The 53,072-nt window shown below is 39.4% G+C and overlaps 1 long non-coding RNA gene across 1 annotated transcript; it reads left to right on the top strand.

Moving 5' to 3' along the window:
• The first annotated feature begins 24,276 nt into the window (after positions 1 to 24,276).
• On the top strand, positions 24,277 to 52,498 carry LOC131957002 (uncharacterized). The gene is made up of 4 exons (XR_009389017.1): positions 24,277 to 24,387; positions 27,953 to 28,020; positions 49,933 to 50,393; positions 52,361 to 52,498. It is a non-coding gene; the product is annotated as an uncharacterized LOC131957002 (long non-coding RNA).
• Positions 52,499 to 53,072: the final 574 nt, after the last annotated feature.

Below are 53,072 nucleotides of genomic sequence, written 5' to 3'. Positions count from 1 at the left end.
ACTGAGGGCATCAGCATTACGGCAGAGAAATGGCATATAACCATCAACATTAAAAACCATCTCAAAGACTTACTGAGTTTACACGAACCTTGCTATAACAAGTGGGGTTTACACGAACCTTGTCTAATCTAAACCAGTGGAGGTAACTTATTCAGCAAAGGTAATCAAAATAAATGGCAATTTTTTTTTGGGGGGGGGGGGGGGGGGGGGGGGGGGGGAAACACCAATAAAGGAAACCAAATAAAAAAAAAAATTACACACTATTGCTCTTAAGCCTATAACATCTTCGTTTGCTAGCTAACCCTATAACACAATATGATAACACAATAAATCCCACCGGTGTTATATAAAATGTATGTATAAACCCAATCACACAATCAAACCATCACATAGACAATCATTTCACAGAGAAAGGACAATCAAAAACAACACCCCAACACTCCCATATAATTTTATTAATTCGCCGTCGAAGAAAATAATTTCGGTGACTTTTCGTTTCCTGACGAACGCGGCAGTAAAACAAGGGACAGCACCAGCTGTTTTTATTTACACTCTCGTGTGGAGTTGTTGCCCTTGGGTTCCCTATTTACCGAGCAATACGACAACACGATCAAATGAACGGACTTTCCCGAACCTCTGTTTGTTCGCGACCTTTGCTGTTGATCTAGTAGTCCTATCGCTGTTTGTTGTTTGGTCTAGGTCTGCGAGATTTGGGGTATCAAGTGGATCCAATGTTGCAGGACTAACATAAACAAGAGAGTGATGTTGCTGTACACTTTTGTTGAAAGAAAAGCCACCTAATTATAACTCACCTTTTTTTTAATGGAGTTCGATTTCATTTTCATGCGAAAAAAAAAATGCGACGGTGTCACCCGGTGCGGTCCGCACCCACCGCCCCCCCCCCCTCGCTACGCCCCTGTGTGTAGGATCTATTAAAGAAACAGCATACTGCCAGAGATTACTAGAAGAAAATTGAATTACTTAACAACCTGGTATGACTCCCATAATTGGACGTAGTTTATTCTATAAACAGTCAGATGAGTTACTTAATTTAGTTTAACATCAGCTGTTGTGTTACGGTAAAACTTTCTTTATTGTATTGTTTACATGTTTATGTGGTTACATATACTTAGGCATACACATCACTATATTTCTTCTTTTTCTTCTTCTTCGTTTTTAATTTTAGTGTTGGAAGGGATCCCCCCCCCCCTCAAACACAATTAAGGATATGTGTCAACTGGTTATGCGCCATTGAGACCATTCACTCCGATTTCAGCCTGCTTTTCTTTTTGGATTTGCTTCCATAGTCTTTGTCAAACCAAGAACAAACTAAAAGGCAGCAGTTGTTTGATTTTGGAGCTGTCTCTCCTAGAAGAGTGGCTGTCCCCAGCTAACGAGCCTCATCTACCCGAGGGTTCGAACTCGAGACATTTCGGTTTAGCAACCTTGAGCTTTCCCGACTCGATCACACAGACCCCCTTATCATCATCATAATAATCATTTCCCGTTCGTGCCCAAGACACATGAGGCAGATGAAGTTGAGTTCATCTGCTTCAAAGACATCAGTATATGAAGGGATAGTGTGGTCAGCACTATGTCCAGCCGCCTTTGTTGCCTCTAACTAACTTAGGTACCCATCAGCCCTGGGTGGATTTAGGGATGATCCACTGAAATGAACCCGAATTCGAACTCGAGACTCTCGGGTTAGCAGTCTAGCTCTCTACCGCTAGGCCACGTAAAGAAAGAGAGATAATAACAAAGAGAGAGAGAGAGAGAGAGGCGGGAGAGACAGGGAGATGTAAATTTCAAAGTTCGATTTACACAAAAAAAAAATGTCTACCTCAGCCTTCAATTAGTCAACACTTTCCTGTCCCAGCCTCGTCTAAATTTAAACTTGGGACAAGTGTCGCCAATTAGGTGAGTTATCTCACCTGGTCTCACCTGAAGTAAATACCTTGACCCTGGCGACGCAGACGTAGACGCGTTCTATCCTAGAAATACGTCACTTCCGTTAAGTTGAATTAAATTTTAAAAGTATTCTATTAATTTCTGGATCTCAAAATATAATTTTTGCACATTTAACTAAATTTCGAATTTTTAAAAAAATATATCTAAAGATTAAAAAACAAACAAGCTATACTCTTAAAATACATCTTTGATTACAGAACTAATTATTAAAGAGCAGCATATTTCAACTTTTCAAATACATTTTTAATTATAACATAAATGTTTTTCTTTTAAAACTCGGTAAACAAAATTTGTTTCAATTAACCTTATATTCTTTCAAGAAGACTGTCTTAAAACTTATCATAGCTCTCTCCTAGTCTTTAACTTTGTATTTAGATAGAAAATATATATCTATGTCCGCCCCCCCCCCCAACCCCGAAAAATGTAGTCCCCCCCCCCCCCCCACCACCCAAAGAGAAAAAAATCTGAAAGAAACACTGCTCTTGAATAGTCTGTTTTTCTAACTGTAACTCTGACCATTATCATTAGCCGTATTTTAACCACCTTGACCCTAACTGTAGGTAGGTCTAACTCTCACCTAATCCTTACCCTTAGCTCTGACCCTCCTTTGACCCTACCCTTTTGTTCTAACCAATAACTTGACTTAGCTCCGACCCTCACATTGATACTAACCCCGATACCCACAGAGAAGAAAAATAAACAACCATGACACAACACGATATTGTCCTACCGACCTTTCATTCAGTCTCCAAACTACGCTAACTAGTGCTGTCTCTCTTGATTACATTGTGCCCGACTTCCATATCGCAGTAGCGTCCCTTTGATGTCGGCCTGCATTAATCCATTTGTCTCCATTATGCATTTATACACATTCTTCCCGTGTACAGCTTATACCCAAAAACAACATCAAAGTTTAAGGCATGCAATGTAAGGCAGTGAATAGCCTTAAAAAAATGTCTAATCGTTGAAAGCATCATGCAATATAATTGAGAAGAAATAATAGAAAAAGGTTATATGTGTTATGGTTAGCTTCGAATCAACCGACAGATCACGATAATAAAATACATACATATATATATATATATATATATATATATATATATATATATATATATATATATATATATATTAAATATGTTACGGTCAAGGTGGAAAAGGTTCTTGATTTCGGCAATTGGCCGGCCAGTCCGCGGAATGGCTAGGGGAGAACAGCAAAAGTCCGAATAAGACGATCATGATCATGATCTTGAAATGGGATATTTATTGATATTGATTATAGTACATTACAGAAACATTCAAATTATATTGTTATACTATATATTTTATCTATATTATTACTTTTTACATCAAGGTGAATTTTCATTACACAGTAGCTTGTTGTTTTTACACTTGCATCGATGGTCGTTTTTGTTGAAGTGATACTTTTAAAATTGCAATTTCGTTATATAATAAGAACACATTTTCTACAATGACAGACTTCACAAACAAATACTAGCTCTACTTTTCTTTGATTTTTTATTTCTTGTAATGCACATCATTGCACATTTACTTCTTCCTCCAGGCTGTCCTTACCCACTACTAAACGGTCCACTTTCCTCAAGATCGATAACTCTTACGCATGAGTTACCTGCGCTTGGTTCTGACTTTGTAACGATTTCGTAGTGGGAGCGAAGTGAAGGGGTGGGGTGATGGTGTAGGAGTGTCTAGAGTACTAGGTAATGTACGTTTTAGATTTTCTAGAATATGGGATGGTGTGGTGGGACGGTAGCGCGTCTTGAGTTCGGATCCCGGAATCTGGGTAGAAAATGACTTAAAAAACGAAAGGAGGCTTGGCATAGTTTTGTTTCCTGTTTCCTATACCGAGATATGGGGACAGTCTGACGCGATCTGTGACACAATGCCATCATTGAACAACAGATCTGAACTCACCAAAACTGAGTCTTTTTTTTTAAACCATCAGTCCCTGCTTGTGGGAGGGGTTAGGTACGGGTTAAAAGTCCTACAAGCCTCATTCACTCACACTCCGTCACCCGTCGCGATTAACCCATAATGCACCAGAACAACTCATAGACCCACCCCGTCAACATCAATCCGGATCTGATACTTCATACAACAAACTTCCGCCATTTTCTTCACGAGACTCGCTCTCGCAGGAGCCGGAACTCTTACCATTCACGAATGTACTTCAAGTTTTATTAAATATGTCCTTGTAATTAACATTTTCACAGCAGACGGCATAAATTAGTTAATTAAATGGGTGGTTTTAACAAATATTTCCTTATATGTGATTGTCTCAAATCTAGATCACGAAGGACTCTAATGAAAAACTCTTTTCTGTCTAACCTTCCACAACCACCCCCTTCAGTAACACACTCAACCACAAATCAAAACCATGTCGTAATTAGACCAGTATGTGATACACCACAACCTCACACACATCACAGACGTACACTCTTTCACACACACTCGTACTATCATTCACCCAAAACACACACGCATACTCCCTCAAACACACACGTACAATCTCTCAAACACACACGTACAATCTCTCAAACACACTCGTACAATCTCTCAAACACACACGTACAATCTCTCAAACACACACGTACAATCTCTCAAACACACACGTACAATCTCTCAAACACACACGTACAATCTCTCAAACACACTCGTACAATCTCTCAAACACACACGTACAATCTCTCAAACACACACGTACAATCTCTCAAACACACACGTACAATCTCTCAAACACACACGTACAATCTCTCAAACACACACGAACAATCTCTCAAACACACACGTACAATCTCTCAAACACACACGTACAATCTCTCAAACACACACGAACAATCTCTCAAACACACACGTACAATCTCTCAAACACACACGTACAATCTCTCAAACACACACGTACAATCTCTCAAACACACACGAACAATCTCTCAAACACACACGTACAATCTCTCAAACACACTCGTACAATCTCTCAAACACACACGTACAATCTCTCAAACACACACGTACAATCTCTCACATAAAAAAAAGTACTGTCCCTCACACAAAATACAGTCGCACACCCCCTCACATAAATAACATGAGTACTGTCCCTCACACAAATCACACACATACTATCGCTCACACACAATACACACGTTGTATCCCTCACACAGACGCACTAGCCCTCACACAAAACACACATACTATCCCTCACACAAAACACACATATAATATCCATCGCACAAAATACATTTACTATACCTCACACAAAACACACATATACTATCCCTCACATAAATCACACAAGTCCCATTCCTCACACAAAACACACTATACCTCACACAAAACACACATATACTATCCCTCAAACGTCCCAATCCTCACACAAAACATATTCCTCCCGCATCAAGACATTCCCAGTTCGCTCGCACCTATTTAAATTTAATTGTCCAAAAATTTGGTATGAAAAACAAAAACACGCTGTAAAAACATGATAAAAATATTTTGAAATAATTTCATTTTTCCGGAAAACTAATGATAAAATTTAAAAGATCGATGTATTTCTTGAATGAAAAATGTTATATTTGTGGATTTATTTTTTACTTACCTTGACTGACTCGTCGTGTTCATTATGTGTGACATCATGTTTGTGTAGACGTGTTTGTATGTGTGTGTGTGACGTAATGTTTGGGTTAATGTGTTAATATCTGTGTGTGACGTATTATATGGGTAAACGTATTTTTTTTAATGTGTAACGTCATATACGTGTAGACGTATTTTGTGTGTGTGACGTCATTATGAGTAGACGAATGAATTCCATCATGCACTATTTCTTCCAGTCATTATTTTCCTCTAAAAGACGCCGTTTATATTAATCCCAACTAATTAAATTAGCATGAGTGCTAATTGGATGCATGATGTAATAATACCCCATTTAATAAACCTGTCAAAGATAAAATTAAGCTAACAGTTAAAATACCTCATGTCGCCGAATCTGTTTTAAATGTGTTAAGCAAATTAACAAGTAAGTTTTCAAAAAACATGATTCAAATTCAACTCTGGAGAATCATTGCATTCAAATACAAAATAATTTTTTTTTCAATTTATTGTAGAAAGATCCATCTTAACTTTAAAATATAAAATTTAAATGTAATTATATATTGACGTGTTATCAGACAAAAGACAATATATTATCACTGTATTACCGAATGCCATTTGAATACAAAGCTGAAGGGTGTCTTTTATTTTATTAACCACACTTTTATTATGTCAATACAATTTCTGAACCAACAAGATAATTTGTTAAATAAGTAAAAAAGCTAAACCATTGAATCTCACAACGATGTTATTTCATTTCACCCACGGTCAAAACTGGCATACGACACAGGGACCTAAGATTGTCGTTCTATCTCTCAGCTCAATATGCCAGGCATTAACAGATTAGTTATGTGTAGCCACAACCAATCTAGACCTAATTAAGTACTCCCAACTTATCTAGAAAGTACCCACAACCCATGTAGACCAACCCAAGTACCCACAACCCATCTAGACCAACCCAAGTACCCACAACCCATCTAGACCAACCCAAGTACCCACAACCCATCTAGACCAACCCAAGTACCCACAACCCATCTAGAAAGTTACCACAACGATCGAGACCAACCCAAGTACCCACAACCCATCTAGACCAACCCAAGTACCCACAACCCATCTAGAAAGTTACCACAACGACCGAGACCAACCCAAGTACCCACAACCCGTCTAGACCTAATTAAGTACCCCTAACTTATCTAGAAAGTTCCCACAACCCATCTAGATTAAATGCAAAACCTCAAGCTCAAGGCACGCTAGTATATACTAGAAGCTAATCAGAGAAACACTGGCAAAGTGACATTACCGCATTTAACACGCGACAAATTAGCTAATTAACAACACCATTTATTCAGCTGTATGGCGTATTGATTGGGATACTAATTACCCCTATAAACGATTTGCTGGATATTCAAATGGCTTCAAACGACTGATCTTAAAATACTAGCAAATTTACCCGGCGCTGAGCGGAGCGAATGTATCTACGTGACGTCATAAAATTGGCTCGAAAAATACGATATTTTCCCCACTTTTTAAACATTCAGTTAATTTCCTTATGATGTTTGAAATACTCTCGTATTGATTAAATTATTACATCAGGTGATAATTCTTCTGCTTTTAAAAAAATTGATGAAGCTAAACATCTTATTGAGCCTGTCAAGAAGGTATTAGTTCCATCTACAAAACTCCGCGTTTAGTGCCAGCTTTCACACTTAAACGGAAACTACCGCAGTTTTTTTTTTTTAAATTATTTTTTTAAATGTTATGAAACTATTTATGATTTTACGGCTATGCAAAATCTTGAACTGGAGTTTTAAAAAGAAAAATTTCTTGGTGTTTCTGAATTATTTTTAGAAAAAAAATTCTATGAGATTGTGTGATTTAGTATGCAACAGTTTGTCTTAGGAATTGAGAATAATCGGATAGTTTAAAAGGACATATTTTATAGATTGTCGTATTACCTACAAGGATGGGGTTAAGGTTAGATTTAATGGAAGATAATTTGTTCGAACGATTGTTGGATTCTACTGCAACGCGTAAAATTAGGAATAATTATTATCGAAATAATAATTAATAATTATTAAATGAATGTGTGTTGCGTCACGATTGTGATCAATTTCATGTCGAAAAACTTCATTAGGCACAATGGTTTTAGTTTTAATTAGTGTTTAATTAGTGTAATTAATATTAGGAGTCAGTTTTTAACGGTAAATGTACGTTTTTTTTAATTTGATGGCAACTTTTAGATAGTGTAGTCCGATGCGAATCACACATCTCGCCCAAACCGACCCTCACCCCTCCACCTTGTTACGTGACTGAGCTTTACGTGACTGCGTTTGGGTTAGGATTTGTCTCTACAACAATGTTCCCTCTAAGCTTCGTGGTTGCGTGGTCCCGCAGTAGTTTTGAACCTGCCGCGCAGTCATTTTGTAAAAGACGTGTATAAACTTGTCTAAGACTTTTAGAACAACGCGAACACAAAATACACGTTACACACTAGCTTCTTTACCCTTGGAGGGTACATTAATCCACATATATATTAAGAAACTCAGTATTGCGTGAAGCCTATAACCTAACACAATCAACAAGTTTAACATAAATTGTGTCGCTTTCAACAACACAATAGAAACATAATCTTTCTCGACTCAAGGGGCCTCTATCTCAAACTTGTTAGACGTTAATTATGTTATCTTAATGATTAATTATGATAATACTTTCGATGGCATGTTTGTAATGTTATATTAATATCTAATCATGATGACAATAACTAAGGTGGACTAGCTACAACGTAATCAGCAGGGGAGACAACGAAGTCTTGTCATTTAATAAAGGGACATAACAATGGACTTAAGGAAGAAATACACAATTTGGTAATCTTTTGAAATAATGTCAAAGTAAGAATAATGTAAGCAGAAAAATATAAGCTGATAGTCAATTGTGTATGTTGTTTTACAATTTGATTCAAGAATAATGTCTCTTTCACTGCGACGAAATATAAATAAGCACTGTCTTTGCCAGTCAACGCAGTTTTAGATAGATAATATGGCAGGATCAGGTGGCACTTAGACAAGCCACACCCAGGGACGGTATGTCTGGATTGTGAAAGACGAAAGTAAAGTTGATAGCAAAACAAGGCATGGTGGTATGGCAAAGGGGTGGGAGGGGGTGGTGTGGGTGGGGTGGGTGGGGGTGGGGCTGAGAACGAAGTGAATTCGGCGTAACCACGTGAAGACGCTAGAGTCAAGGAGTGGGGGGGGGGGGGGGGGGTATTTAGAGTCTGTAGGAGTACGAAGCAGTTTTAGCTAGTCATTAGATGAACGAAGGAAAGATTACAGCGGTATTGTGTGCATATTTACCGTATATCAGTCACCCTCTCACTGATCATTTTCAGCTTCACGTAGTGGGAGGGGGAGGAAAGATTGGAGGGGGTGGGAATGGCTAGAGTCTATAGGAGTAGAAACCAGCTTTAACCTTGAGTCAGTAGATTGACGAAGGAAAGATTGCCGCGGCATTGTGAGCATATTTACCGCACATCAGACACTGACCCTCTCACTACAAATACTCACAGAGGCCCAAGTCATTTTCAGCCTGGGGCCCTTAGCAATTCATAACCCACAACTAGAGGCGTAGCGATGGGGGGGGGGGGGGACATATGTCCTCGGGCGCCGCCCTTAGGGGGCGCCAAAATGGGTTGGAAAAACAAATCGAAAGTTTGAGGGGGGGGGGGGGTGCAAATCGAAAGCTTGAAGGGGGGTGCAAATCGAAAGTTTGTCCCCGGGCGCCGGGAAGGGTCGCTACGCCTCTGCCCACAACTATAAGCTGGTGAGATGTTTCAACAAGCTTCAGTTCCATTGTTTATAAGACTTACAAATATCTGTAATATGTGTGTGTACAATACATTCTTATGTAACATACATATGCGTGAACTCGATTTTTCTGTGTGTATCACAATGTGGGTAGTGGTATTTTGTGTAATCGCGTATTAGAAACATTGGCAAGTACAAGCTAAAGACAAGCTGTAGACTATGGATTAACCTAATCTTTCTGCACGGGTTACTCGCAGACGTTATAAAAGATGTGCATGGTCTGAACCTCGGATCAGGATTATCCTAATCTCTCTGTACTGATTAGGTGTCTTGTGCGCGTGGGGGTTATGCCAGAGAAGGAAGTAATAGAGCTAATCATGATGTATTGGGAGGCGATGGCATGAGGGTTGGTTAGGGGGGGGGGAGGGGATGTGTGTGTGTGGGCGGGGTGGGTGGGGGGACTACGGGTTTTTCCAATTGCAATATGACTAAGATATACCTAAAAGCTTAGTCGAAAAATATATTTTGATTTAAATACGTATAAAAAAATATTTTTAAACACTTAATTAGTTCAGAGTTGACATATATTGTATTTATAATGACAAAACAAACTGGATCTTAAACAGCATGTTATCTAGGATTTCGTGTTGTTATGATTCAATAACAAACCTTGACTTATCATATATAATAAAGTATTATTCATTTAGATAAGTAGTGCAGACGTGATTTTTTTAATAGAGGTATCAAAGTTTCCAGTTACACATATTTCGAAACTGTTATAACTGAAGTTGACACACACGAACAGTAGCAAGTATATGTAACGTGACGTTACCCTTTTCGAACCTTGCGGTCCATGGTCAAATGAAGTAGAGTTCACCTGTTTCTGTTACATCGGCATATGAAGAGATAACGCAGTCAGGTTTATGCCCAGTCGCTTTTACTTTCCCTAATATGAGCAAGTTACCGATTAGTGCTGGATGGTCTCGTAGAGGTTGTACCGACTGAATTGCTGAATCCAAGTCGTACCCGTGTGAATGAAAAACGTCAGTCCCCACCCACTCTATCCCTTCCCCTACCCCTCCAACCACGTATCTACAGCGTAACTTCAGCGCATGTACATTCAGAAAAAGAAAAAAACTCTTCCGTCTTTACGCACTCACCAAAATGTAAGAAAGGTCAAACCGCTAAATCTGCTTGGCTTGTCACGTGATTTAGCTTTATTCTCCTATTGGTTGTTTTATTTTTTAACCTTTGAGCTTGGTAAGAAGAAAAAAATTGGACGCGAAATGGAAAGAGACGTGATAAGAACAGAATGATGCAAGAAAAAAATATATTGGGCGGGTCAGTACGAATGTCATGTTAAAAGAAATTATTCTAAAACTGCGCAAAGCTAATCCTAATAACTATTTTTACGCAAAGTTACATCATTACAACATTTTTTTCACAACCCTTTATTTGAAAATGTAAATTATAACACAACTCCTCAAAATCGAACAACATAATTATTTTAATTATTTTTTACTTTTTGCAGTCTTGCAATTTAATTATCATCTTTCTGTTAAAATTCAACACGTTAATTACATCATTGTGTAGACGGGTTAGCGTGTTCGTTGACACCCAGCCGCATCGTTTTGAAAAGGCGTTAAAAAAATGTAACGCATTTAAACCCACTCATTATTTATTTCTTCACAATTTCAATTCCCACGCTTCAAGTTGCATGCATTTTATCCTTTCAATAACCCCCACCCCCCTACCCCGACCCCTGTTCTCCAGCCATACTCTTAAAAAAAATTGTCTCAAATTTTCGTTTTCTACGCCGCAAAGTGTAGTTGTCGTTCGTGTTTTGGTAGATTCCTTTCTTGGAATTTCTCTGTGGAGTCTGTGGCGTAGTTGAAAACTTAGTGCTCAAGGCAGTCTGTTTGGACATCTCTTTTACGTGTATTTAAGCGGCGTCCAATAGAATTTGCCGACCCGCTAGAAGGATCTAGGGTCTGTTGACTGTAGTTTTAGAAGAAAAAGTGTCAAATGTGGTTGATCGCCCCTTCTCTTTCACCCCCCCCCCCCCCCATTCTAGTGACAACACTTTTTATGGGGTTGGACCACACTAATAACATTAATAGACCACGCTAATAACATTAATGGACCACACTAATAACATTAATGGACCACACTAGTAACATTAATAGACCACGCTAATAACTTTAATGGACCACACTAATAACATTAATGGACCACACTAGTAACTTTAATGGACCACGCTAATAACTTTAATGGACCACAATAATAACATTAATGGACCACACTAATAACATTAATGGACCACAACAATAACATTAATGGACCACAATAATAACTTTAATGGACCACACTAATAACTTAAAGGACCACAATAATAACATTAATGGACCACAATAATAACATTAATGGACCACACTAATAACATTAATGGACCACAATAATAACATTAATGGACCACAATAATAACTTTAATGGACCACACTAATAACTTTAATAGACCACATTAATAACATTATCGATAAATAACTTTTGGGCAACACATCCAATAGGGCAGATAGGATTTTTCTTTTTTCTTCTGTAAATCCAGAAACTAATCCAGCAACTATGGTGCCTTGATCAAACAATCGATAGCATGACGCTAAATGTGAATGCATATTTAGAGTTTTATCTTGTTTTAAATTGCAAACTTATGACAACTGTACCAACATCAAAATTATAATTAAGGACACCAACTCATCAAAGTAGCCGAACCGTCATTTGAATTATATTTTAGTTATTGTTAAAAAACAACACCAACTCCTTTTACCATAAAGAGTCCAAACTTATCATAGCCTCGTTTCACTTTGCAAAATACTATTGTGTTGTTAAGCAATACAGGGCATATGTATCAAGTACTACAGTTCAACAATAACTCACAATAGGAATACTTTGTTTTGTGTGGTACAGTTTTATTGCAACCTATATTTCAAGTGTCACTTTCACTGCGATTGTCTGCTCAACTTAATCTGGCCACTCCATAACATTGTTACCCCCATTCCAATCCCAACCTACACCTCTCCGTACTCCAGGGCTATACCCCACCACCTTCCTCACCCCCTTTCCACACCTCAGACTTCACGAACAACTATATCTAGAACAACACTGCCATAAAGTTTACAGTATACGTCCTCCCTAACCCCCTGCCCACCTCCCCCACCCACCTCCCCTCACCCAAACTCCCACAAGCTCCCACCTCACCCTGTACGTGTTGTTGAGCGCCCCGAGGCCACTGAAGGGCGGGGCGAGTAGAGTTACACCACCGCCTGTGCTCACCAAATGCCATGTGGTTGACCTCGTTTAACTACTATAGTTGCGACGCGACCTTCCCGCCAACCCAACCCCAACCCTCCCCAACCCAAACTTTAAGGAAACCGTTTTTTTTTTTCAACCAGCCATTTTTGTTAGTTTGTGAGAAGCGCCGCTCGAACTACTCAGGATTTGTTTTGTCATTGTTTTGAATTTATTCAGTGTTTCTTTTAGACCTTTTTCTCTTTCTCCGGGGGGGGGGGGGGGCAACTTGATATCTTCGGGGGGCGCGGACATTTTCCGGGGTGGGGGGCGGACACTGGTAAAAGTATATGTTTTCTACATAAATTCCATTTCGTTGGAGGGGGGGGGGGGGGGCGGGGCGGTAGACACTATAAAGAAATAACTATAAAGAAAAGCGTGGGTCTCTACCTAAACATTAGTAAAGGCATCCAATAGATACTAAAGTGATCCACGCTTTTCTTTATAGTTATTTAAATAGTATTGTATAATTTATTTTCTACTTTTTAGTGCATTAGTACATAAAAGCTTGTTATTAAAACGTTTTTTATGAAAAAAAGAATTTAAAACATGAAATTATAAAGACAACTTTTACTATCTGATTTGTGTGAACAATTTTGAGTTTACACCAATGTCAATTAATTGTACTAAGGTTTTTTAAATATCAATTTAAGTCACCATAGTAAATTTATCCATTTGTCAAGTATATTGTAGGTAAAATTAGATAAAATTTATTTTACAATATGTTTTGTACAGTGATCAGCTACGAACTAAATGTGTACATTATTACTGTTGCATCTTTGTAGTTTCAACAACTTTTGGGAACATATTAATAGGTTCTCTCCCTTGTTTATCTAGATTAGAAATGGGCAAATTAATATTTATTTCTTCGTGTGTAAGCCACGTTATTTGTCCCCATTTCAATATTTTCGTTTTATTACAATTTTCCTTCTTCTTCGTTCTTAATTGTAATATTGAACATTTTGTCCAACACAATTTAAGTGTTACGTGACAACATACGGGAGGTCTACGCCTTATGGCCCGGTGACTACAATTTCAGCCTGCTTTTCTTTCTGGATTTTCTTCCATAGCCTTTGTCCTCACATAAACAATCGGTGGGCAGCAGTTATTTGTGGAGCATTCTCTCCTAAAAGATATAGGAGTCCCAGCGAACGAAACTCATCTGCCCGAGGTTCGAACTCGGGATCTTTGGAGTTAGCAATCACACTCTCTCCCACTCGACAACGCGGTGCCTTTTACAATTAAACTACTAATCTTTTAAATATAGTTTTTAAAAACCATTGGCGTAGCCAGGATCGTCTCAAGGGGGGAGGGGGTACCAATTTTTACCCGGGGACAAACTTTTGATTTGCACCCCCCCCCCTTCAAACTTTCGAATTGCACCCTCCCCTCAAACTTTCGATCTGCAACCCCCCCCCCCCTTTCAAACTTTTGATTTGCACCCCCCCCCTCAAACTTTCGATTTGCACCCCCCCCCCCTGCCTACACCACTGTTAAAAACATTAATAAAAACTAGTTTGTAATACCAGAAAGAAGGTTCTTTACATGTACGCATTCGTTCTAATTTTAAGCGTGCAGGAGATATTGTACAGATCGAAACGGTCATTAAAGCAAGTGATATTAATCCGTAGATTAACCGCACCTGTCGTATTGAATATTTTATGTTTTTATGTGGTTTATGTGTGTTGCTTTATTCCTGTGACAAGGTAATCACATATAATATATGTATAAGAATATTACTCTAATGCTGTTTAACGTGAGGTGCTGCATATTGACTTTAAACCAAAGATATTTCTAAAAAAAATAAACAATTGAATACGGCCGTGCTGAACAATAAATAGTCCTACCTCCATTGTTGAATACATTATAGTTTTAATGTTAAGCTCACATGTTTATATTATATCTAAATCTCAGGCATGAAATATCTGCAAAAAATGTGAAACTCTAAGAACTAGAGCAGTATATTTTAAATCCTTAAATGTATGCCCCAAAATAATAGTCTAGTTTTCAATGCTTTATTTCAAGACCATTCCTTTCTCTCTAAACACATTAGTCCAAATGTTCGGTACTAAACATAAGATCCTAACATTGCCATCTACGTCATACAACAGGCTTCCCATTATAAACATCAAATCCTAACCTTGCTACTTACCGTCAAACACCATGCTTTCAATAATAAACATCACATTTCCGAATTCAAATCCTCAATCTTTCTTCGCAAACTACTTACCTCATCAGCATTTGTTTTCAGCCGACAGTGGCGTAGGCAGGGGGGGGGGGTTAGGGAGGGGGGGTTATAACCCCCCCCCCCCTATAGACCCCTCGGAATATAGAAAAAGTGTGAGGGGGTGTGCAAATCGAAAGTTTGAGGGGGGGGGGGGTGCAAATCGAAAGTTTGAGGGAGGGGGGTGCAAATCGAAAGTTTGTCCCGGGTAAAAATTGGAACCCCCCTCCCCCCCCCCTTGAGACGATCCTGGCTACGCCACTGTCAGCCGACATTAATATTCATCTACAAATTTACGTCAACATTAATTCAACATGTATTCTACATTTTTTTCAGTCGATAATATCTAATAACTTATGTCAACATAAATTCAACATTAGTTTTCAGCCTACATTAATATTCATCTACAAATTTATGTCAACATAAATTCAACATTTATTCAACACTGTTTTCCAACCAACATACACATTCGTCTAAATTGTGAATAGCGACTAAACTATGTCTTAACAAGATATGGTTTTCTTGTGGCGTCAAGTGTTTACTTTGCTCAATGAAAACATGCGCACTCGAAAACTGCACAACGTAGAATTGCGCACACAAATGTGCGCAAAGGAATTTTTTTCATTCGCTCATTTGAGCATCTATACTATTCTATATCATCGTATACACACTAGCAAAGAATGATCACTTGGACATTCTAGCATAATAAAACATTTTTCCAAGATATCAGGAAATACTTAAGTCCATTACATAATTTGCCTTAGAAAGATCTATATACTACAGGTACACACTTTGACAACATAACTCATAGATCCAGATCTGTTCTTCACCTGCGGGTGTTGTGAATCGTCTGCTCTATAGGAAACACGTGCTCGAACGTCTGTGTCTATTTTTAGATACATTTTCGCCGACCACGTGGGCAAAGAATAATTCAAAACTATCCCCGCCAGCAGTGATTGGTGAGAAACCCAGAATTCTCCAGATTTTCGAAGACTACTTTATGTTTTTTGAAATAACAATAATATCTGTCGAAGTATTGTCGGCTATTTTTTTCACACAAAACATACATGCTTTTGATTTTATTATTGCAGTGATAAACAGACCTAAAATACACAACTAGAAACCATGACAATCTAAAACTGTGACATCCATAAAGTATTACTGTCCAGTGGCGTAGCGAGGTCGGGTGTCACCCGGTGCGGCACTTAATGGTGTCACCCCCCAGAGGCGTAGCGACCCTTCCCGGGGACAAACTTTCAAGTTTTCGATTTACACCCCCCTCCCCTTCAAACTTTCGATTTGCACATCTCCCTCAAACTTTCGATTTGCACCCCCCCCCCCTTAAGTTTTTCTCTATATATTTTGCTATTTTTTGCCTTGGCGTCGCCGCGTCACCCCCCTAAATGGTGTCACCCGGTGCGGTCCGCACCTCCCCCCCCCCCCCCCGTCGCTACGCCCCTGTTACTGTCATAGACCAACTATGACTTTTATAAAGATTGATATTCGGAAGTCAGAAAAAATATATATTACTCGTGAGGACAAAAAAACTTTTACCCTAAGAAATCTTAATCTAATTGAACAAAATACGACGTAAGTATGTATCACATAAAAAAAAAGCCTGACCCAAGACGTAGCAACTCTATCCCTTAAAACTGAGGCGGGTAAATATGTTAACAATTGGAAACTTGACTTTAAAAAAACTCAATTATAGCCAACAGAAAAAAAAAATAATCAAGAAAATAACACCGCCCACAAAAATCTTGTCCAATATAGAATTGACTATTATAATCTTGACCACTGAAAACTACTAAAAACCTTGACCACTGGAAGTATACCCCCCCCCCCTCTACCTTACCCAAGACCACAGACAGCAAATCAAATTCTTCCGCTCTAAAACCGGTCCAGTCTCCGCGACGAACGGCCTTGACCTCCACAGGAAACAGCGTGCCGGGCATGTTTATCTGTGCGGCCGCTGAACAAATTGTACCTAGACATGTCTAGGGCGTCGAGATGGTGGTGTGGGCTATTGTTACACTCAGACATGTCCGTCTAAATATAAATATGTCGGCCGCTTTAGTTATAGCGAGGCATGTCCGTCTAAATATAAATATGTCGGCCGCTTTAGTTATAGCGAGGCATGTCCGTCTAAATATAAATATGTTGGCCGCTTTAGTTATAGCGAGGCATGTCCGTCTAAATATAAATATGTTGGCCGCTTTTGTTATAGTGAGGCATGTCCGTCTAAATATAAATATGTCGGCCGCTTTAGTTATAGCGAGGCATGTCCGTCTAAATATAAATATGTTGGCCGCTTTTGTTATAGCGAGGCATGTCCGTCTAAATATAAATATGTTGGCCGCTTTTGTTATAGTGAGGCATGTCCGTCTAAATATAAATATGTTGGCCGCTTTTGTTATAGCGAGGCATGTCCGTCTAAATATAAATATGTCGGCCGCTTTTGTTATAGCGAGGCATGTCCGTCTAAATATATCTTGACCGCTTCTGTTATAGCGAGGAGCATCCGTCTAAATAATTCTGGGCTGCTGTTGTTATAGCGATGCATGTCCGTCTAAATATATCTTGACCGCTTCTGTTATAGCGAGGAACATCCGTCTAAATAATTCTGGGCTGCTTTTGTTATAGCGATGCATGTCCGTCTAAATATATCTTGACCGCTTCTGATATAGCGAGGCATGTCCGTCTAAATATATCTTGACCGCTTCTGATATAGCGAGGCTTGTCCGTCTAAATATATCTTGGCCGCTTTTGTTTTAGCGAGGCATGTCCGTCTAAATATATATTGACCGCTTCTGTTATTGCGAGGCATGGCCGTCTAAATATATCTTGACCGCTTTTGTTATTGCGAGGCATGTCCGTCTAAAGGAAGTATCATGTCGTGCCTAAGACACATTGGTAGATAAAGTAGAGTTAGTCTATTTCAATGACCTCGGCTTACATTGGGATAATGTGGTCGACACTAAGCCCATCCGTCTTTATTTACCTAACATTAGTCAGGTTAACAGGTACCCATCAAGATGGGTGGGCTCAGACTCGAGGCCAGGATTCGAAGTCGAGAGCTCTAACATCCGACCACGCCGTTCACGTTAAAGTTTAGTACCACTTTATTATAACTTTTTAAAGTCTCCATATTTAAATTTCTAACATTTATTTAATTTTTTTTATTTGTTTTTTTTTTTTTTTGTGAAATGCCACTAGATCTAAAATATTGGCTAAGCAATTAAAATCGTAAAGTATCTGCTTATTACAGTCACAATAATCATATATTTGGTTATCAATGTAACTAAATCGGTCCCAGCTAGAACAGCTATATTTCTGTGATGGATATTCAAATGTCACAAGTTCGGTCAACTTGTATTGTACTGTGACAAGCTAGGGATCAAAGAGTGATGGATTTATGTCCCTTTATGGTAAACTGTTGAATGCAATAATTTCTTCATTCAGCTACAGTAAAAACATGTTTAATAGATTGAATAGAGCGATTAATATAATGCTATACAATAATTTGTGGTAGAAAAAAAAACTGTCAACAAAACAGATCGTTTTAATTTCCCTGACGACCTTATGTAGGCTAAATTATCACTAAAGAGAAATTAATGTTTGCTCTACATTTGAACTGATAAGAATATCACTAATTATATATACTGGAGAGGGGGAGGGAGGGTGATAACGCGTACACAGGTGCTAATTAATTTGAGGTTTTTAAAAGTGCAGGTGTTGATCAGCTGAACCTGTATAATGTACTCGATACCTGCCTGTGAACTTGAAAACCCGAGACACAACCTACCTGTCGCACGCGAGAACTGTGTTTGAGTGCTATAAATAGCCGCGTGTGCGAAATAGAAAAATTTAGAAAACTGGCGAAACCGCTGCGTAATGATTTACGCGAGGAGTTTGTAATTAAGTAGATTTTAATTATATTTAATGAATCACACTACAGGTAAATTACAAACAATTGAAATAGTATAGATTAATTGGTATAGGTAATTGGTGCTAGGGTGGGGTAGAGGGTAGGTGGAATAATGTGATGACTGCGAGATATAATGATTATCCAACCATATAAAGTGTTATACATAGAGAGGTGATGTGTGGTTCACTGTATGTAAGCTGTCTGAAAATAATACAGCTACCATTTATTTTTAACTGGACATTGTGCTGGCCGCACTATCCTTTCATATGCCGAGGTCACAGAAACAGGTGAAATCTACTTCACTTCCTACAGGGGGCGTCAAGTTCAGAAAAGGGAATTTTAAATTTTAGTTTTTCATTTTCTTTTTATGCATTTTTAAAATATTTAACCCTTTAAAAGCAAAGCGATTTTGGCGATTTCTAGTGGGTACTTTCACATTAAAAAACCTTTTTATTCGTAGCACGTGGCTATGAATATTAAAACTACCTTTCCTACCTGTTTGAGTGTTGGTTTACGATTGTTTTACGTGGATATAATTAGCGAAACGTACCTGGCGTCTTTTTAAAAAAATAAGCAAAGCGTGTACCGGTACATGTCAAAAATTTTAAAACTTTGGATTCGCTATTTTGCCGGTGAACGCTTGAACGAAAGTGTTTCCCCCCCCCCCCCCAGCTCAGGGTATGACGCGTGTTCATAGCCTCGGGCTGGACATTAATTTAACGGTCAGTTGTGTGCTGCAGGTCGCCGGTCGACCGGACGTGTGTTGTTGGTGTGTTGCGTTGGGTGAGACTGAGTTGTTCGAAGTGATAGGGATTACATTCTTATACCGTTGGTGAACATAATGTATAACATGCTAGGAAGTAGGTAAGTTAGCGAACACGATTACATGAAGCTTGTTGTTATATAGATCTAGATCTAGCTATAAATATCTGACATTGACTTTGTGTGCATCTAGCATATTTATGCAACTTAGTTCTAAGTTAGTACTCGTAATGCGACAAAAAAGAAACGTTCCTTCATAGACCTAGTGATCCATTGGGCAGGTGAATTAGAATTTATTTAATGTTCCTGGGCCTCGGCATATGAAAAGATGGTGTGTTCAGCACTATACCCTCCTTTACTTTCCTTTAACATACGTCAGTACCCACTGCAGTTGGGTGGACTGGGTGAACACCTAACGGCTTGATGGAGAGGCCACACACTTAATACTTTTATCTGACGGTCTGTAGGGCAAGTTCACTTTTTTCTGTGACCTCGCATATGAAGAGATAGTGTGGTCAGCACTATGCCCAGCCGCCTTTACTTTCCCTAACGTGAGTTAGGTACCCATCAGAGTTGGGTGGGCTCAGGGACGGTCTAGTGACTTGAACCCGGATTCGAACTCGAGACTTACAGGTTAGCAGTCCAGCTCTCCACCGCTAGACCACTTATCTGTAAATACAATGTCCAGGAGAATATAATAATTGTCATGGATAAAATTACAGCACATATCACGCTTTTGATTACTCGTAGTCGTATGGACTTTAAAAAAAACAGTAAACGAAAGGTGTGAGACTGGTGTAATCGGACTTGATTTTAAGTAATAATAGAAACAATAATAATATAACGAATAATTGACTATATTTTTGTTCTCCAAGAAGATGGGGAGAGGGGGAAGGCCGTTGCTGGCTCGACTATAGGCCAAAGTTGGCCAGAAATTTTGTGTTAATTACTGCTATTAGTTTAATTGGACAATCAGCCTGGCATTCGGCAGCCAGCTGAATAAATGGAAATGCCCTTCTCATCAGTCCTGATATTATACCGTCTCATATTTTACACCGTGGGTATTGCCAAACTTAAATTAGCAGCTGAGTGCTTTCTAACGTTGTAGGTAGCACATTATGTTTACTTTGTAACTTTGTATGTAACTCATAATCTGTTTACTTTTTAACAATGTATGTACCCCATAATCTACTTTCTAGCAGTTGTAAATAGCACATAATCAGTTTACTTTCTAACGTTCTATGTACCGCATGAACTGCTTACTTTCTAACGGTTATATTCACTTTTAATCTGTTTAAATTTCAATCGTTGTAGGTACCCCATAACCTACTTTCTAACGTTGTAAGTACCACATAATCTGTTTACCATATTTGTTTATTTATAAAAAGTAAAGTTTCCTTTTCAAACCTGACGGTCTATAGGGCAAGTGAAGTAGAGTTCACTTGTTTCTGTGACCTCGGCATATGAAGAGATAGTGTGGTCAGCACTATGTTTATTTATAAGGGTTTGTATTTTGTAACGTTGACTAAACTTTTGAACAATAAGCAGTATTTGTTTTTTCAAACATTGAATCAGATATTCTAGCATGTCGCGATGTTGCCATTAAAGACTTTCTATCAGCGTACAACGTCCACTATATTTTCAACATCGATCACATTTGCTGTTATCTACTATGATAGCAGGAGCACCTCGTATGCACTCATGTATGCAATTAAGATATTGGATGACTCACTTCATATCATGATCGCATAACCCCTAGTTAAGTAATTTACATTTAGGAATGAATTATCTACTTCTTTTTCGTTTCTAGTGAAACATTTTGTTGAAATTGGGGCAACATTTGATCACCCAAACCGATTCATTTGTCTAATCAATCTTCGATAATTTGAAAAAAAAAGCTGTACATTTCTAATCCTGTAACTTTTAAAATCTGTAACATTTTACTTCTGTAACTTACGCCGCATTCGCCGGGACGTAGTTAAACGTGGGGGACCAGGCGCCCTTCCTGTAACATCGTCCACCCTGATCGCTTGCGTGACAGACGCGCATCAGGCTATACGGGCGTCACGTGACTTTAATTGACAGGGCGTGTTTGAACATATCGGTGACGTTTAACGGCAACACCAACACTTTGGGACAGTGACGTTTAGCGGCCGCAACAAAGTGTCGAGACAGTGACGTTTGGCGGCCGCAACAAAGTGTCGAGACAGTGACGTTTGGCGGCCGCAACAAAGTGTCGAGACAGTGACGTTTAGCGGTCGCAACAAAGTGTCGAGACAGTGACGTTTAGCGGCCGCAACAAAGGAGCGAGACAGTGACGTTTATCGGCCGCAACAAAGTGTCGAGACGTTGACGTTTAGCTGCCGCAACAAAGTAGCGAGACTTTGACGTTTAGCGGCCGCAGCATAGTAGCGAGACATTGGCGTTTAGCGGCTGCAACATAGTAGCGAGACATTGGCGTTTAGCGGCCGCAACAAAGTAGCGAGACATTGAAAATTGCACATTTAACAAACAGACAAACACGTGTATATGTATACACTGTCTTTTTCTCTTACGCACGCATTTGATATCTATTCAATAACTACAAGTGTAACTAGGCCTACTCAATGCAGCATCTTATTATCGTTTTTTTTTAAAATATAACTTATATGTTGCCGTTTATTCTTCCCAAAAAAGATCATATAATACCTGAAAGTTTCACCTTCAATCAACGCCATAACAGGTTTCTCTTTAAGGTTGTGGGTTGTTTACAAATATGAGGCGGCTAGGAATCTGTTTCTGAAATTTTTACCACCTACCCCACATCGCGCGTGCTTCGTTGGTGAGCACCGAAAAAAACAACTCGCGGGAGTTGATTAAAAGTTCACAAGATTATGAACCACCCCGCATCTATCTTAACATCAACTAGGTCATCTTCACAGTTGGTTTGACCTAGTTGGTGAGTACTAGTTCATTTACCGGACAACTACCCCGAAGGCTAGCGGGGTATTTAGGTCAAGTGAGCAGTTGACCTTCGACTTAACTTCCTCTTCACGTGCGTGCACGGTAAACGGGTTCTCAGAAAGAAAAAAATCACTGCGCCTTTGCGTGGAACGCTTTAAATCGGTTTATCGATGGAAAGAAATATTTTGCGCGTCAAAGAAAATACAACGGTGAGCTCACCAAATGTATTGATATGTGCGCGGTCTCAACTCACGTGCAAGTAATTTACATCCAGTCATAATCTAATTATAAAATATTATACTATAATGTAGAGCTTTAGTTTAATGTTAGTGGCTACTGCACGCTAAAGAAACGTAGCTTAGTGTAACGAACTTTCTAGTATTATATCTAGTTTTAAATAGCAGTCAGGTAGTGTTGATGTAATGAAGTGTTTTTAAAGTCCCCATTATTCTTTAATATTCGCTTCTCTCCCCCACCCCCTTACAACTTGTACGAAATTATTTAAGTTTAACTAAACCTACAGTTTTTGTAATTATCACAGTCATTACCACTGGACTAATACTACCTCGCTAACTAAAATCAATTCACCAATACAGCTAGACTAACCACTGACGATCAGTTCAGTGGTTTTTTTTTAAAAACTAACTGCAATTAAATGCACTATATGTGAGTCGAATTGATCTTCTACTCTTTCTTATGATCTTAATTAAGCTTTTACCACCCCCCCCCCCCCTCCCACCGTCCTAGAATGTAAACCCGTCATAAATAAAATGCAGTTTTACACTTTCGAGTAGCGATATAAGTTTTTTTTCTATAAATGTTAATTCAAATTTGGTGATCGTTAGGTGTATTGCTCAATTTATATTCGAACTGGCAAAAAACTACAAATATTATCTTTACAAAAAATATTTTGTTAAAGTGTAAAAGTATAGCGTCGCACTTTCTAAACACCTACCCTGGATCATAAAATCGCAAACGGAATTTTCGCCTGGTACAGTGACTGCATACGGCAACTTCATATCGTCAATAATTTTTTCAGAAACTTCGTAATATTATTTTTAAAGACGAAACAATGTAATTGAATTGTTAACTTCGACACTACGTAGAAAGAGGTAGATTATAGTTTTGATGAGAATCGTAAGCTTAGATGCTACATACTGTGGGACGCTTATGAAAGTGATTGTTATCGATATGCCAACACACTAGATCTATAATCCTTAAGTTTTTTACTAAAAAAATGGTTAATTTTGATTTTAAAAAGTTATCACATTTTTTAAGCACACGTTAAGTAAGGCCGCTTTCCATTGTCTGCACTTCCAGCCGATTATAGATCTAAAACTATTATATTATTTATTCAAGTTAAAACTTAATTAAATAATTAACTTTAATAAAAATGATCTGTGGCGCTAAAACTTCCGTTACTTCTAACGCCGTTTTATGTCTTAAATCAAATATTTTGTCTACAACTCATAAAATATGCACCAATAGTTGCGAAGACAGAACATTTGAGTTTTAATTGGTAGCAAAGAAAACATTTTTGAGCGCTACAGGTAAATTTCACCCAGTAGAAGTTTGTCGAAAGATTTGTCGCTAGCTTTGCTATGACGCCGGTGGAAAAAAAAAAAAACACCACCACCACCAGCTTGCTAGCGACAGCGCGCAAAAATCTTCGCTCGCTGGGAAAACTAGTCTTTGTTCAAAGGGGGACCACTCGCGACACACAGAGTTCGCGTTCATTGAGTTGTAGCGCGGTGCGTGGCGTGGATATTTGCTGCGATAAGTTTTGACTGTAGTTGGACTAGTACTGGATTTACACAGTGGTAGGTTGATGAATGTATTCTTGTGATACTGGTAATTTTTTTATAGCTTTTATGACGCGGTTGTAATGACGTCGTCGTTTTTGTTGACGTGCGAGGTGTGTAGTGTGCGAGCATGCGGACGGGGCTAACACAGCGTGTGTAAACAAAGAAGGTTATTTTAGTTGAACTTCGTGAAAACAAAACGGGGATTACTTTGTTCCGTTAAAATGGTTTGTTTTCTTCTGTTGACATTTTTTTAAGCATTCCTGAAAATCAGTTGGTTTTGTTTTAATTTTTTTAAATTAATGCATTTTTTCTCAATTTAAAAGGCTTTATGTTATTCGTAGGAACTACTTTAACTTCGTCATTTTTATATAATGTTGTCGTGCGCCCTTTGTGGCCAGTTTTTGATGTTGATAGTTCACCGAAACAAAGAAGTCCAATTTTGATTCAACAAAGTTTTCCCATCTTTCGGCTACACACTAGCCTAACACGGCTGTGTTACACCCCTAGGGCCTAGTGTGTTAAGGGCCCAATATCTTACTTAACTTATTTTAAAAACATCGATAGCGTCTTATCTCGCTCATTATGTTACCACTGTTCAAGTAGATAAAGGCCAAATTTGGGTCACCTTTGATGAGAGATGGTGACGTGTGTGTAGTTTTGTTGCCTTCGTGACACTCATCATCAGGCAAGTTCTTTTCATTCTATTATTTTTTGGTATCAGTCACGAAGTCTGAAATAGAATATTTTATGTAAATTTGACTTTTTTTTTCAGCAGTATAAGTTTGTAAACTGCAAAATAAAGTTACTGTTTTAGCTTTTTTCTTTCTTTTTGTTTTCATAACAAATTTGGTGAAAGAACCACTTATTTTAAATGCAATAGGTCCTAATTAATTAGCCTACAGATTAAACTGGCCTATAACTCTAACCCGAATTATAGAAACTTTTGGGTTTAAATAAATCTGTTGATGTAGCTCATCAACTACATTAAGTGCCATATTTTACTGTTTACCAAGGCAACATAGATCTACATGTTATTTTTCTTCAATAGTGCTTTGTTTTAAAATGTATCAATTGGGCTAATTAGACCTGTTCGTTTGTATTGTAGAATTTAGCCCTACTAGAATTGTTTAAAAAAATAGTCCACTCGCTGCTTTCTACGAAGAATGTTGCTTAGCTGGTCTGGTATTCATTATGTGTGTGTTAAAACGGAATCACAATAGGCGTTGCTTTAAGTATTTGAAGACTATTCCTCTTTTTGCTCTATTTATTTCTTAAAAGCGTAAAGTATTCATTGTCCGCTTTTGTTTTGTTCTGTTTTTTATTGCGAATCCAGCACAATTTAATATGAGCCTTTGCGAATTTAAACGGAGTACCGGAAAAACTTGATCGTGATCTGATTGTTGTAATGTCACGCCGTGTAGACATAAGGCCGTAGGTTCCCAGTGACCTAGGCCTGTGTAGCCTTACATCCCTTGCTCTAGGTGAGCCTGACCCAGCGCCTGGTGTACGCTTTGTGTCAGGCTTGACACGGGCGCGCCTAAAACAAATCCCGACCTTCTGCTGTGCTGAGTTGCGTCCCTTGTGCACTTTCCACCCACCCCCACCTCCTCATCTGGTTACATACGTTTGAAAAGTTTAATCCTGCATCCCATACCACCCCCCTCCCCCCATACACCGCCCCATGATAGGAGTAATGTAAGCGCCTTGGGGATATAGTCCGCCCTGTTGATTCGATGAGCGCCTGTTTTAGTACTGTACGCTTAATTTAACTAATCGACGTGGTGGGGGTGGGGGATAACCCGAGGGTCTGATATCATTGTTCATCTGGTAGTTTTCTCACTAAGTTATCTATTATCCGTCTATAAATCTGTTTGTCGTATCTATATAGTTATCATTCTACACATATTTTCTAATATTTTTCTATATTTTCTAATTTTCTCTATGTTCTTGTATTTATACTTCCATCTGCTCATCTTTACATTTATCTATCTATCGGCTATATATATACAGACATATATATATATATATATATATATATATATATATATATATATATATATATATATATATATATATATATTTGTATATATATATATATATTTGTATAACTATAGGCCTGTATATGTATCTTGATATAGACAGCATGTTAATACATACTAGTTATTGCCCGTTCAAGTTTATAGAGCTAGTATATGCCGCAGCTGCAACTGCAGATATAATCTACATGTGTGTGTGTGTTGTCACCACACATCCAGGTCACAGTGAACGGCTACAGGTGTATGCGGTGGCCTTGAGAAAAAGAGATTACAAGTCATTTGATTAGGGTAAAGGGGAGGGTAGCCATACTGAGGCGAGACATGGGAGACAAGCGACGGTTTGCCTGATAAAGGGAGACAATTATGCGGTCATATATTTTCCCCTGCCGTGGTTTGTAGGTGTTAGGTAACTCTGGTGGTGTACACACTACACTGGATATCTCTCTTCAATTGTATCTTTTGTCTCTTAACTAGCTGTAGGAATAGTTAACTTAGAAGTATTCCTGTTATAATAGGGTGGGCGAACACTTGGTTTATATATATATATATATATATATATATATATATATATATATATATATATATATATATATATATATATATACACATGAACGGATCCCCAGTCTGTAGGACGCCACATAGTCCAACCAGCTCTGGTTGCCATAGACTGCCAGGGAAAGGAAAGCCCGCTTGATATCATGTTGACCCACCTAATCTACTCGATGAACTGGTCAGGCAGGCAAACAAAGCAATTTATCTACATTATAAACAGTCTAGTTTGAAAGTCTACTTAAAACTTGTTATACAGATCATCTTCTAAGCATGCCTACCCAACCCTTCCCCCCACCACCAGCAACCCCGGGGTACTCCCAATTTTTAGGGTATTCTTTTTGGTTGAAGGAAAGAAAGGTTGCAACAAAACAATACTAGGTTGTGTAAAAAGTAATAGATACCATTTGATTAGTTGTAAATATCCAGTTAATGATTTATTATGAAATTTCTATTACAATCGCTAATGATTTACAAAAAACTAGTTAGCTATATACATGCACATACAATATAATCGAGAAGGGGAGGGGGTCGGTTCAATATCTTAGTGCACGGATGTTATTAACTTTATTATGCCAATCGATTTTTTATTGATTATGAAGCATAAGTATACAGTATCATCGCAATATCCATGTATTTTACAGTTTTTTTGGATTATCAAATAAAACACGCTTAACATGTACCGTAAAATTCAATGCTACAATTTACCTAACGAGTGTTCGTGTATTTCTATCATTGTATAATCACTACACCCACTTACCGAACCCCCCCCCCCCCCCCCCCACCCATCTTAACCCCGCTCAACAAATCTTGTTTATCTATATCCTTGTCAACCAAAAACCTCTAAGGGTTATTTTGTTATCGCTGGGAACACCCCACACCTCTAGTAACTGTTATTTTGTTATTGGTAAGAACACCCCCACACCCCAGCGCCCCGAGTGTTGTGTGTATTTGGTGTACCATGTAACAGCGTTTATTTTCTCCTCTTATTGCAGCTCCTTCGATGACAGGATTATAAAAACAATGATCTGCTGTGTGGAGTAGTTGTGTCTACTGGTTTGGCGTGAGTACATTTTCTTAATGCACGTGCATGTTTAGCTATGTCCTTTGACTCATTTTGTAATTGTGGACAATTGAGTCATGTGAACCTAGTTTATTTTTAGGCAATTATCAAAGTGTTATTAGAAAAAAAAATACTTAACAAGCATGCAGTTTCCAACTGGTCAAGTTGTAGTGCGCACGACTGCTATTTTGTAAGTCTTGGGGTTGTATCTATAGTTGAAATCAGTTACATGTCACATAGCCGTCCCTAGACCTAGAGTAAATACACAAGGTTAGGCGCTGATAAGTCAAGTATCATCTTATGCCAGTCGCTGAGTTGGTTAAACAGGTTAACTCTACTTCACCTGCTACACACGTCCAACTCATACCCGAGTTGAATTTAATGTCTAGGCCACCACTTCCATACAGCTTGCCTAATCACTGCCATCCACTTTGCCTAGCCCCTACCATACATTTGCCTAGCCCCTAACATACACTGCTTGGCCCCTGCCATACACTTTGCCTAGCCCCTAACATACACTTTGCCTAGCCCCTGCCATACACTTTGCCTAGCCCCTACCATACACTTTGCCTAGCCCCTACCAAACACTTTGCCTAGCCCCTGCCATACACTTTGCCTAGCCCCTGCCATACACTTTGCCTAGCACCTACCATACATTTGCCTATCCCCTGCCATCCACTTTGCCTAGTCCCTACCACACATTTGCCTAGCCCCTACCATACACTTTGCCTAGCCCCTACCGTACTCTTTGCCTAGCCCCTACCATACACTTTGCCTAGCCCCTACCATACGCTTTGCCTAGCCCCTACCATCCACTTTGCCTAGCCACCTTATTCGCCTTACATTTTCCAAATAAACTTTGCCGTGTAACACAAGACAGCCTCAATAGTTGTAAATTGCATGTAAATGGCTGTAACGACACGTAAATGGTTGTAAATGACATGTTTACCCTGCTGGTGTTTGGTTAAAGGTGGGGTTTGTTATTAACATAATGGACACTGAAGTTATTCTACGTTACTATAAGCATGGACTGTAATAGCATACGAAGTAAAACAACATGCTTGCACGTGCATTTTCTCTTATTCGCACGTGCATGTGGCGCTCTGTTGACTGTGAGTAGATTCACTTCCCAGGTCCAAGTTGGTTTTTTTTTTGGTTAACTAAATTTGTGGTTTTTGTTGTCTCGCTTTGGTCTAATTGTCCGGCCTTATGTAAACCTGCTTTTTTATTTATTATGTATATTTGTCCAACCATGAAGTACTTTTGTTCAACCATCAAGAACCAACTTTTGTACAGCCAATTATTTTTAAACAGCCATAAAGTACTTTAGTCCGACTACTATGCATTTGTCTACGCATATTGTACTCTGTCTTCATACCAGTATCACCGTAGGCCTACTTATATTTTCTGTTTAATGCTCTTTCTGCAGATTTCAAAGCCTTCAATCTCCGTAGCTATAGTTACCCCAATTGTTTGGGTAACTAATGCGTTTTAGTCCGAATTAAATATGTGCCATATGTTCATCTACCTATACGTTCTAAACTTACAATCTGACAACATTGTATCGGTATGGATTGACCCCGTGTTTACACGAGCTAAACAACTCATACACGTAGTGTGTATTTACCCCGTGTCAGTTCACAGTTCAGTAACCCAAGTGTAAAGTAAATACTCGCGTTATGCCATTTCTCATCACACACCCTCTCCCACCTGCCACAGGTGAATACAGTTCACACCCCCTCACCTGCTGTGGGTGACCACAACTCACCCCCCCCTCCCACCTGCCACAGGTGAATACAGTTCACACCCCCTCACCTGCTGTGGGTGACCACAACTCACACCCCCTCACCTGCTGTGGGTGACCACAACTCACCCCCCCCCCCCACCTGCCATAGGTGAATACAGTTCACATCCCCTCACCTGCAGTGGGTGATCACAACTCACAACCCTCTCCACCTGCTAAGCCTAATAAACAAATTTAAAAAAAAAATTCAAACCCTAATCAATTCAAGTCTTCTACCTTTGTTAATGATACCACGTGACCCACCCCATCAAGCTGTCGCCATGTTTTATCACGTTTCTCGACCTGGATCGATTCGCCAAAACAATCAAGACAACGGTAGGTACAGTACAGCGGGTCTCAAAACACAGTAGGCCCGCGGGCCGCGTCTTGCTCTCCTGGAACTGTAATTGCCCTCAGTTCCACCCCCCACCCCCACCCCCCCCCCCCCCCCGAGTACTAGTAAGCGTACCGTAGTTATTACATAGAGAAAACTTTGATGATACGTATACGGTAAACCAGTTTTATAATTACACCAGGCGTATAGTAATTATTGTCTGCACTGTTGTTGTGACTTCTGATCGCAGTGCGCGTTTAGGCGAAGTACGCGGGATTAGCACTGTGAGTACTGTTAAAGTGTAGTAGTGACATAAAAAAAACAACCTCACACCACTTATACACATCTTTACATAATTAGTAATTATACTGGAGGTAATACGTGAGTAGTTAATACAAAATGGTGGTTTTGTGTGTTACGGTATATTTTTTTTTGTTCGTTTGGACGAAAAAATCGACGTGTTTCTAAGAGTACCGTTGTTGTCTGAAATTGGCTTGAAGATTTGCTTGTTACAAGACTAGGATTAAGTACTGGGTAAAACCGTGAAATCGGCGGAATTGTTTCAGACTTTTTGAAAATGTGGGACACCAATTATTAGAAAGTATTTTCCTGACTCAAATATTCAGTCTCGCAAGTACGCGAATTTAAAATATTTTTAATCACTCTGGCTGTAAGATATTTATTTCTGACTCAGTGACACGGTCTTCAATAATCAGCTCCCACTTACACAAACTTAAAATTGCTCCAGTTTAATTCTGGCTGCGAGCCTGACCACAAGATAATTCCTGTCTAGATTGCCCCAATAGATTGTATGGTCATCCACATTTCGTATCTTTAAAGAAAGGTTACAAATATATGGTCAAGAGTACTATCTTCACTTTGACAAACACGAATTGACTGGGGTTCGAATCCCGGGTGAAGACCGGCGGAGGTTTGAAGGAGCTTTTATATTTCCTCAGGATGGGAATAGATAAACCAATTTTGAACCCTAGCCTAGACACCTGCCTAATGTTTTTTTTTTTAAAGTTTTTTTTCATATGGCTACACAGACTCATTCTTCTACAGTTGACCTCTTAATATTAAACTCTACTTTATCTACACAATCAACCATCTTTATTTTTAAATTCTTTATCAGAAATTTTTAATTCATCTTTTCAATTGAGCCGTGGACACTGTTAAAAGTATATATTTTCTATATAAATTATATAAATTAGCCCCCGAAGAGATGTCTGGAAGAAACTCTGCCCCCTTCTCACCCCAATATATACATATTATATATGCAATTATTCACACATTGTATACATTGTTTCACACTACTTCCAACGATCTTTATTTACTCTATCTCACAGCTATCCTGCGTACTTTAAAGTGTTTTGTTATTCAAGTCCTTCACAACAGCTATTGTCACATGGTTACTTATCGTGTCACATGACAACAAAGCGTATCACGTGACAATCGGGTCACCCAAAAATACGATCATGTGACTCAACGCTGCACTAGTTCTGCGCGTGATTGGACCTAATTTCTAATTACTACTCACTCATGATTACACATTTTGACTACACGCCCAACATATTGATTTTATTGTCAAACACTGTTAAACGTGACTTTTGTACGTAACGTAATCTTTCCATGTTGCATGTGTAGCATTGCAAATGTAATGTGTAAGCACTGTATGTTATACTTGCAAGGAAGGTACGCCCGTGTTGTTTGTCTAAGCATTGCAAACTGAATAAACATTGCATATTTATTAAGTGTAAGCATTGCACATGTAATATGTGTAAGTGATGCTCAAAATTAAATTCTCAAATCTGCCAAGAGATTATCTTTTAATGAGGAGCAATTAATTGTGCTTATTATATAATTAACAAGATATCATGTGCACATCGGCGAAATAATTAATTAGATTTAATTAATTAGCCTAATTTTATTCCCTCGTGTTTATTAATTCAGCGATAAAGATTCTGTATATTGATTTTGTTGAATATTTGTCATAAGCCTTTTTTATTTTAAAATTTCATGGCAAACATCCATTCAGAATTTATAGCGACGTTCGTTTCCGTCTTCAAATACACTAATAAAATATCTAAGTATTTAAAAACAAAAACAGGGCAATAGAACTGTTTGATGATGTGGAAGCTGTTTGTCACCATTGAAATTTATGTTGCTTTGACCTATATTTGTCACCAAATTGGATTTCCTGGACTGAAGAGTTAGACCAATGGGGGCAAAGGTCACAGTCACGTCGTTCAAGTGGTCGTAATCGGCTCGGTTGTAAGGGTAGATAAATCTGTTATTACAAAACCCTTTAATTAATACATGCGTGTTATGACTAGCCTCCCTTGTTCATGACTTGTTTTATTGCTAACATGTTAGATAATAACAAGGATTTGTGTGTATCTTAATTCTAGACATCGTATAAAACATGTAATACTTTCTCTAACTTACCAGTTATTTGTTTACATAACTACTTTAACCCCACCATGTAGTACTTGACCTTAGGCAACATCGGCAGCACTACTAATATTATTACGTGGGTATGGCTAATCTATACGAACATTCCAGTTTAGTTAGACAAGAAAACGAATGTGACACACATTGCGCTATGGTCGATAATTAAACCACAGATAAGATTTTTTTTTAGAAAATTTGATTCAACTTTGAGTTTTTGATAAACTTGCAGACGGTTATTAATTATGCAGGCACTTAAGACTTAATGAAGCTTTGCTGAATAAGACTGTGTTTACTCTTAATCTTTTGGTTACACTTAAAATGTAATTAATTAGATATTCAGTCAAAAGATTCAGAACGTTTGTCAATTAGATGTACATTTAAATTATTTTTTTATAAAAATGTCCATAGATTTCACTGAACACCAAGATATATATTAAAATCATTTTACATCTATATTTTTTTCCTGTATAAAAGATCAACATGGCCATTGATTTTGGTTAGTGTCAGAGCTATAGGGTCAGATACAACACTAAGTTTAGGTAGGCGATAGCGATACTAGTAGAACTTGACCGGCAATCAGCTGTGTCTATGTAGTAGAAAATCTACAGTCGTTATCTTTTAATCTATAAATAACACGTTGCAAGGACTCCCAGTGGCGGTTGTTGTTGAAGGTGACCCGAATCTTTGTTTTATGATTCCTGTCATACCGCGTTAATCTTGAGCACTAATCCCTTTCGCTCTTCACAGAAATGACGGGAAAAGGTTCGTGGATGTAGGAAATGACAGTTGTATCCTTGTACACACATACACACAGTCACATATTAATACACTCTCACATACATACACACACTCTCACATACATACACACACTCTCACATATATACTCACTCACATATTATATACACACACTCACATACATACACGTATACACACTCACATACATACACATATACATACTCTAGTATACTTACCCCCCCCCCACCCCAGAATTTGGTGGAGCGAATGGTTCATAATGAAAGTCCAATAGTCATATAGCTTTGTATAACCTACAATGTTCATCCATGCTTAATTTGGGAATTTTTGCAAAATGGGAAGGGTTTTAATGTGTATTACTGTTGTGTTTTCATTATTTTTCGTTAGAGGACTATTCTCATCGTTAAACATTAGCGATCTTTCATCTTTACATTTCCGGTAAAAACAACGAAGTTTTTGGTACCTCTAACCTTTGACCGTGCTTTCATAGTGCTACATTAATTTATAGAGTGCCTCGAGTTCAATTCTCGTGCTTCAGTCTGTAGGCCTTCCATGAGTCGACTCAGTTATTGTTGGTACCCAACGTCGTGAAAATAAATTTACGGTTTGTCACTGTGACTTCAACATCCCGTTAAATTTAGAATAAACAAATAAACTCTTTCTTATCTGTCATACCGGGCTGTGTGTGGGTAATGCTAATTTTTTAGCCTCCTAGTAGACAGATTTACATTAACAAACAGAATGGAAGTATGTAACAAATCGCGGGGAGACTTTCATCTCATGATCTTTACACAAGACTACATGCTCTGTCTTCACAAGATTGACCCGATTAATTGCGCGAGGCTTGTGATGCTAATTATAGTGTAAGAAATCTCATCCGGCGTCAGATTAGGATAATTTTTTGTAAGGTCGTGACCTTGAAGGTGTCATGCTGGTCACATGATCTGGTACACTTTCCATTTTTGGTTTTGTTGTATAGTTGTTGTATGTGCATGGTTTTTGTTTTTTGTATGCAGTATATACGATTTGTTTTTGTGTTTACTGGGTTTGTATGCTTTGGAAGCTTGTTGAGTTTTTATGTGGGTATGTTTGTTGTGTTAGCATTTTTTGTTAGTATGTTTATTATTGTATGTTTTTGTTAATGTGTCTGTTTTGTTTGTATGTTTGTATGTTTGAATACTTGTTTGTACCGGTACCTGCCCAGGTGTGTTTTGGACAACAGCCCACAGCCCTAGGTTGGTTTAGGACCTCAGGTTCCTCTCGTTGGAATGGTCCGTGTTGACCTACTTGGCTGGACAAGGTCCGTGTTGACCCACTTTCAGTGTTGACTGTCAACTGTCCACGTTTGTTTACGGCGAGTGTTGACCAAAAGCTCGGGGAGTTTGTCAGCAGGTTCTCATAGGCTAGATGGTCTGTGTTGCTTGTCATTTCGTTTTGCTTCATCGTACTTTTTTCCGTTTCCTACTTTTTTTTATAATAACTATGTACAACTATATTATACATAGTATGTTAGGGAAAGTAAAGGCGGCTGGGCAAAGTACTGATCACACCTTCCCTTCATATGCTTAGGTCAAGAAACATGTGAACTCTACTTCATCTGCCCGATGGATCGCGAGGTCTAAAGAGAATTCTTTACTTCTTCTTATTTTATAAAGTATATGAATGCTAGGTCTAAAGTATCCGAGCTAGAATTCCGGTTTTGAGTCCACTCAGCTTAATTTGGTACCTGGCATAAGAGCAAGTATAGATGGCTGGAAATGTATTTATATAACCAGCCACACTATCCTTTTACATGCCGAGGTCACAGACAAATATGAACTCTACTTTTTGGAACACCAGGTTATGTACATTATGTGTACATAGTACAATGTACTTATCCCATATAAACATCTATGACTTCTTATTTTTCATCAAAGTCTATAACAACCACTTTCATATGTGTAACATGGTATTTTACAGTGCTATTAATCAAAGAAAAATATTTCAAATAAAAAATAAAAACACATTAAGGGAAGCAACTTAAGGCAGATTATAGTTGTCTTGTCATTTATTATATCTAGAGCCTTTAATCTGGTAATATAATGTTAATTATCAAATACTTGTTTACTGAATTCTCAGTATTTCAAAAACACATTCGCTAGATATATGTGCTAGTAGAAAACAATTAAGAATGTTCAAAGCTGCCCGACGCAAGGGGAAGCAATCGAATCTGTACAAGAGGGGAGGTAACAACTTAAACGAGACATTGCGGGAGTTGTCTTCTGCTGAGTGCGGCTCTAAGTTGAGAGGAGATGGTCGTCTGGAATTAATTATTCATATTTCGCGCGCTCTAGTTTCGCACCAGGAGAATAACAACGAGGGCGGGGGATTTTTCATTTGCATGGGGAATGATAGCAAATATTTGATGGCGTGGTGTGGGGAGGGGTGGGGGTGTGGAGGGTGGGCGCGGGGAGGGGGCTGGGGCTGTCTATAATGTAGGCCAAGGATTAAGTTCATCGTCTTAGACTGTTACCTGAGAGCGGTAGGTTTTAACAAAATTGATTTTTACCGATGTCTTTGTTTAACAAATCAATAGATTTTTTTTTTAAAGTTCTATCCTCTACTTCTTTAATAAAAAAAAATATTCCGCTTTCTCTATAACAACAGTTATAACCACTCTAGGATAGAATTCCATTATTTGAAAAATAAAAGATGAAAAATAAATCAGATTAGTTTTAGGTTGCTGCCCCTGGTTAACTCAGCACTGTTAATAATTATTTCCCTTTACTGTTGCAGTAGAAATCCGCGGTCGCAAGTTCAATAACTCCCGATCTGTCTTGTCAATATTGGGGAATGTTCCTGAGGAGTTGTTGTCCTTACCTCTGGTGATGTTTGTGCGCACTGTGTGGAAAACATTGACGGGGTGTAAATAAATATTTTAATGCTCGATTATTAATTTTATCCAATCGGTTATTTTGGGCAATGTTAACAAATGACTCAAGTTTAGTAAACTGAAGCACGGGGTACTGTTTGTAAAGTTTAGTTTAAAAAAAAAAAACTATTGCAGGGGGTACTGTTTATAAAGGTATGGTGGCATTATATAAACTGCAGCGTGGCTAATGTTTATACATGCTAGGGGCTTCTGTGAGCTATGGCAAGGACCACTGTTTTAAAAACATTCAGGGTTTTACTTGACCTGTGTCATGGCTGGTGTGTATAGGGCCTAAAGGCTAGGGGCTTTAGTGAATTATGGCATAGACCGCGGTTTATTTAAAATTGTGGCACAGTGTGAATATAGCAAGGGACGTAATAAACGGTGGCCGAACACAACTATGTGAACACGATGTCCATGGTTTTACTCATGATCTTACTGCCACATGCCAGTTCAATGAAAGGTCCCAGCTACCTGACAATCGGTAATGACTCCATATATCATGACTCCTCCTATCTACTGACTCCGACTCAGTAATTTTCTGTGAATCCACAATTCTAAATCTTGTCTACGTTTAAAGTCTGGGACCCTCCTATTCTCAAAAAATCCTCCTAGTTTTTAGCGTACCCTGTCTCTTGTAAGACTCTGCAATCAGGTAGGGTTTAAATAGATTTACATTTGTTTACCACGCTTAGTTTTGATTCGATCTTTGACACGCTTTTTATCTGAACCTCCTCGCCTTAAAAACTAACCATGACTCCTTTACTCCCTCCCCCTCTTTTTCACCCCCCCCCCCTCCCCTCGCGTCTATTGTGTTTCCACGCAAATAGATTTCTCTTGTTTTTCTCTAGCTTTGTCTCACTCGCCCGCATGTAAATCTATTCCGAACTAGCGTTTAGCTGTGCAAGATCTCGTCTTCTTTGATGGTAAAAGAAAAAAAGATACCAATGGAGTTGTTCGGTGACATCTGCGTGCGAGGCGCCTTTGTTACTTTTGTTACTCAACTCCCCTGATATAGTTGGTTAACTCTTTTGATGTCTTTGGTTAACTCCCCTTTGTTGTTGGTTAGCTCCCTTTGTGTGCGTTTGTCACCTCCCTTGTTGTGTTGTCGGGACTCCCCGGACGCGTTATTTTGACTACCTGTTGTAAACCGTGTGGGGTTGCCAGATAAATTAGTTTTAAACAAGCTTGTTTACCTTTTCTTGTGTGTGGACGGGGGGGGGGGGGGGGGGGGTAAGAGAGGGGGGGGGCGGTTGCTCACCATTACGGTATGCAGTGATTGGGTTCCGCAAGTTTTCCTTTCATGTACAGCCTAGTTAACATGTCTTGCTGTCCTCTAGAGATGTAATACTTGCGGACATCAACCTACGACAAAGACTTATTTCAGATATTTCGTTTATAGTCGTTCCAAAATACGACCTATCCTAAACGTTTTCTATCTCCTGCTGTCATCCAGAAATGGTGTAATATAGACTGACATACACCTACAACAGGGGTCTCCAAAATTTTTAGTCCGAGGGCCGCATTAACTATCAAATTTCAGTTCGGGGGCCAATTGGTTTCTAGGGATGGCGTGATTTTTCTGAGCAAAGTTCCTCAGCCATCACCAACAAACTTTTTTTTCCGTGGACAAAGAGAACTCCGCGGGCCGGATGAGAGGACCACGCGGGCCGCATGTGGCCCGCGGGCCGTAGTTTGGCGACCCCTGACCTACAACGAAGACGTATCTATCTATCTATATATATAATTCTCTTCTGGGAGCCGCTAGAAAACAAGCTGCAAACGCGCTCCCTACCGTCCCCACCCCTACATGGTCTGGTGAGTTGTGGTTCACTCTTTATGTTTACAAACATTACAAACACAGCCGGGTTTAGTGACGACTATTAGGGGCAGATAATTTAGTTTGAAACGATTTTAAACGTAGGGGGGGGGGGGGGTAACTAAGTGGAGTTTACTTTAACGGAGGGGTGGGGGTGAAGGAGGGGGAGGGGGTTATCGTCCTTAACGAGCTACTTATCGTGTTTTAAAGAAATATTTTCAGTGGCAGCGTTGGTAGTGTCGAATTCACAAAGTTCACAAATTATGAATAACTGAAAAGTAGAATAATAATCATTAAAAAAGTTTTAAAAAACCCACGTTTTCTGATTGAACTAAAAAGTAGAAAATAAATGCTATAGGCCCTACATCACAATAATGCAAGCGATCACTCTACTATAAGCGATGAAAAACGTGGGGCGCCGAAGTAAAAGTTATATTACTATTGATTAGATAATACTATTGACTTTTATTAGGGAGCTTGTAGAGAGTCAACAGTATTAGAAACTGTAAGAAAATCACGGCGCCCCACGTTTTTGCTCGCTTATAGTAGAGTGATCGCTTGCATTATTGTGATGTAGGGCCTATAGCATTTATTTTCTACTTTTTAGTTCAATCAGAAAACGTGGGTTTTTTAAAACTTTTTTAATGATTATTATTTTCTACTTTTTAGTCTTTGTCTGTTTGTTTGCATTAAAATCTTGCTATCGATTTTATCTTTTCACTTTTTTTGGGTAAACGAAGACAACTCGTAAAAAGACAACTCGTAAAAAGACAACTCGTAAAAAGACAACTCGTAAAAAGACAACTCGTAAAAAGACAACTCGTAAAAAACACGTTGTTTGAATACGTTACTGACTAGAACACATAGATTTGAACCCGTGTCGAGTGGGATAGCAATCGTGTGCCCAACCACTCGACCATATCGTCTCCCCCAAACTGGCCTACCTCCTGTAAGTTTAAACTCGGTTCAAGCTTAATTCTCTGCCCCTAAGCCTGTGGCGACATGTGATCGTTCGCTTCACTGCGCGCGAGGTACGCGTCGCTGGTTTTTTTTCTAATGGCTAGCAGAGGAGAATTATATATATAGATTATATAGCGGTCTAAAATGCTCAATAAAATGTTTCCATTGATCAATTTAGTAATAATAACAATTGAATATTCAATGGTCATCCAAAAGAAAGCTTCCCTGAAAATTTCAGCGCGCTAGCTAACTGGGAAGTGCCAGAAATTTCGATCGCAAGATTTGATTGGAAAGACAAACAAATAAACACACAGAGAAAGCAAGTTAAAGAAAACGTGGGAAAAAACAACTAAATAGCGGCGTATGATATGCCGCGGGTCGGCTCGTTTACGATATTTTGTTTATAGTAGCTCCAACATACGACCGATCCCAAAATGCCCAACCATCGAAACGTGGGTTTTAGCTGGTCTTAAGTTTGATAATCTTTGAGGCTAGATAAATATTAATATAATTGATGTTTGAAACTTATCGCTGACGACAATTCTTAAATGTAATTAGTCCTGTTGCAAACACTAATTTTAACCCTAACCGTAATTGATAAAATAAAATAATGAATAATGTTTATGTTTTTACCTAAAAAAACACTCGACATCTTTGTCACAACTCCACGTTAATATTATATCCATTCAAATCCATTTTTCAGTTTTTATACATTTTGTTCGAATCCGAGTTTAACTTACTAGAACGTCACTGAGTCCACCCAGCTAAGTTTGGTATTTAACACAAGTTAGGGGTGGTGAAGGAGGCTGAGCATAGTGCTGTCCAAAGGTCCTACATATGCCGAGGTCACAGAAACAGTGGAAATCTACTTTACTTGCCCATTAACCGTCAGGTTTGAAAAGGGAACTTTTCTTTTTTTTTTAACTAATATTCTTTTTAAAATTTGTTATACCCTTGATGTTATCAGACTTCGAACCCGAATACTCCCAACGGTACTGATTTAATCTCCTGATAAAATCTCTTGATCTCAACCTACCACTATACTTTTTTTCCGCTAACGTTTGAATCAGAGGCCTTAAGTCTTATTGAAGGAGGCGGAAAGTTTGCGTCTCTACTCTCAAGCCCGTATGATTCATGGGGATAGCCTGCCACTCGAGTTCTATTTTTAGCCCCACCACTTATGACGTCACTGCTAACTAGACCTATAGAGATATCAGCTCCGCCCACTCAGTGTCACCGAAAAACGACGTGACTTTTAAGAACAAGGAAACTGTTGAGTGTAATTTAGAATCACGAGCATTGTGTATGTTGATGGTGGTATTCGTTTATGTTTTAATGTTTTGTCGTGTGACATAATTCAGCCGTTTGAGAACATTGGTAGCCAGGTAAGTTTTCATGTAATTGACTTTTTTTTTTGTTTTGATAGGATTTCTCTCCCCTTCCAAGATTAAGGGTAAATAACTCTTTGTTAGATCATATAAGACTGCGTGTTGCTAATTACTAATTTACGGCTAAATTTTTATAAAATTCAAAATTTTAAAATAAGGTAACATTTTCTTTAAACTTTTATGTTTTTAAAAAGCCAAATTTTGAAACATAAATTTCATAACAAGACGGGGTTTTTAAAAGACTACTTCATTCTTTAACATCCAGTTTCCGATTTATAAAACACTATAGGTCTATGTTGGTAGTATTTTCCAATTGGCTCCCTCAACTGTCCTAGTGGCTAATTACGATTGATTATTTTAAAAACTTAATTAAATATGATGACGCCAGACTTGGAAGAAGCGTGTTCATGCGTGTGTAGCGAACTGTTCAATTTGAACATCGTATAACCAATTCTCGATAACCATCGAAGGCACTAGAACCTTGAAGTGCTACTCATTGATTTTGTTGATGTTCTTTTTCCCCTCCCTTCCATACTAGGCAACATAATGTTCAAGATACAAATTAATATTGTATTCTTATTGACATCATACTTTTTTTTTCAATACTTTTTTTCCCTTAAACAATTCTGTTTGTTAAAATAATTGAATTTTAAAAACAAGTAAAGCATGAACATTTTAAATTAAAAATTTGTATTTTAAAACTTGTTCTGAACACTATAAAAATTTCCGCTGACGAATTTTAGTGTACATATGTAAAGTGATAACCGTTTGGTTTTAGCTGCTCAAAACAATATTCATAAAATTTTAAGTCTCGGATGAAAATGTTTTTTTTTTAATGTATATTTTATTTTGGTATTCCCCTATACAATTATTCAAACTATTCACATCCGCATAACTGAATGCTAAGCGCCTTACTCAACAGCTCATACATTGGTGACTTTGTGACAACAACGGTGACGCTGTGACACATCGGACATTCACCCCACAGTTAACGTTTTGATTGTATTGGAATTTCACCCCCACAGCCACCCACACCCCCTTTACACATGGGAGACAAAATCGAAGGCTTGACCCAACACCGTCAACAAGCTGTCGACTTGAAATCGTTTATCCTTTATTAGGCGAGGATTAGGGCGCTAATCTCGTTTTCTTTTTCATCCTGGTTACTTGACATGGAATAAATTAGCCCCAACTTTTTTATGGGCCATTTTTTTTTCTCCCCGGTAATGGTCAACTTGACATTGAAAAAAACAATTAGCCTCACAGTTTGTATGGGGCATTTTTTTTTACCCATACTGCCAGTCAACAATGGAGCCTTCAAATAAGTTATTAGTGCTAGTAAATTAATGTTAATTAGATTATTAAGACCGACCAACAGTTAGATTGGGGTTAAGATTACGGATAAGGTTATTCTTGACATTAGTATCCAATAAATAGTCCATACCTTATTGCTTACAATCAGAGTTTCTTCCAGTCATCTCCGAAGGAAGTCCACCGTCCCCCGAACGAAATTGAATTCCTATAGAAAACTTACTTTTACCTGTGTCCGAAGTGCCCGCCTCCAGAGTTTCTTCCAGGCATCTCTTCGGGGGGGGGGGGAGGGGGGGGGGGGGGAGGGGGGGGGGGGCGGGGGCGCGAATAATGCCTACCGCCCCCCCCCCACCCCGAACGAAATTTATATTAAAAAATATATACTTTTACTAGTGTCTGCTCCCCCGGACAATGTTGTCCGCCCCCCTCCCGAAAATATCAAGTGTTCCCCCCCCCCCCCACGAAGAAAGAAGTCTGGAAGAAACACTGCTTACAATCGTATACCCCACGTTTCAAGAACATAAGCGATGTTTGAAATATCAATATAATAAAAAGGACACCCAAAACATTGTCAAAGTTGCGTGCCTATTTCTAGCCTAAGCGCCTATTTTAAGCCTGTGTCAAATATGTTCTACGTTGAGATGGTAATATATGCCCTTTAAGGTAAAAATCTAAAATAAATTACATACGGAAGTGTCTCGCTCCCTGGGCGGGGGGCAGTGAATAAAAAGGTAATTAACGGGAATTGGAATTAAAACTAGCTCTTGTGAGAGCTCGGTTCTATTTAGTGTTGTGAAAGTGGTTGATTGTGTTTGCGGGGATTTCCAACTATTTAGTGTAGGAGAGTGACAATCGTGAGAGTTAGGGGCAATTAAAAGCCTGCCAAGGTAATTGTTTAATGTGGAGTGGTTGGTGAAGGGGTTGCAGCGGGTTGGAACACTTGCAGGTTGTGTGTTGTTGTGACGTAACAGGTAGTAAGTAGTAGGTGCTGTAGTGAGGTTGCTGATGTTAGATGACGATGGTTTTTGTAGTGAATTTGGGTTTGGGGTTACTATTGGCGAGGGTTTTTGTTGAGAATGTTGTTGTGTGCCTGGTGTTGTTAGTAAAGTTGCTTTAGACGTGGGTTCGAATCGTACTTATTTGACTAAAGACACCTTTGTTTTCCAACCAACCAGTTCTATGGCTCATGCAGGTTTTATTGAGCCGTAGAACTGGTTGGTGACCTACTTACCAGCCCTATTGTCACTATTTGTAGCGACCTCTACTAACTTCGTAATCAGCAACAATCATTTATTTAAAAAAAAAACTACCTGTACCTACAGATTAACATGTTGTACAACCCTACAACATGCTGAGGCGTTTTGTAGTAATGTTCGGGATATTGATATTAAGGTTGAAAGTATTGATTCTAATATTAAAGTTGATGTTGTATTTATTGAGAAGTATGTTGAAAAAAGTCTGTTTCACACGATGTTGTATTTATTGAGAAGTATGTTGAAAAAAGTCTGTTTCACACCAGTGTGTAAGTTTTTTAGCAATTTTTTCAAAGCGTTTATTTATTTTTAGAAAAAAAAATGTTTTCCGTTTGTTTTTCTTTAAAAACGTTAAGGAAAATGTATCCATTTAAGAGCAGTCACTTATGTATTACTAGCCAATGATGTGCTAGCTTGTCAACAAAGACAAGGATGCGGATGTAATAGAAGTTAGTTTAGGTCCGAGTTGGGTTTTTTTTCGCCCCCGTGATGCTATCTAAAACAGGAAAAAAGCGCACTTAGAGTGGGGATAAGTCTTTGCACATTTTAGGGAAATTGTTTCTTGATTTTACTTTTATTCTCCATTGCTTTTGTAACTGCAATACATCTTATTGTAATACAGCTATTTTTTTGACGTGGGCTTTGGTCACAACGCCAGTTAGTGTTACTCATTTGTAGGTTGCTCAACCGGTTAAAGCCGAACAGTTATAGTTTCTGACGAGAAGCCAACCACAAAAAAAGTATTTCTCTTTTACCGGAAATATATAGTCTTTTTATTGGTAGGGGTGGCAGGGGTGTCATTAATGCCACGCTCATGTTTATATATATATATATATATGTTACGGTCAAAGCCCGAAGTGCGGCCAAACCCCGGATTGGCCGGCCAATGCGCGGATTGGCCGGCTCTCTTGGCCAAAGCCCGAAGAACTTAGAACTAAGATCGTATTTCGTACATTGGCCGGCCAATGCGCGCACTGGCCGGGACGTACTGGCCAAAGTCCGAAGTGCTTAAACTTGACAGCGTATTTTGTACATTGGCCGGCCAATGCGCGCATTGGCCGGGATGTCCTGGCCAATGTTCTATCTAGACTAAGTTGTGATCGCGTTTTCATTATTCTGGGTGCGTTTTCATTGTGAGTAACGTATTGTTTAGCTCTTGTTTGTGTAGTATTCTATATGCAAGGCGACATGGATCAAAAGGGCCGTCAGACCATGAGACAGACATGTTTGGATGCAAAGCAAAAGTGGGACTTAGCATTTCAAATCTACCAAGAGAGGCCCTCAATAAAATAGTTACTGAGGAATATCTTCAGAACATTGAACAAGAAATGGAGGCTGCCATAAATGCAACTACATCTTCAGCTAGCACATCTGCTGCCGTGGCGGAACGCCCAGACCAGTTACGTGACAATAATAAGGCCAACAGATTCTGTATAGTTTGTGAAAAATATTGTAGTGCAGTTCATTCTTGTGGATTTTGTGGCAAAGATGTCCATGCTATTTGTGGAGTACCAAATGAAGCAGACGAAGGGTACGGAGGGAACATTACCTGCAGATTATGTCACAACAAACAAGACATTATGGAACACGGGTCAGCAGCTCATACTGGCTTGCAAAATCAAGGTGCTAAGATGCTTAAAACATCAAATACAAAATTTAAAGATGGTGAAGTGGGTGACAATGTACGCATCCGTGTTCCAGATGTTGACAGAGGTCGCGGTGATCCCCGAAGCGTGATTGCAGTTGTCATGAGCGTCGAGGGCGGTTTCTACAAATTAGGAACGGAACATGGTGTTCTAAAACAACTGTATGCTAGAAGTGAGTTTTCAATTCTTCACGAAAAACTGCTCTTATTGTCGTCAGTTGGCACTGAGGAAAAATCACAACGAACCGTCGCATCTTTACAATCATTGACTGGGGGCCAAGGCTACACTCGCTGCAATTGCACAACCAAGTGCACAACAAATCGCTGCAAGTGTAAAAATGACAAGCTGCTATGTAATTCTAAATGCCCTAAAAGTTCAACTTGTTGTAATAAATGATAATACTGATTGATTGAGACTATAGTACAATAAAGAATTTGAATGTTTCTGTCATTTACTTTAATTAATAATCAATAAAGACTTCGTTTCATGATCCTTACGGCATTAAAAAACCCAAAATCTGCTCATGATTTTCTAATTCGGACTTTGGCCGGTCGTCCCTAGCCAGATTATCTTCTAATTAAGACTTTGGCCGGTTTACCGCGGACTGGCCGGCCAAAGGCCGAAATCAAGAGCTATTTCAGACTTTGGCCGGTCAACCATGGCCAGTCTGCGGATTGGCCGGCCAAAGGCCGAAATCAAGCAAAGTTTCGGACTTTGACCGACCTATGGGAGGCGATATTGGCCAATGCGCGGATTGGCCGGCCAATCTGCGCATTGGCCGACTTCGGGCTTTGACCGTAACATATATATATATATATAATGTATGGCAGTCTGGAAGTAACGTTTGAGAATATGTTGAGTGCTAAAGTGCTATATTATTTTTGCTGATGTGTAAAGTTAACGGACCAAAGTATGCATGTTGGATGTACGAACTTAATCACATGACCGGTTGCTTCTCCCTAGTGTTAAGAAAAAAATTTAAACATCGAACCCTAACCTGACAGGCAGTTTCATGTTTGATACGGTTTGAATTTACGTGCAGGGGTGTGTGAACTTGGACCTAATCTTCCTGAAGTAATGGGGTGTGGCACTATGACCCCCTGATATGGGGTGGTTCAGTTTTAATCTAACGGGTTATTGCACTTTCATTTACTGTAATGTACACGTAAAAAGTAAAGTTCCGTTTCAAGCATGACGGTCTATAGGGGCAAGTGAAGTAGAGTTCACCTGTTTCTGTGACCTCGGCATATGAAGGGGTATTGTGGTTAGAACTATGTCCAGCAACCTTTACTTTCCCTAACGTGATAGTTCATGTCATGTCATGTTTGCCTGTCGTCCCTACTGTGACATAGGCCGCTGACAAGAGTTTTCCAGACGTGATAGTTAGGCACCTATAAGAGCTGGGTGGACTCAGGGACGTTATACTGCAATAAGTAGGTGATGATTTAATCCTATCCTTAATTTCTTCCATGCATTTCTTCTATGGAAAAGGGGGGGGGGGAGCTCCTGCCAGTTTGTATGTTACATAATCATTTTTTGACGTGTCAAAGCCAATACAAATACTTTCGAGGCCTCACCGCTAAAGTGCTTAGTCTTTTATAAAACTAAAAAAAAAATGCTCATCTACTTTCATAACTGTAAACACAGACCTATCAAACCCACTGTGAATCGTGTTCAGTCATGCGTGCCATTCAAAGACCTCGTCTCCGCAGCGTAACCAGGTTTTGAATAGCGAGGCGCACCTTCTGGAAAAACTCGTCACGTGACCGGATGTTGTTATCATGTCTTCTGGGTATGAGCGTGGTGGTTACAAAAGCCAACGAAATGTATGCGGAGTTTAATATACACCACCAATAGCCCAGTGGTTCTAATACTGTTATTCATATTGTGTGTTTTTTTTTCTACGATCGCGGGCATATTGGTATCTTTAATATGTATCGCCCCAATCTTAAAATAATAAATTAGCATTTAAAATTAAAACTAAATCAACGAATAAGTCATGTCGTACCTTAATACCGAACTAAAACCTAACTCATGACTAACCCCAACCCTTGACTAAACTAATGATGTAACCCTGGATCATTCTCTAACCCACAACCCAGCCTAACAAATAAGCCTAACCGATGGTCTCACGAGTAAACTAAAACCAACCTACGAACTAACTTAACCTATGACCTAAAACCTTAAAACTGATTTAACCCTAACCGATTTGCCAATCTCACCCAATGACCCAATCCTCTTGCGTTGTACCAAGCCACCAACAAACTACAACAACAACACGACACACTGCGTAGTTCTATTCTAAACATCCCATCAACGCACCTGCTGTCATCCACAGCCCCCTTGTATTTCACAGTGAGAACCACTGAACCATACACTATTCACCCTAACCCCACAACCCTCGCATTTCGCTGAAACCCATACAATCCACTTGAAGCATAACACGCTTCAGTTTTCATTTCCGGTTGTAGCATACGAATATTTAACAATTCGTTGTTTGGAGAAGTTAATAGCTGTGAACTTTGAACCTTGCCTGTATGTGTCCATATTATTATAATCACACTGTTTTGTTTAAAGGTTTTTTTTTAAATAACAATAACCTTTCAGAATTGTGTAGAGTAAGTGTTCATAATTTTCTATTATTTTGTATTATTTAAAGCAATAGACAGCCATTTTTTATGTCTATAGAGTCATTATCCACAGGTAGGTGGAGTAGAGTTCATTACATTTGAATATGCAGATTAGTGATTTTTTTTTCTAGATACCACTATGTTGTTATTTGAAAACGTGATTGTCTGGTAAAATGTGTATATGTGAGATTACTGGGTTTTTGTAAAGAGCATTAAGGCTGACTAGTATGCGAAATCCGGCTAGGGTATAAGCTGGGCATTGCTCTTAATGAATATCAACATATACTCAACATTAGGGTATACAAGAAAAAACACTTCGGTCAGCATTAACTTTGAATGTTGTTGATGATTGACAACATTAGTTATATGCTGTTGTGTGTGTTAAATCTTGTTCATGAACAATGCGTGTCTGAACCACTAACACGTATCACATCGTGTCTAGATCTAGTAAGGTTGTTCGCTTCATCGGTATTTAACGACGGGACATGCCATAGTATTTCACATCTAGTGAGGCGTAAAATATTATCTTAAATGAAAACAAGCTTTATGTTAACTAAACTATCAATTTTGCGAATATATTTAATATAATATATGTATGTATTCAAATATATTGCCATATGAACCTTCACTGAGCTCCTCTACCATATAAACTGCCCAAATAGCACCACTTTTGTTTTATTTCTCCTTTTCCAATACTCCACTTTATACAAAGTACAGTAGCTTAAAGCTGTGTCAATTTCTACCAAAGAATGTATCATACAACGTGTGCATTTTATGTATTGGGTTTCCCAAATTTTAAACCAAAACAAAACAAACACTCCAAACTTGCTACTGCGTCATACAGCAAGTCTAGGCACAGCCCGTTAAAACAAAAACAACAAAAATAACTTTCTATACCCCCTTAGCCTTGCGCCGGCCTAAATATTTATTCCGCGAGGCCACGGTCGCCTTTTTTTAAACCGCCTTTTGACATAATTCGTTGCCGCGCGCCAAACACCGTCACCTGCCTCGTGTTTTCTATGTCATGGCCGACTGTTTTGCCGCTTTCTTAAGACCTGTGTTTGTCTTCAATACGCTCCCCACCATCCCCTCCCTCCCGTAACATTGCCTTTTATAAGACAGCGAAAATGTCTGGAGTTTTTTGTAATGTTTAAGTTTAACAGGCCTAAGCTATCTACTCAACAGTAGTAGAAAATTACATCGAGGCGTTGATGTTAGTAAGCCCTTGAATATACATTAAGCTATCCATTTTGTAATTCTGATTTCTTCTTAGGAAATCAATATTTGCAATATAGCTTGATGGGGTCAGTAGAACCAGTGGCGTAGCGAGGTCGGGTGTCACCCGGTGCGGCACTTAATGGTGTCACCCCCCCCCCCAGAGGCGTAGCGACCCTTCCCGGGGACAAACTTTCAAATTTTCGATTTGCACCCCCCCTCCCCTCAAATTTTCGATTTGCAACCCCCCCCCCCCCCTCAAACTTTTCATTTGCACCCCCCCCCCCCCTCAAATTTTTCTCTATATATTTTGCTATTTTTTGCCTTGGTGTCACCCCCTCCCCCCTAAATGGTGTCACCCGGTGCGGTCAGCACCCCCCGCCCCCCCTCGCTACGCCTCTGAGAACGTCCCTGAGTCCACCCTCCTCGGATGGGTCACTAACTCATGTTAGGGAAAGCAAAGACGGTTGGGCATAGTACTGACCACACTATCCCTTCAAATGCCGAGGTTCGTGAAACAGATGGACTCTACTTCATCTGTCCCACGTGTCATGGACACGAACGAGAAAAGATGATGACTATAAATTATTATAAAACGAAATGGCGATAAATACGTCCATCATTACTAACAAATGGGCGTGTGTTGTATGATAAATAGACTAGACCGCGTTTGACTGTCACCACGTAAACCAACGCAATAGACGTCTAAATACAGATTTATGCCTTTATCTTTAAAAATTCCACCAATGGTTGTTTCCATAAACTGATCAAAATATACCCTCACCCATACACACGCATTTTTATAGTTTACAACTTGACAATGTATTCGTTTTACCGGGGCTTTCTCGTAGGAGTTTTGTGTTTATCAGAATATGTAATTCAAATCTAACGGTATGGGGTGGGGGAAGGTGGGGCTTAAGTTTGTAATCTCTGTCTGATAGAGTTCACTGGCTTGTTTAGACCAGTGGTTTTTAACTTGTTTAGACCAGTGGTTTTTAACTTGTTTAAACCAGTGGTTTTTAACTTGTATAGAGGTACCGAACCCCACCATTACCATAAGCGCTTTAACCGAACCCTTATTAACAGTTCTATCGTCCTCACTGACAAAATCAAATCGTGAATCAAATGAGTTGGGTGTGTGTCTTGACTTCCGCGGAGCACCTGAGACTGACTCACCGAACCCCTGGGGTTCGATCGAACCCAGGTTAGGAACCACTGGTTTAGAGGGTGACGATTCCTTGATTAGTTTTCAGAGTTGAGTTGTCCCCCCTTGTATTTATACTTCAAATTTCTGAACTGTATTTATTTTTACAAACACCGTTATTTATGCTGAATATTTTCTGTTAAAACGTAAAATTTACTGTTCATCTTTCTTTTCATTAGTGTATACTAAAATGTTGTTAAAATGTTTTTAACAAAATTGCTAATTTTTTTTTCTATTTATTTATTTTTCAGTTTTAAGAAGGCCCCTTTCTGAAACAGAAAAAAAAACAAATCGCCATTGAAATAAACCTCAACGGTCAACATACGCCCTAATCAACACCATGGATTAATTATTCAATTAATTTCGTGGTGTCACCTTGACCTTGTCATCTAAAATTATGGATTTTAAAACGGTAGTGAACAAAGTCTCTCGGCGTTTCCTCCGAACCGGCGTCTGCCTGATTCCCGCCAAACGGACCTCACTTGGACAACACTTCCCCGTCTGGCATGGCTCAACCCAAAAATCTGGATAAGTTGGTGCTGTCGATCGTGGCGACGGTGATTGCCGTCGTCGCGTGGTTGCTGGTGGTGGCCGGGTCGTTCGTCCCCCGGTGGGCCCGACCCCTGAACACGACCCACGTCAAGTCCAACGTGACGTACAGCCTGTGGGGTCGGGAGGACTGCTATGATTACATCTGTACCACGAAGATTAGGTGAGTGTTGGTTGAACGGGTTTTTTTTTTTTTCTGTGGCGTCATGTATGCACATTCTCTTGGGTTCTTGTCAGCATATATAATGTAAACATTGTAACAAATACAGATACTTTTTAACATAATGTAAAAGTAAAAACGATACCAAGTACACCTCACACAATGTAAACAGTATAACATATACCGAGCATGTTTTACACAATGTCAACATTTTGACAAATACCTTTTTGTTTTACACAATGTAAACATACCACGTATGTTTTACACAATGTAAACAATATAACACATACCAAATACTTTTTATATTATAAACCGTATAACAGACACGAACACTGTTTTACACAATGTAAATATAATATATACTAAACTTATTTAAAAAGTACAATTACATTTTAGTTAAGAAAACAGTGATTCTCACTAGTACGTAAATTTGCATGCCATTATTGCACAACAAACACAATACATATGGTTACATATTGCTTTAACACCGCATCACATAACATCAAACAGTTGTCAAAAGTGTATTGATCCACGCATAAAAAAACAGGTTTTTGTAAAGTCTAATTTCTTTTACATGCATGGTTTAAGAATGCCATGGCAATCATTAGCCTACTCATTTATTGTACAAAGTGAGTTATGAATCATAACATACAAACTTGGTGCATTATTCAAGAATCGTACGAATACGAGAAAGTGTATCTGGTCTTGGTGTGACGTCAGCCGAACCCCATACAATCACGTGTCCCTAGGGGACTATCACGTGGTAGGGTAACGCGAAAGTAAACTGTTGGTCAGTTAGCACGTTCGTCACGATTTCACGCCTAACCCGCGAGTACAGGGTGTGAAGTCACCCCGCACCTCAGATACATCGGTTACAGCGGTCGGGGTGGGGGTAGAGAGGAGGAGAAACATCAGTTACAGTAGTGGGGAGCAACATTCCCTCTAAGGGGAATAGGCTAGTGTGCAATTTGTGTTTTGTGTGCGCGGTGGTCTCAAGGTCTTATACAAGGATATTTGTATTACAAAAGAACTGCGCGGCAGGTTCAAAACAAACTGCGCGGCCGCACAACCGCGCAGCTTAGAGGAAACACTGGTCGGGAGGGGGGTGGGACATCAGTCAGGTGGAGGGGGGGGGAGAGAGACACATCAACTGCACTAGTGAGGTGAGCCATGAGCTACATAAATAAAGTCACATCAGTTACAGCAATAGGTGGGTGGGGGGGGGGGGGGGGGGGGGGTGACATATCAGCTATAAAGTCGAGGTGGGGGGGGGGGGATAGAAACTCATCAGCTACAGCAATCAGGGGGAGGGTGACACATTAGCTATATCAGTGAGGGTGTATGGAGACGCATCTGCTACATCAGTAAACTAAGGGGAGACATTATCTAGTGAGGGGAAACTACGTTATGACTCCCTTAGATGACCTATTCACGATACCATATCCACATAAATAAAGCGGGAAATTGTTCAGTCACTATACCCTCCACTCACGATACCCTTCCTCCACTCACGATACCCTTCCTTTACTCACGATACCCTCCCTCTACTAACGATACCCTCCCTCCACTCACGATACTCTCCACTCACGATACCCTCCACTCACGATACCCTCCACTCACGATACCCACCACTCACGATACCCACCACTCACGATACCCTCCCTCCACTCACGATACCCTCCCTCCACTCACGATACCCTCCACTCACGATACCCTCCACTCACGATACCCTCCACTCTCGATACCCTCCACTCTCGATACCCTCCACTCACGATACCCTCCACTCACGATACCCTTCACTCACGATATCCTCCACTCACGATACCCTCCACTCACGATACCCTCCACTCACGATACCCTCCACTCACGATACCCTCCACTCACGATACCCTCCACTCACGATACCCTCCACTCACGATACCCTCCACTCACGATACCCTCCACTCACGATACCCTAACTTTATCCCCAGACGTGAGAACGTGGAGACAAAACGCACGTGGTTTGATGAGCACGATCGTGAGCAGGTGGAGATTAAGACTGAGATAATCCACCGGCCAATCACGACGTGTGTCGTGGCCCAACTTCTGCAACATCACGTGGTTTGAAGATGTTGGTGAGTACAGGGATGTCATACACTGGTTGAGTTGGGTTGGGTTGGCTCGGGTTGGGTTATGTTGGCTCGGGTTAGTTTGGGTTTGCTCGGGTGGGTTGGGTTTGCTCGGGTTGGGTTGGGTTTGCTCGGGTTGGGTTGGGTTTGCTCGGGTTGGGTTGGGTTTGCTCGGGTTGGGTTGGGTTTGCTCGGGTTGGGTTGGGTAGGCTCGGGTTGGGTTGGGTTTGCTCGGGTTGGGTTGGGTAGGCTCGGGTTGGGTTGGGTTTGCTCGGGTTGGGTTGGGTAGGCTCGGGTTGGGTTGGGTTTGCTCGGGTTGGGTTGGGTAGGCTCGGGTTGGGTTGGGTTTGCTCGGGTTGGGTTGGGTTTGCTCGGGTTGGGTTGGGTAGGCTCGGGTTGGGTTGGGTTTGCTCGGGTTGGGTTGGGTTTGCTCGGGTTGGGTTTGGTAGGCTCGGGTTGGGTTTGGTAGGCTCGGGTTGGGTTGTTTAGGGTTGGGCTGGGCTGGGTTTGTTAGGCTTGGGCTGGGTTGATTAAGGTTGGGTTTGGTTAGACTAAGTTAGGTTATGTTACGTTA

Source organism: Physella acuta, unplaced genomic scaffold, assembly GCF_028476545.2.
Source record: "Physella acuta isolate Inbredline_101_S28 unplaced genomic scaffold, ASM2847654v3 ptg001194l, whole genome shotgun sequence".
In the NCBI taxonomy this organism is placed as follows: Eukaryota; Metazoa; Mollusca; class Gastropoda; family Physidae; genus Physella; species Physella acuta.
The sequence above is the reverse complement of the archived record's forward strand: the minus strand, read 5'-3'. Positions and strand labels throughout refer to the sequence as shown.